Raw genomic sequence first — 72,089 nt, 5'->3', positions numbered from 1 at the left:
ACTGTATGTTCAACTGTTTTATTACCCTTCAAAGTACTACTTATTAGTGTGGTATTGAACTGGTATCTTTGGAAAATCAATTTGGGTGGCCTAGATGGCTGCCTTCACTGTGTGCAGAACATAGGGCCTGATTCAGACCCGTTCGCAAGCAGCTGCTCGCTCGTATGCGGCCAATGTTATGCATTGCGCATGCGTATGTATCACAGTGCGCATGCGCAAACTAGTTTGAGCGATCGAGAGGCGCTCGCTCGCCCAGCAAAGACAGCCAAGTGGATGAGTGACAGGAGAGGCCAATTGTGGGTGGTAACAGGGGCAGGGCAGCAGTAACGGGGGAGTGGAGGTGCGAACGCAGGCGTGCCTGAGTGTTTCAGAGGCGTGCATAATTAACAGGCAGCATCAGAGTACACGTCACCTAGTTGATTTTTACACAGAACTGCTTGCAGTGCTTGCGGTAGGATACAGTCAAGCACAAGCGCTGCGGTCTGATCCGATGGTTCCCGATGTACCGATTGTTGTATATACTTCCTGGAGATGACGTACGCTAGTGGGCGGCTAAAGACAGGCTGGCGGGCGTCTATAAACACAAAGTGATCGCTCACCAAGACATAATGGGCGTGCTTATGCCTTGCCGTGCGATCGCCTACCTTGACGTCACGTAACTGAATTTGCATACGCTGGGAGCGAGCGGCCGCATCTAGTGAATGGGTCTGAATCAGACCCATAATCTTTAAGGTTAGTACGCCTTCCGGGTTTGAGACACCTTTATAGTACGGGAGTAATAGGATGCATAGTTTATTTGGAACTACACACAACATTTTGACTCGTCACGTACTGAGAGTTTACAGCTGTGCCAGGATACTTTACACACATTTTACATTTCACTATTCACATGCCAAGTTAAGAGCAGAGGCAGACCTAGGATCTTGCCTATAAATCTACAGTTTACCCAAAATAACCTGCAGGTTCCAGTAACAACATGTTTTAATGCAGCACTATTAAAACAGCATTAGTGAAAAATTAAAACAGTGGTCATTTTTTAAACACTGCAGTCAGCACAAATAAATGAGGAATCTTTATTATTTCACTATATTAAGAAAAACTAGAAAAACTGAATGAACGCAATAGAAAAACCTTGTTTTGAAATATGCTAAACAATCGTAAATTATGACTCAGAAAATGACATCACTCTAGATTTAAATACTGCTTACACTGTTTATTCTAATACAGTTTAAACAAGCAACATGGCAGCTATGACTTATTTTAATGTTTACTCTTTGCCTGCACAAAGAGGTACAGCCATTTTTGTGGGCTGAACCAATATTAATTTTAATTCAGTGATCACTAGTTACTAGTGGATAGATAGGCTGAATGTTTTGAGCATCAAATCAGGTGGCAAAGTGGGCACTTGAGCCATTTTACAAATTTAAATGAGCATCTTTAGTTTAGTTTAGGGTTCTTTGGTTCAGAAATTTGACATTTGTTGGGGCAGACTAATTAATTCCCCCCTTACCCCACTGTGGACCTCATCTGACAAAATTCTGTCCCGTGAAGAAATATCCCTAACGAAGCTAGATACTTGATCATACTAGTGAAAATAGATCCTGTGCCTTCTCTGTCACCTGTTTTGATGTTCCAAACCTTGTTGGTCCATAATAAGTGGGTAAAATGAATGAGAATTATGTAGGGCCTCCTGCCCTCCGCAGTCCAATGATCCACCTTAACCACTTGCATGTGAAAGCCCAGTCTGGCGTGGTGGCATCTGGTGCGACCAGGCAATCGTCCAGTGGGTGGCTGCCGAAAGGTAATCTTCTTACAGCTGCCAATCTAAGAGGGACCGGGCACCCTTGGGTCCTCTGTGGTTGATGTGGAATGTGAGGAGTAATGGCGCTGCCTTAAGTACCACAATAGAAAAAAAATATATATACTTATGTGCAGTTTTCCTTTTGTATTCACCGTACTTGAGTTGTTCGTCCAGACATGAAAATAAAGTAATAATACAACATGTGTAGTTTCTTCTGGATAATATTGTGGTATATTTAATCTTTAGTGGGCTTTCCCCAATTTGCTATGTGGGGATAGGTACATTCTAAAAAATGATGATGACTTTAAGTTCTATGGTTTTGTTAGTGTAACCTTTTAGCAATATATAGACCTAGTTACATGATAACGCACCTAACTTACACGTATGCAGTGCGTAAATCAGGCTTGTAATGGGCTCTTTTTTAAAATGAATCTTCCTCCTTATTGGGTTGGTGATTGTTTAACCTTCATGATATGTATACCAGCATGGAATCATTGAACATAGCAGTAAATTATAGATCTGTGGTTTGGTTAGTGCCACCTTCTCACAATCTGTGGACACGATAACCAGTGTCTACCGATCACTGCTGGGCACAGTGTGTACGCGGCAGCTGCAGAGAGGAGCAGCTGCCTCAACATAGAACCACACCCTTTCCCGGGAAATATCCATCATCAAAATGTGATGTATTTTTGTGTGTGTATGATGATCCGTATAGATCAAGAATATTGATACAGGACTACCGATAAGTTCATGCACAGTATACTAAAATTGCTATTTATATGGTATACTGTGTTAAAAAATACATATATATATTTCAATAAAATCGTGTTGAATAAATGTAAAATAGATATTATTCTTGACCTAATACAATCATAACAAAAGCTACAATTTCTGAGTTGTTTGGGAAAAAAATATTAGCTGGTTAAGAGGTTAATTGAAAAAGTGAAGTAAAAGTAAAAAAAAAAGTTGATAAGAGAACAAGAAGATGGAGCACATTAATAAGACACATAAGTAGATAGACAAGAAGAGATTGAGTGAATGATAAGCTAACTTCACCTTCGTGGCTTCTTGTGAATATTGATTTAAGCCTCAGTATGTCTGCTCCTCAGTATGTCTGCTCCTCAGTATGTCTGCTCCTCAGTATGTCTGCCCCTCAGTATATCTGCCCCTCAGTATATCTGCCCCTCAGTATGTCTGCCCCTCAGTATATCTGCCCCTCAGTATGTCTGCCCCTCAGTATTTCTGCCCCTCAGTATGTCTGCACCTCAGTATATCTGTCCCTCAGTATGTCTGCCCCTCAGTATATCTGCCCCTCAGTATGTCTGCCCCTCAGTATATCTGCCCCTCAGTATGTCTGCCCCTCAGTATATCTGCCCCTCAGTATTTCTGCCCCTCAGTATGTCTGCCCCTCAGTATATCTGCCCCTCAGTATGTCTGCCCCTCAGTATATCTGCCCCTCAGTATGTCTGCCCCTCAGTATGTCTTCCCCTCAGTATGTCTGCCCCTCAGTATGTCTGCCCCTCAGTATGTCTTCCCCTCAGTATATCTGCCCCTCAGTATGTCTTCCCCTCAGTATGTCTGCCCCTCATTATATCTGCCCCTCAGTATGTCTGCCCCTCAGTATATCTGCCCCTCAGTATGTCTGCCCCTCAGTATGTCTTCCCCTCAGTATATCTGCCCCTCAGTATGTCTGCCCCTCAGAAAGTCTGCCCCTCAGTATATCTTCCCCTCAGTATATCTGCCCCTCAGTATGTTTGCCCCTCAGTATGTCTGTCCCTCAGTATGTCTGCCCCTCAGTATGTCTGCCCATCAGTATGTCTGCCACTCAGTATATCTGTCCCTCAGTATATCTGCCCCTCAGTATGTCTGCCCCTCAGTATGTCTGCCCCTCAGTATATCTGCCCCTCAGTATGTCTGCCCCTCAGTATATCTGCCCCCCAGTATGTCTGCCCCTCAGTATGTCTTCCCCTCAGTATGTCTTCCCCTCAGTATTTCTGCCCCTCAGTATGTCTGCCCCTCAGTATATCTGCCCCTCAGTAAGTCTGCCCCTCAGTAAGTCTGCCCCTCAGTATGTCTGCCCCTCAGTATGTCTTCCCCTCAATATGTCTTCCCCTCAGTATGTCTGCCCCTCAGTATGTCTGCCCCTCAGTATGTCTTCCCCTCAGTATATCTGCCCCTCAGTATGTCTTCCCCTCAGTATATCTGCCCCTCAGTATGTCTGCCCCTCAGTATGTCTGCCCCTCATTATATCTGCCCCTCAGTATGTCTGCCCCTCAGTATGTCTGCCCCTCAGTATGTCTGCCCCTCAGTATATCTGTCCCTCAGTATGTCTGTCCCTCAGTATGTCTGCCCCTCAGTATATCTGCCCCTCAGTATGTCTGCCTCTCAGTATGTCTGCCCCTCAGTATGTCTGCCCCTCAGTATGTCTGCCCCTCAGTATGTTTGCCCCTCAGTATGTCTGCCCCTCAGTATATCTGCCCCTCAGTATGTCTGCCCCTCAGTATATCTGTCCCTCAGTATATCTGTCCCTCAGTATGTCTGCCCCTCAGTATATCTGCCCCTCAGTATATCTGTCCCTCAGTATATCTGTCCCTCAGTATGTCTGCCCCTCAGTATGTCTGCCCCTCAGTATGTCTGTCCCTCAGTATGTCTGTCCCTCAAATGATTATGTGACAATTACACTTTAATAAATGTAATCATGCTGAGTAGTATGGTTTCCTAATGTAATGCATTTTGATGAACATGTAATGAAATGTCAGAGAAATGCAGGTAAAAGTGCTGGCTGCACAGTGCACGCCTGATGGATTGCTGTGGGTTACTGCACATTAGAGAGTGGTTAGTGAGTATGTAGTGTGCAGTTTCTGGCACCACTGAACAGCTCAGCCTCCTGCTAACTTGGAATGTGTTATATTTTTATTTGTTTTTCTTTTGAGAGACGACATAAGTAAATGCCTTCACCTGCTCCAATACTCAAGTGTTCATGGAATATAAACGCAGCAAGGGGCAGAGATTACAAGCAGGATTTCTGAAGCCAATAATAGGGTGTCTCAGTTATTACTGGGTTGACATTTTCATTTTGTCTGTTATGCTGGAGAGTGGAAAGTATGTGTCATTTGACAGATCAAATCCAGTTAGGCTCATGGCTGCACTGTGTTTAACAGTCAAAGCAGACTTTAAAAAGCTAATAAAACTATTTAACAGTAACATATTGAATAATATGTATGCTATGCAGGGATGTATTGTCCATATTTCTTACTGGTAGTTGTCCAGATAGGTAATTGGCCCCCATGATGCCATAGGCAGGGCCGGATAGTCCGGGGGCCCCAAGCATACAGATGTGTCCTGCTACATCCTTGCTCCATACGCCATGTAGCGTGCCATACTAGTTGCGTCCTGCCGTGCCGCTGCTTGGCAATGTAGATGCAGCATGCTGCAGTAAGTTGCAACGTAACGTACTGAAGCGGTGGAAAAGCCGGAGTGTGTAATACAACTTTCTGTCCACCAGATGTCGCTTTTCCTAAACTGCACAACGCATGCGTCAAATAGCCAATAAAGCTTTTGTAGCACTGTCTGCTGATTGACTGACGGAACCTGTCATTCATTACACTACACAGTAGTACTGGACTCCGCTTTGTCATGAATGCAGGAATAAATAAACACAGAGCAATTCAAGTTCAATATTCTTAAGGAACTCGGCTGAACTCAATACATTGCTCCCAACTTCCCACCACCTGTCATTTCTATACTACTATATAGTATGCCTCCCAGCTGCATTTTATTCTAAACCACTATTGATATGGTATTAACCACTATCACCTTAACCACTCGCTGACACACGCCAGCCGTATCAAGAGCCACACCTGTTGTGTATGTGATTTTAAGTGTGCGACTTTACACCAGGTAAAGTGTACAATGCAATGTCAATAGCGGTTTATAGTATTGAACCTGAAATTATCTCTCTTTATGAAAAAACTGCCTGTGCATCTTGAGTAGTGACAGTATACAGTACGGACGGTCCTTAATGAATATAATGTCTATAGCGGTTTAGTCTTGACACAAAGTGATCATTTCAAGCACCTGAGCAGTGACTGTTTCCACTGCCTGAACTTGGCCAGCCTCTCACGGATTACCGTCCACTGCTACAGTAATGTATTCAGTACTGTAGTTTTTATCCGTGGAGCATTCGCGACCCAGCAGTTAAACTGTGTACTGCATGGCGTGTAGTCTTTCGTGACATACAGTATGTGGCCACTCCATAACGCGCATATCTGCCATAACGCGTATTGACATGCCACGGCAGGGAAGCCAGAATGCCGTGCTATGAGCAAAGATGTAGCAGGACACATCTGTACTTGCCTACTTTTGAAAACTAGTTTCAGGGAGAATATAGATGGTAGTAAAATGCATCATTGAGGGGGCACATCATGCTCCACCCAAAGGGTGTGTCTAGCTTCACCTATGGGCGTATATATGCTTAAAAGCTTGTTGCAAAATAATTCTATATAACATTAGTAACAATATAGTATGTGAAATTGTGCAGGTATTGATACTAACTTCTGCCTGCAATACTCAATTTCTTGGCAGAAAAACAGAAAGGGGAGTATCCCCTAGATATCCTCCACCACACTAAATTGTACCTGCAACAATACATGAAAACTATATGGTAATAGAAATTCAGAGATATTTGTTGCATGCATTTCCGCATGGTTACCGAGCCATTTATCGTTTGATGAATAGGCCCCTCAGTAACTTTCCTTCTGGGTTGCTGCTACCTGTGTTCTTGGTATTTACTGTCTACACGCTGGAGTGTCTGGACACATGGGCAGTTGGAGTTATGCACATTGCGGAATTGGCCCATACCCTATTGGCACAGTTTGGCAGAGTATGGAGTGGTGCTGGATGCGCAGTGGGCGTATGAATGGAGGTTAGTCCACACAGCAGACAGCTTAACCAGATCATTGGTTTATTAACCAGGTAGAGACAGACATTAAGGCAACACATAGATAATTACAGAAACAGGTTATAGGGATAACCCAGTTGCAGCCTGTTACCTCCTAACGGACCCATGATTCCCGGTATTGTATCTCCATTCTTTCCACTTCACTAAGAAATGGCCGGGATGTGGGAGATCTACATACTCTTCCGGAGGTTCAACGAAATTCCCCAAAAATTGGGAGTCTCCAGCACCATCCAGGAGAGTAGGTAAGTATGGCAATAACTTGGTCCTAAAGTGCTCTTTAACTCAGCTCAGTATTTACACCAAATGGCAGCCGCACAGACAAACTCAGGTATTATCTCTCTAGTAGCTCAAACAAGATTGAGTATCACGTTGTTAACTCACACTCAGGGCCTGATTCAGACCCATTCACTATCTGCCTACGCTCGCTGGATGAGTATGCAAATTTGTCAAAGTGACGCCACGGGAAGCGATCGCTCGCCAAGGCATAAGCACGCCCACCATGTCTTAGCAAGTGGCCACTTTGTGTATGTGTACACCCAATCGCACAGGCAGTAACACGTCATCTCCAGGAAGTGTATTAAAACATTGGTACATCGAGCACCATCGGATGTGAACGCAGTGCTTGAGGTAGATTTACCCTACCGCAAGCATTGCGAGAAAATCAGTGTTAAAAAAAAGGCAAGTGACGTGTACTATGATGCTGCCTGTTAATTATGCACGCCTCTAAAACGGCATTGAAACTCTCAGACACGCCTGCATTCGCATCTCCAACCCCCCGTTATTAGTGTCTTGCCCCTGTTACCACCCACAATTGGCGTCACCTGTCACTCATTACCCTGGGCTGCCTTTGCTGGGCGAGTGAGAGGGATGCGATTGCAGGGTGTAGTTCGCGCATGCGAAGAACGAAGCTTGCGCATGCGCGTACACAGAACATCAGGCCGCTTGCGAACACACAGCGTGAGCGAGCGGCTCTGAATTAGGCCCTCAGTCTCTTGCACAAATCAGGATTACACAGTACTTGAAATATAGTAAATCTCAGTATCTCTCAACAGTCTCAGTATCTGTCAATCTCAGTATCTCTCACTCTCACAATAGCTCTGTAACAGTTCTTAGAAACTTTCAAATAGTTCTCATTAGCTCCTAAACAATTCTCAATAATGATGCTGCTCATTTGGGACATCGACCATGTACCGTTCTTTTACTCACTCTCAGCCTCCACAGAACTCAACTGGGGCTTCTAGTGCTGACTCAATGTCTCAGACTCTTAGGGGTATATACTGTATACTAAAGTGCAGGTTTATAAAAGTGGACTTGTTGCCCATAGCAACCTATCAGATTCTAGCTATTATCTTCTAGAAGGTGCTAGTTAAATGATAAGTGGAATCTGATTGGTTTCTATGGGCAACAACTCCTCTTCTAAAAACCTGCACTTTAGTAAATATACCCCTTAGTCTCAGTCTATGCTAGTACTTCTGCAGCGGTCAGCCAGCACACCATCAGTGGGTATTTAGTAGCTTCTCTCGCCTCACCACTTCAGCAATAATGCCTTGGCCAATCTCTTGTCTCCTACCACACTCTACACTCCAGTCCTCGGTGTCTCATGGTTTTAACTGCACATGTGTATCCACAAATACACTGTCCTGTTGCTGACTTGTCTCAATATCTGCTCTACCTGGTGGCAGCCTCTTATTTTGCAACATCCATTGGCTCCTGCCAGAGCCAGAAAGATCACATATAACATACATACATTTTTTTAACTCTTTATAAATCTCTTTTCAGTCCTAATTTTGGTGTTCTAAAACAAGCTGACTTAGCAATTTGGAGGTATTTCAAACAGAAATATGGACAAAATTTGAGTAGATCCTCTCATACCGCTTCCAAGATTTCTCCCACTCATCCCACCTCTTCTGGAACTAACTTTCTCGCCAAAACAGACTTTCAATCTTACTAGCTTCAAATGTCCACTAAAAACACATAATTTAATTAAAGCCTACCAGCCCTACAACAAAATCTTCACTGAACTCTCCACCCCGTCACCTACCCTTCTCTGCAACTGTCACCCCTCCTCTTAGCATGGAAGTTCTCGTGGGCAGGTCCCTCCTTCCTCTTGTTCTCTCCTTATCACTGGCCTCTTTCCAGTGCTCCTTCTCTCTTGTCTTCTAAGAGGAGATGTATCAAGCCTTGTAGAGATATACAGTACAATGGAGAAGTTGCCCAAAGCAATCAATCAGCTTCTAACTCATTTATCTAGCACAGTCTGTAAAATGACAGCTAGAAACTGATTGGTTGCTATTGGCAATTTTTTACATTTATCTCTCTCAAAGGTTTAATACTACCCCCTCTCTAGTAATTTTCAGCGACTCTGACTCTGAGTGCTCAGCTTTCACTACCAGTGCTATTTTTCAGCAGGAACAATCAGGAAGTTAGGGCCTGTTTCAGACCCGCTCACAAGCACATAGCGCTCGCAAGCGGGTCGATGGCCGGGCAGTGTGCGAGCCCCGGAGCGAGTGAGAAATTCACTCGCTCCGGGGCTCGCTACAAATGGGGCAGCTGTCGGGGCAGCAGGAAGCTCACTGGGGCTTGCAGCAGACAAGACCCTACCACAAGGGTCTCGTCGCAAGCCCGATGGTCACGATGGTCGCGACTATCACCTGGCCACTCGCAAAACCTGTGGGTGGTCACCCACAGCTTAGCAAGCGACCAGAAGGCCGGACAAAAAAAAAAAAACACCCTTCAGACCGGCGAGCGAGCGGGTCTGAATCAGGGCCTTAGTTCCTGAACCTCTCATTAACTATGACATAATGTCCTTGGCCAAAATGTATTTCCCATAAGATAAGTTTTATTTTAAAGTCCCCTTTGAGCAGTGGCGTAACTATAGAGGGTGCAGGGGGTGCACTTGCTATGGGGCCCGGCAGCTTAGGGGGCCCACCAGCCCAGCAAGCGTCACCCTGTACCCTCTGCAGCATGGCCAGCAAAGTTGCTAGTGCTGAACCGCCAAGCGACAGTGGAGAAGGTCACGCTCTAAGGCAGATTTTCTCCATTTCCAATTTATGCTCTCATCCTACAGTGCTGCCCTTTCCCTCTCTAAACAGTCATACTTCAAGCACCTCATCTCCTCTCAGTCCTCAAATCCGCAGCGTCTCTTCACCACCCTGAACTCCCTCCTCTGCCCACCCCCTCCTCGCCTTCACTCCTTGCTCTCTGCTCTTGACTTTGCTTCCTACTTCACATCTAAACTTAACTCCATATGTCAGGATATCATATCCCACCAGTCCCCCAGCACTACACCTCCACCTTTCCCGGATCATCCCTTCCATTCTACCTACACTAACATCCTTCTCCCCTGTATCTGGAGAGGAAGTCATGGCCCTTATCTATTCCTCCCCCCCTTCCACCTCCCCCCTTGACCCTATCGCTTCACGTCTCCTCCGCTACCTCTCTCCCTGGGCCCCTACTCTCTACTCATTCTCCTTGACCTTTCCGCTGCTTTTGACACTGTGGACCACCCTCCCCTGCTGCAAATCCTTCACTCCCTTGGTCTATGTGACACTGCCCTCTCCTGGCTATCCTCCTACCTCTCTGATCGATCCTTCTCTGTCTCCTCTCATGGCTTATCTTCCCCCACAGTAGGTGTTCCCAAAGGTTCTGTTCTTGGACCACTCCTTTTCTCCCTCTATACATCCTCTCTAGGTGAACTCATCAGCTCTTTTGACCTCCATTATCATCTCTATGCTGACGACACTCAGATCTACCTTTCCTCCCCTGACATCTCTCCCTCTCTCCTCACTCGTATCTCCAGCTGTCTTTCTGCTATATCTTCCTGGATGTCCCAGTGATTTCTTAAATTGAATATGTCTAAGACTGAGATGATCATCTTCCCACCCTCCCACATAACCTCACCTCCCACTATTTCTTTATCAATTGATGGCACAACTATCTCCTCTAGCCCCAAAGTGCGCTGTCTTTGAGTTATCCTGGACTCCTCCCTCTCCTTTAAACCACATATCCAGAACCTCTCACAGTCCTGTCATTTCCATCTTAAAAATATTTCCAGGATCAGACCCTTTCTCACCCAGGATGCTACTAAGACCTTAATACACTCACTGGTCATCTCAAGATTGGATTACTGTAACCTCCTCCTATCTGGCCTCCCCAAATCCCATCTCTCTCCTTTCCAGTCTGTCCTTAATGCTGCTACACGGCTTATCTTCCTCTCCAAACGCTCTACATGTGCCTGCCCTCTCCGACAAGCCCTCCACTGGCTCCCCTTCCCCTTCAGAACCCAATTCAAGGTTCTCACATTTACATCTCTGACCTCATCTCCCTTCACTCTCCTGTCCGCACTCTTCGTACAACAAATGCACACCGCCTCTTATGCCAACTGATTACTTCCTCCCACTCCCGCCTCCAAGACTTTGCCCATGCTGCTCCCCACCTCTGGAACTCTCTCCCTCTCCCCATCAGACTCTCCACCTCTCTACAATCCTTCAAACGGACTCTCAAGACCCACTACTTCATCAATGCTTTCCAGCTCTCATCCTAACTTGCTACTACATGCTCCCTCCTCCCTGTCTTCCCCATCTGTATCATGCCGATCTGTCTGCCCCTCCCCTTGAGAATGTAAGCTCTTGCGAGCAGGGCCCTCTACCCTCTTGTGCTTCTCCTTACTTTATGTTCATCTAATTCTTACTCACCACTAGGACACCTAACACTTGGTGCCTATGCTTTGTTGCTTAATTGGGTGTTGTGGCCACCTATGTATCAATGTATATTATCCATGTCCTTGTCCTTCATTGTATTGTATTGTACTGTAAGTCACTTTTTGGTTATGTACCTTGTAAGGCGCTGCGGAACACTTGTGGCGCCATATAAATAAATGATAATAATAATAATAACTGGGAACGCTGGTCTCTGAAGCGATCAGAGACTAAAGACACCTCTAATCGCTTCAGAGGCCAGCGTTCGCAGTGATGCAGTGCACGGGTGCTCAGGTGACGTCATGACGTCACCCGCGATGAGTGGAGCCTGCGCCTGCTGCTGGATCTAGTCAGATCCAGTCAGCAACAGCGTCTATGTGGGGATCTGTCGGCGTGGACCGGAGCATGAAGAGAGGTAAGGACTGCACAGAGCAGGGGGAGCCACAGCACAAGGGGCAGTACTAGGGGCATTACTGAGGGCACAGCATAAGTGGCACTACTAGGGGCACTGCATAATGGGCACTACTGGGGCACTGCATAAGGGGCTCTAATACAGGGGGCATTGTATAATGGGCACAACTACGGGGGCATTGCATAATGGGCACAACTACAGTGGGTACTGCATAATGGGCACAACTACAGGGGGTATTGCATAATGAGCACAACTACAGGGGCACTATATAGCTAGACCTATAGGGGCCACGTGGAAATTTTGCTATGGGGCCCCCATACCTCTGGTTACATCCCTGCTTTTTAGTGCCTGCTTTTCTAAATACTATATATATATATATATATATTATATTTATATATATATATATATATATACAGTACCAGTCAAAAGTTTGTACACACCTTCTCATTCAATGATTTTTGTTTATTTCAATTATTTTCAACATAGTAGATTAATACTGAAGACATCAAAACTATGAAAGAACACATATGGAACTATGTCGTAAACAAAAAAGTGTTAAACAAATCAAAAATAGGAGATATGGTAAGAACTTACCTTTGTTATCTCTATTTCTACGAAGTCCATAGGGTTCCACAGGATACCTTGGGGTATAGGTGATGACGTCAGGCATCGGGCACCATAGAGTTACGTTTCAGCCTCCCAGGATGCACTAGGGTCCCCCTCCTATACCCCGCCCCCGAGCCAAGGCATCTCAGTTACGTACCAAGCCATAGGCCGGAGGAGGAGAAGGAAGAGAGAGAAAAAAGATCTGGACACACACAAGAATCACATTCTCACCAGAGGGAGACGGAAAAACCGGTGACCAGAGTAAAGCCCATCTGCAGCACAGGTGCGACAGGGCGGGAGTCCTGTGGAACCCTATGGACTTCGTAGAAATAGAGATAACAAAGGTACGTTCTTACCATATCTCCTATTTTCTACATCAGGGTCCATAGGGTATCCACAGGATACCTTGGGGATGTCCCAAAGCAGTATCCTTTAAGGGTGGGGACGCTCCTGTGCTGAAAGGAGAATCCGCTGCCCGAAGGAAGCATCCTGAGAGGCAAAGGTGTCAAATGCGTAATACCTCACAAAGGTGTGGACCGAGGACCATGTGACAGCTTTGCAGATCTGGACTGCAGAAGCACCACATCAAGCAGCCCACGAAGGACCCACAGACCTAGAGGAATGAGCCCTCACAGAGGAAGGAACCGGAAGGCCTTCATGAAGATAAGCTTCTGAAATGGCCATACGAATCCAGCCTGCCAAAGTCTGCTTTGAAGCAGGCCAACCCTTTTTACGGAAGCCATAGAGGACAAACAAGGCGTCCAACTTCCTAAACGAAGAAGTGCGGTCAACATAAATCCTTAAGGCCCGCACAACATCCAAAGTGGCCTTACCCACTGAAAGATCAGGTGAGTTAAAAGCCGGCACAACGATTTCCTCGTTGATGTGAAAACTGGAAACAACTTTAGGAAGGAAACCAGGACGAGTGCGCAGCACCGCCCTGTTCCTATAAAAAATCAGAAAAGGGGGTCTACAGGAGAGAGCCCCTAAGTCAGAAACACGTCTGGCCAAAGCAATGGCCAGAAGGAAAATAGTTTTAGCTGTCAGCCATTTGAGGTCCACTGAGCCCAGTGGTTCAAACGGCGGTCCCTGGAGAGCCCTCAGGACCACAGCTAAATCCCAAGGCGCCACCGGTGGAACAAAAGGTGGCTGAATTCTGAGAACACCTTGCATAAAAGTGCGCACATCAGGATTTGCAGCAATCCTACGATGGAACCAGACGGACAGGGCAGACACCTGCACCTTCAGAGAGGCAAGGCGAAGCCCATGGTCCAGTCCTGCCTGTAGGAAAGCTAATACTTTAGACAGACGGAACTCCCGAGGAGCATAACCTCTCGGCCGACACCACTGGAAGAACGTATGCCACACACGATGGTATATCCTTGCAGAGGATGGTTTCCGAGCCCTTAGCATTGTTTGCACTACAGAGCTGGAAAACCCCCTGGACCTTAACATGGCCATCTCAACAGCCACGCCGTCAAAGACAGCCGAGTCAGGTCCGGGTGAAGACAAGGACCCTGTGACAGGAGGTCCGGACGTAACGGCAACCGCAGAGGAATGTCCACGGACAGTCCCTGGAGGTTTGAGAACCAGTGCCTCAGGGGACACGCGGGAGCTATCAACAGGAGCGTCCCTCCTTCCTGTTTGAATTTCCGGATTACCCGTGGAAGAAGGGAAAACGGAGGAAACAGATAAGCAAACCGGAACGTCCACCGGACAGCCAGTGCATCCACCAGAGATGCCTTTTCATCTCTTGTGCGAGACCCGTACACCGGCAACTTGTTGTTGTGCCGTGACACCATGAGGTCGATCTCTGGAAGACCCCACCTGTCCACCAGAAGTTGCAAGACGTCCTGGTGCAGAAACCATTCCCCCGGATGAACGTCCTGGCGACTGAGAAAGTCCGCCTCCAAGTTTAGGACTCCCGGGATGAAGACTGCTGATATGACCAGGAGATTGCACTCTGCCCAAACCAGGATTTGGGACACCTCTACGAGAGCCGCCCGACTTCGGGTTCCTCCTTGCCGATTTATGTAGGCCACGGTGGTAGCGTTACCCGACTGGACCTGCACTGGGTGACCTTGGAGAACCCGATGTGCCTGCTGGAGAGCATTGAATACCGCGCAGAGCTCCAAGATGTTTATTGGAAGCTCTGTTTCTGCCCGAGTCCACCTGCCCTGGAACAAGTGTGGACCCGTTACTGCTCCCCAGCCTCGCAGACTGGCGTCCGTTGTCAACAGGACCCAATTCGCCACCCAGAACGGACAACCCCTGTTGAGATGGGTCATCTGCAACCACCAGGCTAGGGACAGGCGAACCTCCGGAGTGAGCACCATCGTCTGGGATTTTAGACTCTGAGGCAGTCCATTCCATTTGGACAGGATCAATTGCTGCAGAGGTCTGGAGTGAAACTGGGCATATTCCACCATGTCGAATACCGACACCATGGAGCCCAGTAACCTCATCGCCGAGTGCAGAGACACACGGCGATTCTGCAGACAACTGCGCACCCTCAACTGCAAGGCAGAGATCTTTTCCCCCGTCACAAAGATCCTTTGCTGTCCAGAGTACAATAAGGCTCCGAGGTGCAGAATCCTCAGAGACGGGATCAGGGTGGACTTCTGCCAGTTTATCAACCAGCCGTGCCATTGCAGTACCGCAATGGTCAGGTCCAAGTGGCGTAGAAGGAGCTCTGGAGATCCTGCCACCAACAGAAGGTCGTCCTAGTACGGTAACATGCGGACTCCCTGCAGCTGCAGGGAAGCCGCCATGACTGCCATTACCTTGGTGAATACACGTGGTGCTGTCGCCAGCCCAAAAGGTAATGCCCGGAACTGAAAGTGGTCATTGCAGATTGCAAACCTGAGGAACTGTTGATGGCGTAAAAGAATAGGAACATGCAGGTAAGCGTCCTGTATGTCCAACGACACCATGTAATCCCCAGGTTCCAGCGCCAGAATGATGGCCCATAGGGTCTCCATCCGAAACCTTGTTGAGTGCTTTGAGGTTGAGGATCGGACGATATGACCCATTGGGTTTCTGCACCAAAAACAGATTGGAATAGAAACCATGGCCCCTCTGGGAGAATGGAACAGGCACTATAACTCCAGCCTGGAGCATAGTGTGCAAAACCTTCCGCAGTTCCACGGCTTTGTTCCGGTCTGATGGAAGACCCGTGGTGAAGAATCGAGACGGGGGCCTGTGCCGAAAGGAGAGGGCGTACCCGTGAGAAACCACCTCGAGAACCCAAGTGTCTGTCGTGATAACCGACCAGCACTGGGTGAACTGCAGCAGGCGGCCTCCCACTTTGGGATCCCCCAAAGGGAGGCCCGGACCGTCAGGCCGCAGGCTTGTCATCGGGCTTAGGGGCCGGATGTCTGGTACTCCAGGCCTGTTTCCGGGGCTTGGCCGATTTTTTGGGGCCAGCCTGTCTGGGAAAAGACTGCGTCTTAGGCCTACACTGGGCCCTGTAAGGCCGAAAGGACGACGTACCTGAACCGGAAGTAACCGCAGCAGACGGAAGACATGCCAATTTGGCTGCCGCCAGCGTGGCTACGATTTTGTCCAGATCCGGACCAAAGAGGACTTCTCCATTGAAAGGCAAAGCTTCCAAGCCCTTCTTGGAATCAGCGTCCGCCTTCCAAGATCGCAACCATAAGGTGCGATGAGCAGCGACAGCAGCCGAAGAAATCCGAGACGCCAGGGTACTGATATCCAAGGCCGCCTCATCGATATAAGTGGCCGAGTCCCGGAGATTGCCTATCAACTCGGTCTGTTCAGCCGAACAGTCGGAATCGAAAGACACCTCCAAATTATCAGCCCAGCGCTCCATAGCTCTGGCTACCCAACAAATGGCCATAGCCGGCCTAGCTGCCCCCCCCCACAAGGGAATAAACGGACTTTAGGCAAATCTCTACCTTACGGTCCGTAGCATCCTTCAAGGAAGACATGGAGGGCATGGGCAATGTGGCACTGCGGACTAGGCGTGTCACATGGGAATCCACCTGTGGAGGGGATTCCCACTTAGAAAAATAATTATCCGCAAACGGATAAGCCATCGCCAAGCGCCTCTGAGGCTGATACCGTTTGCCCGCATATTTCCACGCCTCCTCTAAATGGTCCACTAACTGACCCGAAAGAGGAAACACAGTGGCGTCACCCTTAATATCCTTAAAAAAGGCATATTTAGATTTTGACACCGGAGGATTTTCATCCTCAATCACTAAAGCTGTGCGGACTGCCCGAATAAGTCCAGGAATATAAACCTTGGACCTAGCGTCCGACTCTTTAGTACGGAGAGGTTCCTGGTCCGAAAGATCCAGAATCTCCCCATCATCAGACATCACATCGTCATCCTCACAGGGAGCGGACAGAGACGCCACCGACCGCTTATGCGGCCTCAACACAGACTCCCCTTGTAACACGTCCGACAAGTGCTGTACAGAACTTGCCAGAGAATGAACCCACGCAGGCTCCTGAGAGACTTGGGGAGGGGAAATAGGGAGACTGTGTGGTACCATCAATTGTCTCGGGAAACCCTGCAAAGGGTGACGACACCACCGACTGCTGGGACAAACCCATCTGTGAAAACCCAGGCTGCGGAGCTAACTGACCCACGAGGGTTGTAAGCGCTTTGGCAAAACAAGCCCAGGGCGGCCCCTGTACCGGGGCCGTGACAGTAATTGGCTGCGCCAATAAATAACACTGCCGACATAGCCCTCCGCGCTACCTTCCCAGTCCGCTATAGGTACCTTGCACGTAGTACACAAAAGCTGGAGAGGAAAGTCACTCTCAGACGTGATGGTAAGTATGTGACCCCTCTCACTGATACTCGTAGTATAGTGTGAGACCACCCTGCAATCACCGCACCGCAAGGGCTTTAGCAGAAAAAGATCAGGGACAGTGAAAAGGCTGACAGTAGAAAATTAAAGTACAGGCAGCAGCGCTAGCAGAAGTCACACACAATGCAAAGAAAATCAATTCCTGCACTAACAGCGCTGATAATCAACTACGCAGACACAGAGCCTGGTAGGACACAGCGCTGCATACACAGACCTGAACCAAATGGAGGAAAGGTATGCCGGGGGACCCAGACCGCGATGCCACCGCTTCCAAGCTTCCAGCAGCGTTCACCATGCGTCTTGTAAAGATGGCTACCGAGGAGCATAGAGGAGGCCGGCCTGGGAGAGGAGTGCTGCCACAGGGCCAGTCAGCACAGTGCAGAGAGGGCTGTGTGCAGCGGGGAGGCGCCGGCTGTGAGACAGGGAAGGCGCACTCCCCTGGCATGCAATTAACCCCTGGGATGCCGCAGCGCTACCGCTCAGCCGCGGTCCGCTGTCCCAGGGGGGTAGTGGAAGTGCAGGTTAGGCACCTGGATCCACGCTGCAGCCAGTCCCCAGGGAGCCCCCTGCCTGGGGACTCTGGACCATGTTTCAGCAGGGTCCCACCGCGGGACCCTGCTGCTTACCTGCTGCCCCCTTAGATCCGGCCATGGTCCCAAACATCTGGGGTAACCGCTAGCTGTGACCCCAGATGCTTACCAGCATCCCCGGATAGGTACCGGCGTTCTGGTACTGGCGGGGGTGTAGGGAAGACAGCATGGACGTCAGCACTGACTGTCCATGCTGTACTTCCAGATGTGCAGCCACAGCTGCATTGAAGAAACTATTCTTAGCCCCCCTCTAACAGGTGCATCCGACTCCGGCCGGGCACCAAACGAAACTGGGATGCCTTGGCTCGGGGGCGGGGTATAGGAGGGGGACCCTAGTGCATCCTGGGAGGCTGAAACTTAACTTTATGGTGCCCGATGCCTGACGTCATCACCTATACCCCAAGGTATCCTGTGGATACCCTATGGACCCTAATGTAGGGTCATCTGACGCAGCACTCCATCACTTTCCTTCTTGGTCAAGTAGCCCTTACATAGCCTGGAGGTGTTTTTGGGGTCATTGTCTTGTTGAAAAACAAATGATGGTCCCAGTAAGCGCAAACCAGATGGGATGGCATCGTGCTGCAGAATGCTGTGGTAGCCATGCTGGCTAAGTGTGCCTTGAATTTTGAATAAATCACCAACAGTGTTACCAGCAAAGCACCCCCACACCATCACACCTCCTCCTCCATACTTCACAGTGGGAACCACACATGCAGAAACCATCTGCTCACCTTCTCTACGTCTAACAAAGATACGGCGGTTGGAACCAAAAATCTCTAATTTGGACTCATCAGACCAAAGTACAGATTTCCACTGGTCTAATGTTCATTCCTTGTGTTTCTTGGCCGAAACAATTCTCTTCTACTTGTTGTTCATCCTCAGTAGTGGCTTCTTCGCAGCAATACGACCATGAAGGCCTGATTCACGCAGTCTCCTCTGAACAGTTGATGTTGAGATTTGTCTGCTACTTGAACTCTGTGAAGACTTTGGACCTGATTCAGACCCGCTTGCTAGATGCAATCGCTCACATCCAGAGTATGCAAATTTGTCAAAGTGACGCCACGGGAAGCGCTCGGTCACCAGGGCATAAGCACACCCACTTTGGCTGTGTGAGCGATCGCTCTGTGTATGCAGACACCCATTAGCGCATGTTGAGACGCCCAGTAGCGTACGTCATCTCCAGGAAGTGTATTAAGACATTGGTATATCGAGCACCATCAGATGAGATCGCAGCGCTTGTGGTTGCCTTACACTGCCACGAGGACTTCAATGTAAAAACCATGTGACGTGTACTATGACGCTGTCTGTTAATTATGCATGCCTTAATAACGGCATTGAAACACCAAGGCACGCCTGCGTTCGCACCTCCACACCCCCATTATTAGTGGCCTGCCCCTGTTACCACCCACAAATGGCCTCTCCTGTCACTTATTTCAATGGGCTGTCTTTGCTGGGCGAGCGAGTAGCCTGCGATCGCACAGAGTAGTTCGCGCAGAATGAAGCGTGCGCATGCACGTACGAAAACCATCGGGCCGCTTGCGAGCGCACAGCGCTAGCGAGCAGGTCTGAATGAGATCCTTTACGTGGTCTCTAATCTGAGGTGCTGTTAAGTAGTGGTTTCTGAGGCTGGTAACTCTAATGAATTTATCCTCTGCAGCAGAGGTAACTCTTGGTCTTCCTTTCCAGGGGCCGTCCTCATGAGAGCCAATTTCATCATAGCGTTTGATGGTTTTTGCATCTGCACTTGAGGATACATTCAAAGTTCTTGAAATTTTCCGTATCGACTGACCTTCATGTCTTAAAGTAATGATGGACTGTCGTTTCTCTTTACTGAGTTGAGTGGTTGGTGCCATAATATGGATTACAACAGTAGTCAAATTGTGGTTTCCACTGTGTACTAACCCTACCTCTGCACAACACAACTGATGGTTTCAAACACATTAAGAAGGCAAGTAATTCCACAGATTGACTCTTGACAAGGAACACCTGTTAATTCAAAACCATTCCAGGAGACTACCTCATGAAGCTGATTGAGAGAATGCCAAGAGTGTGCAAAGCTGTCATCAAAGCAAAAGGGGGCTACTTTGAGGAATCTAAAATATAAAACATATTTTGATTTGTTTAACACTTTTTTGTTTACAACATAATTCCATATGTGTTCTTTCATAGTTTTGATGTCTTCAGTATTAATCTACTATGTTGAAAATAATTTAAATAAACAATACCCATTGAATGAGAAGGTGTGTCCAAACTCTTGACTGGTACTGTATATATATGTGTGTGTTTTTCTATAGCTCAACCCCCAGTAGCTTCACCCACAGTTCCTGAACCTATTTTTCCAGAAAAATAGCCCTGATCACTACTGTTGAACTGTTGGTTCAGCGCAGTTATACAGATTACAAAAGAGTGTAATGCTCACTAATGCGAAGAAAATCGCAGCCTTAGACCGACCATTTTAAAATAGCCCAAACAAAAAACATCAGGAATTGGTGAAGGGAATTACCTGCACAACTTAAATATGAAAAGATTTGCTAACAATCTTGCCTTGAAGTCGAGTAGGACCCCAAGGTTGACGGAGCCAACTCCTTCTGCACCAACCTATCTTTGCTGGCCAATCTGCCAAACATGAGAAGTCAGCTGGGCTAGCATCAGATGCCAGCACTCAAAAGCAATGTCACTGAAAGTGTAATGCCATTATCTATGCCTCGAATGTTGCATGCCCTAAAGTCAATATTATCTATAAGACAACGCAGAACCATATGATGTAGTAAGCACATTACAGGGGAGAGGCAGTGTGAGTGGGGGCTACCAGAAGAAAGGCTGGTGAGGAAAAAGAGGGGCCATGGCTGGAAGCAGGAAAAAAGATGTGGTGGTGGGCAGTGTGGTGTTTGTGTCTAGCACCAGCCCTTCATGCCAAGTGTCCAGGGAAAGATGGTGCAACAGTATTCCTTCAAGAGGGAAAGGGCAGCCGTACCAAAGGGGAGAGAGTGCAGGCAAAAGCGTGGACAAACAGAATGAGGGCGCTAAACAGCCAGGGAGGGACCAAGAGAACGGGCACCACGCCAATGAGGATGGCGGAGGTTCTGAAGGGAAAGCCTTGGTGTCCATATGGGTTGCAGATCACAAGTGGGTCTATGGACGAATCAAAAAAGTGACCAAAGCATACAGGGCTAGTAGGATAGCAGCAAATCTGCCCGCACTAATTTGTGAGGGCCGCTGGCGGGAAGAACAGGCAGTGCAGCTAAAACACATGAGGCAAGCCCCAGTGTGCAAAGCAATTAGGTGGGCCTGCTGACAGGGTGCATGGACGGGACTGGTGATGCAATCGAACACTATTCAGTAACGGGATGGGAGAGCCTCTGATGAGTCTGGCAGGATGAGCAGCCATGGTGAGTCGAGCAGACACTGGCTGCGCAACTCAGGAGGCCCACCAGGTGCTGCTAAGGGGACAAGACTATTAGTGTGATAGGGGGACAACTCTCCAGCGGAGTGGACTCACAAAGGATGTGGTAATGAAGGGGGGGAGGTGGCATCAGATCGCAACTTTAAACATGCTGCATGGAATTCATGTCAGAAGAGATGGAAAAGCACAGAGCGCCAGGTAGAGGGGAGGGGTGTTGTGAGCATACACAGTGATACATAGTGGAGACGGAGGGGGAGAGGAAGTGGCAAGAACTAAGGTAGGACATGGACAAAACAAAAAACAGGGGGGTAGATGCAGAGGGGGATATTGGGGAAGGAGACAAAGAAAAAGGAAGGAATAGGCTTTGAAAAAGCTGATGGGGGAAACTAAGAGGAAACTATGGAGCTAAAATGAAGACAGGAACAATAAATGGGAAGATCTTATTTTATTCTGTTGAATCTATCACAGCAGGCACTCCTACAACAACAACTGGAATAGAGGGAGAGCCCTCACATACTCACGATACTCGTACTCCACTAAAACCCTTCTCCTTGAGCTTCCTATAGGTCAAAAACCCACCTGGGGACCTGTCAATCAGTGACGAATGTTACATAATTTACACAGAATTGTATGAAGTACCAACTGCTGAATAGCCGCCAGTTCTCATACCGACGCCGGAAGGGAGAACATCCTGACAGTGGCTCGTAAGTATGCTAACCCTTCCATGTCCCTCCCCTAACCCTCCCTTGGTGGTGCATAACCCTAAAACTTCCGGGGTGATGCCTAACCCTAAGTCCCCCCCGGGGGTGCCTAAATCCAACCCCCCCTTTTCGCATCCTAAACTTAACCCTACCGGGGGTACCTAACCCTAACGCACCCTTCCCCTAGCCAAACCATAACCCTCCCCAGGTGGTGCCTAACCCTAAGTCCCCCCGGGAATGCAGAAACCTAAACTCCCCAACTCCCCTCCCCCCGCCGCTACAACCTAACAATCGCCAGCTTACCTAGTTCGGGATGACGAGCATCAGGATTTTGGTGTGGGGCTATTCTGACAACCACTGGTTTCTCAAAGCTGCCGCTCATCAGTAGCTTTGACCAATAGTTTCAAAATGGCAATAGGAATTGATTGTAAACAAACCTGGTTTAGCATTTATTCCTGTTGTTGTTTTAAAACTATCAATCAAAACCGCCAATGAACAGTTGCTTTGACAAACCGCTCCTTAGTAAATCTAGTCCAATCTGATGGTTTCTATGGGCAGTAAAACATTTCTGCAGAGCTGCCAGTGGTGGCTCTAGAGGTGAGGCTGCAGCACAATCCAAAACTTAAATAGGAAAGTTACACCAACTGCCAGTGAGTCCTGGCCAGCGATGATTAGCAGCATTTGGAAGGGCAGTTGGTGTGGCTCCCGTTTGAATTTTGGACTGTGCTGCAGCCCCAACTCTAGAGCCGCCACTGAAAGCTACCTATAAAACAGATCTTATAAATACCTCCAAATAAGTCATGTGAATTAGACATGGCTATGACTAAACATTATCGTCAAAAGAAGAATGGAAACTAGGGACCCAGCATGAGCAGTGGTGTAAACAGCTGTTGACAGGAGGCAGAGCAAAGATGGAAGAATAGGCACCCCAAAGCCAGGTGTTTCAAAACGCAATGCTTTCGCTGGAGCTTACGGTACTACATAAATGACATATACAAATATATTGCAATTGGAGATATGATTGTAAGATCCATCAACTGTCTGGTGTGGCCTGTTTAATCATTTCAGACATCAGGGTAAACTGAAAATATAAATAATTCTATTTTCTTGCTCTGAGAAAATATAATTTCCCCCTTGAAGTTCTTGTAGGCTTTAAGGACATTGGGCCTGATTAAGACGCTATGCCGATGTTCACACAGCTGAGCGATTATCGGGAGACTGCGCATGCATCACAGCTGCAATGTGCATGGGCGGTAATTGAATTGCGAATGCGCTAGCTCAGAGGATTTATTAGCAAGTGACTGACAGGCAGGGGACGTTTTATGGGAGGTAAAGGGGAGTGGGAAGAACTCTGAGCATGTTGCAACCGTTTTTGGAGTGTGTACCAGCCTCTGACTGCAATCCTGTACACAGCAAACATGTCTCCAACATCTCAGTTACAGCGGCCATTGTGAGTGACCATAGACTCAGTCAGGAAGTTGATGTTTGCATGATCTGCGTCCAATGCTGCATACAGGTATGTGTAAACAGTTGCAGACGCACCGATGGCTCAGGTAGGCGTCATAGTGCAAGTCCCGGCCGCTGTCGCATTAGTATAGTTTTTCACATCCACAGCTGTGGCAGCATTAACCTGCAACTCTGAACCCCAGTGACAACATAGACATCTATCTTAGCTGCTGAAAATTCCCTGTGCTCCAAAACCATATATTTATTTATGAAGTGTCTCTGGCATCTGGCCACTGCTCCTTTGCTGCCTATCTCTTTCTCTCTCTATGCATGCATGGAGCTCCAAGTGGGCGGCTGCGTTTAACGTCATAATAATGGAAGGAGTGGAGCAATAGCACACACTGCTGTGCACACAGGAAAATCCTGGCTGGAATGAAGTGATCTCCCCTGAGGCTGTAATCACTGCTATTTAAAAACAAGAAAATAAAAACACAGATGCCCTGAGTCCATTTCTGGGAGGGTGGTAGTGGGGGTTAGGCTAGATCTAGCTCCTACCTCCCTATTATTAATCCGCACTGCATAGGAGTCACTCTTAACAGTTTTCTCAGCAAGGGAAGTGGTCGCTCCCCCTCGACCCCCCATGGCTCCCCCACTGAACAGATGATACTTTATTTCTCAACTATTATTAAAATATTTCCCTTTAAGCAGCTGACTGAGAAAAAACAACAGTCCTACAAATGCAATTTTTTCCCACCAAACAGTCCTTGTGTTAAAAATGTGAAGTTATGTTGTGGGCTGCTTTGAAAAACAAACCACTAACAAGTAGAAAACCTCAAATTCAGTGCTATGCAGGAATCCCTTTCAGAAGTCACATGAACAGCGTTCCCAACTGATTGTGAGTGATAGTTGTGCTTAGGTGAATCACACAGAGAGATTCCATGTGACACAGTCACACTGTGAGGGGACACTCCCCCCATGTTATGATAATATATCCTGTAAAAGCATAAACCACCACCATAGCAATGCAATGACTAATGGAGCGTACACACGGTCAGATTTGTCAGACTTGTCAGATTTGTCAGATGAACGACTGAACGATTAAACGATTTGAACGATTTGAACGATTGAACGATTTTTGACTGCATTAAAATGAATGGAATCGTCCAAGTCTGACTGCAAACCCATCAGATGTCAGATATCGTTATCTGACAAACGGGAACGCGCATCGTTGATCGTCCATCGTTCAGGCATGTCAGATATGAACGATTTTCCATCAGATATGAACGACTGAACGATTTTTAAATCGTTATCGTCCATATCTGAAGAAAAAATCTGATCGTGTGTATGCACCATAACACTAATATATGAAAAGTAATTTTTATGAGCCTTCTTACATTTCATAATCCAGATGAGGGAAGGGAAGATTATTGTTTTACGGGCATATCATTATTTCAACTCAGGAAATAGAAAATGCATGTAAATACATTTATACAGTACAGTTTGCTGTAACACAGAGAGACTTTATGGGGCTGGTGGAGAGTATTAGATGGATTTGAAATCAGCCAATTATAAGTGGCTAGCCACTGTATATTAGTGTGTATTTGAACTGGCAATGGATATGCTCACTGGCAGGTGTATATACGTGTAACACTTTCTAGGGGTTATTAATAGAATAAAATAATATAATTTCAGTGATAAATGCTGCTGCATATTCCAGATACTGCATACCTGAGACACTGAGAGGGTTTTGCAGCAAAAAGGGGCATGACCAAATGGTAAGACCCAGAAATGGGCATGGCCAAATGGTAAGACCCAGAAATGGGCATGGCCAAATGGTAAGACCCAGAAATGGGCATGGCCAAGCAGGAAACATCATCAAACGGAGAGTGGAACCTTAGCCTATAAAGGAGAGAGGTTTTCCCACCTTTACGGGCATATTTATCAATATTATTTTCAAATCATTTTAGTATCAAAACTACTTAAAACCCTTAAATTCGCTGCCCTGCGATAATAATGCCACCTGGAGATGGTGTTATTAGGGCTTTCCCCCATTTCACCGATTCCTGCTGTGCTCTGAGCCGGTGCCTGTGATCATCCTTGTGTGCATACTTGCCAACTTTCTGGCTGCCCCTCCTGGAGGTCGGCGCTACAGGGGGCAGAGCGGCGGCAATGGTGGGTGTTGCGTGGCATGGCGGCGCGTTCGCTTTATTATGGCCCCTCCCCCACTATACAATACCGGAAGTTACCAGCATTGTATAGCAGTGGGCGGGGCTACAATGACGTGATTCAGCGTGAATCACATCATCAGCCCTCCGGGACTGTCCCTGTTCCATATATTCCTGCTGTGCTCTGACAGGCAGAACAGAGCTGGCGCCTGTGATCAGCATTGTGTGCATATTGCCGACTTTCTAGCTGCCCCATAAAGCAGGGGGCAGGGATACGTGATGTGATTCAGCTTGAATCACGTCATCGCTCCTCCCACCCCCCGAGACCACCCACTTTCATTTAAGTGAGTAGCTGCATTTTCTTCACGAATGGCGGACAGGGAGACGTGCCCTCTCTTGCGGGCGGCTGGGAGTGCCACCGGATTTTTAGGAGCCTCTAGGCCATTCCGATCAGAAAGTATGCTTGTGTGTCTAAATATACTACAGGCCATACTTGCCTACCCTCCCGATTCGGCTGGGAGCCTCCCGAAAATCGGGTGCGGCTCCCGGCTCCCCGGGGAGGCAGACAAGCCTCCCGGGCTCCAGCGGCCCGCCTGCCCCCCCCTACACTTTTCAGATTAAATCCCGGCAGCGGAGAGGCCAGTGACGCGATTCGCACTGAATCGCGTCATCACGGCCCCGCCCCCTACCTCACAATGCCTTTAATAACGGCATTGTGAAGAGGGGGCAGAGCCACAATGACGCGATCGTGATGTCATGCTCCCATGCTCCACCTCCAAATTTGCATCATCATCATCTGGCCACGACCCCTTTTGCAGCGACCCGCCCCCTGCCAAGAATACCCAACAGCTCCCTCCCGGAAGGAGGGAGTGAAATGTCGGTAAGTATGGCACAGGCCGATCACTGAAAAAAAAATATTTAAAGAAAAAAACACTTACCTTGCATCTCACTTTACAGCACAGAGCAGCTGACCGGGGTCACAGATGGGGGGTAGCAGGTGGGGTATGCACTGTCATACTCTCATAATCCAGCAGATTACTAGAACCTAGTGCCTTATACCTTAGGGTTTCTAGTGAATTGACAGGTTGAATATTGGTTCAGACATAAAATGGCTCTTCTTACCACTGTAGACAATATGTACTGTATAAATCAACAAATACACAGTGTGCAGGAGACAGTTAAAATTTAGAAGAGGACACTAACAACATTCACACATACATATGCAAAAGTTTTAGGTACTTGTGATCATTGAATTAGTAATAAACATTTTCCAAGAAGAATAAAAACTTTTATTTCATGCACAAATATGCCAGTGAAGAAAACTGCAGGTACTCAGTCATATAGATTGCCTCCTAACATAGCTGCCAAAAATCCCACATTTTCCAGATTCCATATGTCCATAGCACATGACTTCATGTAGCTTCTAGGAAGGCTGAGAGCCCCTCACTGGGCCTCTGTCCCTAAATCCACTACAATGATCTTATTATTTCACATTGGTGACAGAGAGGCCTGCGGCAAGGTCTAGGGAAACTTGCGAGTTTACAGATTTCAAGGGGAGGAAACAGAGGTTACTACGAGACCCCTAGCTTTCCTGTCAGATTATCTGGCTACAAAAGGATCTAGGGGGGGTTTAGAGGCTTTTAGAAAATCCCACAAACATGTATATACTGGGTTGCAAAGAGTGAGGCACATAGGGGTCGATGCAGACCCGGACGCTAAGCTGCGCTCTCTCGCAGCCAAAAGGGGCCTGGTATGCAAATTCCGCGATCGCACTGTCTGGTGTAAGGACGCCCTCTATGTCTTAGAGAGCGACGGCAGAGTGAGCGCACGCCGGTATAAAGTCGCCCACTTTTCTTTCTTAGCATACGTCATCTCCAGGAAATGTATGATTAATCAGAACCATCGTGAACCATCGGAGCTGCACGCAGCGCTTGAGGTAGACCCTACTCCACCGCAAGCACTGCAGGCTGAAATACAACTAAGTGACGTGTACAATGACGCTTCCATGCTAATTATGCACACCCATAAAACTCAGTTTTGACGCCCAGACACGCCTGCGTTCTCAAGCACCTTCCCCTGTTACCACCCACAAACGGCGTTATCTGTCACTCAAAGTAGCACTCAGTCTTTGTGCTAAGAGTGCACGATTCCCGACCGCAATGACTGGTTCGCGCACGCGCACTGCGATGCATACGCATGCGCAGATGGGCGACAATCGCCCGTAGCGTGCGTCCGCGCCTTAGCGTCTGGGTCTGAATTGGGACCATTGTTCTTTGACTTCTACAAAATCAAATAATTAATTACATTTCTATGGCAGAAAACACACAATATTAACATACTGTACATTACATAGCCAGAAGTATGAGGACACCCAAACATCACTTGTTGAATTAATATGGAGTTGGTCCTCCTTTTGCAGATGTAACAGCCTCCACACTTATGAGAAGCTTTTCCTTTAGGCTTAGGGTCACCGCCCAGTAGATTTTTGATTCCAGGTACAGTAATTTGAGCGTAGCCAAAACTAGCTCAAATCAGCACAGTCAGGTTACAATCATTTTATTTGATATTAGGCCATATTCTAATCACTCTAATAAAATGCCCCCTCATGCCCCTTGATATGCTTCAAAGTCCCTTTATGCCCCTATATATGACTCAGAGCCTCCTAATCCCTTTACATGCTAGCCCAGGGCCCTATCATGCCCTTTATATGCCGCAGTGACTCGACATGCCACTATATATGCCTCAGTACCCCCTCATGCCCCTCCCTCTGCCTGCCCATACCATTGGTTTGCGAAAAGAACCACAAAATGGTAAAGTACACTCTAATACAGCATTATTTTATTTTTCATAGCATAGAAATGTGAAGACATTCTGTTATAAGAAGGTTATTACAAGACTATTATTTATTACAGGACTTTGTGCCTGATTCAGTAAGGATCGCTACTACGATCGCAATAGCGATTACGCATGCAGACTAACTGCGAAGATATGCTAATGATTGCAATCGCAATGCCATACGCAGCCTAACACAAGGACGCCCCCTTTACCTTACACACATCCGTAATACTTAGCGAGACTGTAAAACCATCTCATGCTCTGTCTAATCAGTTTGCAGGGCCCAAAAGTGGTTGTACATGGGGCCCAGTACACCCATTTTGTAGGGGCCCCCCATCCCCAGGTCCCTGGCAGGTACAGGTCAGTTGCTTGAGAGCCTGCCTTACATATATGTGGTTTATTTGGGTAACCTCTGACCCCTCCCAGTGTGTCTTTCCATGCCCTCACATTGTCCCACCTTGCCCCACACTTGCCTTATTCTATGTTTGCCTGCTGCGGCATCTTTACTTGGGTGTCTTTTCTTTGGGTTAGCACCACTCCTCAGCTTGCCATGCGCTGGATCCTCTCTTGCCTCTCGGTGCTGGCTTGACTCCGCTGGCTACCTGATTCTCGATGGACTTAGCCTCAGTAGCATGGGGACAGGATGTTGGAACCCAGTAGGTTTGTTGTGGTGAACGAATGGGAAGATTGTGGGCACTCAGTGCCCGGCACTGAGTGGGATGTGTGTGCCATATAAATGCAAAGTTGCATAGACTACATGTGTGTATTCCAATGGGCACACAATTCTGTGAATTAGCAGCTCCACTATTTTGTGAGTGACAGCAATCTCACTTTGTGTGAGTGCTGAATCTCCAGTTGACCACAGGGTGTGATGGCATACCATATCTGTATTGCGCAAGGAACACATCCATTAAGGCGTCAGCCTTAAAGATCAGAATTTCATTGCTTTTTGGAGTTTGAGTGGCAGAAATTCAGAAATTCAGTAGGTTTTGTGAAAATTCAGATCATGTGTAAGAAGCCTTTATGGGACATGTAAGGTTTTTTTGTCTACAGAATTTCATTGCTTTTTTAAAATGTATCAACTATCAGGGTTTGGAGGAGCAAACCGGGCTAACTGTAGGGGAGAAGGTCAACAAAATGGTACACTAGAGCAGGTGGAGGAGGAGCCAGCACACAGGAGGTGTTTTGGGGGTGCAGAGTGAGAGATGGCTGTGGGGGTGGGCTGCAGGTGTGCAGGGCAGCGGCAGCAGTAGCGGGAGTTCGGAGCAGTAGCACCAGCAGGGCAGTGCACAGGGGCATCACAGGGCTCACTGGCGCTGGGCATGCATCTGAGAAAATAAAATCAATAAGACACAGATGCATGGACGTATCAGTGAAATCCATCTATGTTAAAACTTGAATATGTATAAAATAAAAATAAAAACGTGCCCCCCCCACCAAAACCACAAGCCCCGAGCTTTTTACTGCCGGCCTGGTAGGGGTCCCCCTTTTTAGCACAACCAGCACCAGTCCTGGTTGTCAAAGTACAGGGGACAAAAAGCATAGGGGTCCCCTGTATTTACCATAACCAGCACAGAGCTCTTTCTAGCGAGGGAATAATGCCACAGCCAGGGGAACCCTTTCACCAGGTCCCCCAGCCAAAGCATTAACCCTGACCGCTAGTCAGCCCAGGCCGGGGATCCCTGCGGAGCTGGGGACCCCCCAATAAAGGTATCCCCCTTTCCAGGGCACCCCAGGCCTGGGCTGATAGCCCGGAGCTATCCCTGGCACCCCTGGAGCGGTGGGTGCCAGGTTGATTGTGTAAAGTGACAGCCCCCCCAAACCACAACCAGCCCTGGGCTTTTCATTGCCAGTCCTGGTTGTGAAAATACAGGGGACAAAAGGTGTAGGAGTCCATCGTAATTAGCACAACCAGCACCGAGCTCTGAGCCAGTCCTAGTTTTGGAAATACAGTGGAAAAAAATAGTAAGGATCCCCTGTATTTACCAAAACCAGCACCTGACCCTTTCTAGCAAGGGGTAATGCCACAGCCAGGGAAGCCCTTTCACAGGGCCCCCCAGCCAAAACATTACCCCTGACTGCCAGTCAGCCCAGGCCAAAGATCCCTGGAGAGCCGGGGACCCCCCAATAAAAAGGTCCCCCTCTCCATGGTACCCCAGGCCTAGGCTAATAGCCTTGGGCTATTCCCGGTACCCCTGGAGTGGTGGGTGCCGGAATGATTGTGTAAGTGTGGTGTTATATATTATTCTTTGCAGGTGAACCACAGGTCCCAGCAAGCCTCCCCTACATGCTGGTACTTGGAGAACCACAACTACCAGCATGCAGGGCCTTAGGGCCCACTAGCACCTGTAGTCCACCTGTAAAGAAAATATTAAAATAAACACAATACACTTTAATATTTTACTGCATCTTCACCTGGGGGGGACGGCGGCGACCTTTAAGCGTGGCCGCAGACACCCCAGGGTGTCCCCACCCTTATTGGCCAGATACTCTGACTCCCTGCACTGCCCAGTGCAACAGGGACTGCAGGATATCTCAGGCACTAACAGCAGAAGCAGATTACACTGTTTCTATTGTGCCTAGAGACAGTGAAACTCATTCAACGTCCTCTACATTGTAAGACGTTGGACAGCAGAATCTGGCCTGTAAGTGCACATACTCTGATTTTCCTGCTTATCTAGATTTCATTTGAACCTATATTCTTTCTGGTAATATAGAGGGACGCCTCTAATTACCACTATAAATCCATTGTGATTATTTAATTGGATTGGTTGATGGTGAACAGCTTTTTTAATAATATTTTTGTATTATGTTATATATGTTAGTCTTATTTTTGCCTTTCATTTTCATTTATATGTAATATTTATGTGCTGTCAATCCTGTGATTTTGCTCTTACCGTGCTGATCAACTGGCGTTATTAATTTTCAGATATACTGTTATTTTTTATTCTTGTGTATCCAATATGTATGTCAACAAGAGGTTTTTATGCCTAGGATCTTGAATTGTTCTCCTTTGCATACACTATATCTGTCTTTTTGAGAAACGTCTTCCCCAAATTATTAAATATCAATAACGGTGGGCATAGAGCTATTTACCCGTTTTTTACGCTAGTACACAGGTATATATGATTACATTGTCTGGGACTTCACACTCACAGTCTCGTATTCATTTTGGTATTCTTTTGTGTGATATATGTATATGTCTTTGATCATCTGTTTAAAAAAAATAATTTTGCTATGGTTACAAGCTCGAATTTAGTGACCCTTATTTTATCTAGTATTTAATAAAAGGTATGTTTTAATTGATATGTTTTTCTTGTAATTGTGATATTTGGGGTGTGCCTCGCAAAGGAATCTTTCTCTTTAGCCCCCGTTCTGAAACAAGTCCCAACATTTTTTTCTCTTATTTAACAATTGTCGCTGACTTTGCACCTGCTGTGTGGCTGCGAGAAAAAGCAGCATCAATTCCTATTGAAATTCTTGCAGCTAAAATTCTCACTGTCAAATGAATAGGAAAATCTTTGCGTCTGGATGCAATTTCTCGCACCACGGGAAAAACTGAATTAATGCAGCCAATTAAATTTGCCCCAATTAAATATGGCCATCCCTATCTTAGAATGACTCCATGCAGTGGTGGGCTGGGCCGGGGGCAGGGTGCCATGTGCCCCCCGGGCTGCAGCGTCATGCGGGCCGCGGGCAGTCTGTGTCACTGTGACACAGAGTGCACCGCGTGTGTAGCGCTGACCGGACAGAGTTTGGTCAGCGCTACACAAGTGACAAACACACAGCCGCCGGCTCCGGCAGCTGTGTGTTTGTTGTAAGCAGCAGCCAATGAGAGTCTGTGAGACGGAGGAGCAGATGGCGACGGTGGGAGCGGGGATTCAGGTAAGTGTTTTTTTTTTTTTTTTACGACGTGTGTCTACTGGGGGGGAGGCTGACACTACAAGGGGGAGACCACTACTGGGGGCACCGCAAGGGGGGAACCGCTACTGGAGGCACTGCAAAGGGGGGCCTACTACTAATGGGGGCAATACAAGGGGGGGACTACTACTACTGGGGGCACTACAAGGGGGGGACTACTGGTGGCACTACAAAGGGGGAACCACTACTGGACTGGGGGCGCTACAAGAGGGAGGGACTACTACTGGGGGCACTACAAGAGGGAGACCACTACTGGGGGTACTACAAGGGGGAGATCACTACTGGGGGCACTACAGGGGGGGCACTACAAGGGGGGACCACTACTGGGGATTATAACTGGGGGCACTTCAAGGGGGGGACTACTACTGGGGGCACTACAAGGGGGGGACTACTATTACAAGGGGGGACTACTACTACTAGGGGCACTACAAGGGGAGGGGACAACTACTAGGGGCACTGCATAGGGGGGAGGGGACTACCACTGGGGGCACTGCATCGGGGGACCACTGCTGGGGGCTCTATAAAAAGGGCAGTACTGGGGGTACTGCATAGGGGGAAGACTACAACTGGGGCCACTATTTAAGGGGCACTGCATAAGGGTTACCACTATTGGGGGCACTGCATGGGGTGTGGACTGCTACTGGGGGTCCTATATAAGGAGCACTACATAGGGGGTACCACTAATGGGGGCACAAGGGGCACTGCACAGGGAGGACCACTACTGGGGGCACTGCATAGGGGGATCACTACTGGAGGCCTGCTTAAGGGGATCCTCTCCTGGGGCACAGGGGGGGCACTGCATATGGGCACCACGACGGGGCTGTTCCTAATCTTTATTTTTACTTTACATTAATCCCATATTGTCCCGCCTCCTCCCTGGAACACTTGAGGGGGGGGGGGGCGCCGTAGCACGCATGTTCTTCGGGCACCCTGGCTAAACGCTACCCCTCTGCCAGGGCCGCCTGCATGCATTTGCCCCCCAGGCTAAAAGTTGCCAGCCAGCCCCTGACTCCATGGTACATATGACGGCAGGAATTTATGGATGGTATGAACCATTGTTGGGCATCACTAGTTGGGGACACGTGAAGGGCGCGTCACTATCAGACCTCTGCAATCACTGTAAAACTTTTGACCATCAGTGTAAACCATAGATGGTTGCTAAACATTGATGGCCATGCCTATCTTAGGATCACTCACACTTAATACTGGGCACGCTGCATTCTTGTCTTCCAGCTTGGTTGCTGAATAGCCAGCTATGTGAGCAGCTTAACCCCACACACAATTTGGTTTTTCAGAAACAACAAGAAAGCAATGTGTGCTGGGTGCACATTAACCCTTTCCATTTTCAGAATATAATTTCCAACCTTCTTTATAACAGTCACTGTGTAGGGCATCAGGGTAGCCTCCAGCTTCAGTAGAACTACAATACTGGGCAAACCTTTCCAGCTAAAATTAAGCACCCTGGTGTTCTTCAGTTAATATGAAACTACAATTCCTAGCATGCTATGCCAGCCAAAGATAGGCGTCCTGTTGCTATCCAGCTGATATGAACTACAAGTTCCAGCATGTACTACCAGTCAAGGACACACTCATTATGTGTTAAACAAAATCTGACACTCCGTACTTCTGTGGAACCACAAGCAGCTTGAGCAAGATATGCTATATGAGACTTGTAGTTCCACAACAACTGGCGAGTGAACGCGTGCCGAATTGTGCAACCACACAAAACAAGGGCACTTGTGGCAAATGTCACATTCCTCGGTGACATCACACAGCACAGAATGAGTAAAGCCACTTCTGATGTCCTCCCCACTCCCTGCATCCTCCTCCAGTCTTATTTATAGAACGCGATCTCTCTGCTGGAGTGATGTCTGCGACACACCCGCCAGACAGCGTCATGGGGCGTCTTTTCTGTTAAAGGAAAACTTATATCCTCACACTTATAGTATAGAGCTAACCTCAAATAACTCAGTCTGCGTGCCCACCGTGGGGGAACAACACACATCTCCTGGATCTGCTGCATCTGGCTGCTCTCCCTTCAGCTGCTCTCTTACTGGGGTGGAAACCACTAACCTTCACATCTAACACTCGGTATGTTCTCATATATTGTAGATCATGTTTAAACTTCACAATGTTTGCATTTCGGTTAATTATACAAAAATACACAATGTATCTAAAAATGTTAAATCAGATACAGTTTGTATTAGGATACAATATATATATTTTTCTTTTATAAATACGTATTTGCAATTTATCAGTATTTTGTTTTTATTATTTAATGATTATTTAAACAACATATTTTAGTTTATTGCAGTATTGTGTTTTATCTGTGTTGTTTATTATTCTTCTCAATGCATGTATTAGTTTTGGCTAGAGGGCTCATCGCTGTGAATCCTGCTGCCTTTGCATTACGATATTGGGTGTGCCTTTGATTCATCATACTGATATTGCATATAACGGGATGCACACCCATATCACAATGGTAACACTTGTCCTCCCTCTTCTATGCAACAGGTTATTAAATGGAGGATGTTCACACTTTCTGGCATCTTCCAATGGTTTTACATGCTACATTGAGTTTTCTTTTTTATTGTAAATTGGCTTTTTGATAAAAAAAAAAAAAAAAAAAGCAATCAAGAATAGTCAATAATAGCTGTATATTAAAAAGTTCTGAAATACAGATATAATTATATTTGTAAATCGCATAATTATATTAAGGTTAAAAAAGAACAATACAGTACATTTAATGAAGGAATTTGAGGTGTAATCTAAGATGTATTCAGGTTTTAATAAACTCTTCAATATAAATGAATGCACTGCAGCACCTAGCTAAAGAGCTATTATATTAAGATTCACTGTCTGTCTTATTACACTGACAGAGTTGTTTTTACTATTTTTAACCCTCAATCATACTCCCTATCACTGGCAGACACTCCCTGAAAACATAGGACTGGGATATTTTGTTCTAGATGTTGGGTTTTTGTAAAATGTAGAACATGAGTTATTTGTAGCAATTCCTTGCTGAATTGCACTAGAATTGTCTGATATGTAGGATATCTGCACTGGATTTCTGTATCTTTTCAGGAAGCCAGATTCTGCTCAGATTGAAATGGAAACACAAAATTCCACACTCTTATTATTCTTACTGTATATGTCAGTCAGGAAAAAAAATAATCTTGGATACTAACTCTTGGTCCGTGGAAGATCTTGGAAACAGATGTGGAAATTTTGGAATTCTGGGTGTGTTGGTTAGAGAATAAAAAAAACCTGGGAGTTAACTCTTTGGTGCCAAAGCTGGACAAAATATGACTATTGCAGGATGGTGGTAACAATAAGGATGGTTAACATGCTCTGACATTGCACAGAAATCAAATATTAACAATACAAAATGTTGTCATCACTAATTGCTGCTGACCAAGCAAACAGAAGAAGTTCAACTAAAGCAACGACCAACTTGCTTCAATGGGGGGAAAAATCCTTACTAACAAATAGCCCCATAGAAAATGATTGAGTTGTGATGCCCAAGCTCCCCCTGGTGGCCAATGGATGGATAGATACAGACTGACACACCCATGACTGGATCCTATCCTGCAGTATTCCCTCTCACACTGTGACTTCAGAGAGCTGCTGCTGGCGGGAGACAAATAACGGGGAATCAGAGAGTGGGAAAGTGGAATTAAACCAACGTTTTTTTTCTTTCTCCAGGAATCCGCATACTTGAGTGAAAATGCTTGTCTTATTGCTTGGGATCATTCTTCTGCATATTGCCGTCCTGGTATTGTTATTTGTGTCCACAATTGTCAGCGTAAGTACCCAAAATGTTTTGTGCCACCTTTATTATTATGCAGATAAAGTTATAGCTTTCCGCTTATGTGTCTTCATACTGTATGTCTGGCGAATGTAAATATTTACGGAAGTCTGAATTATGTCCATGTTTCATCTTATTCTTACATATTTTGTTTACTGTATGCCGCAAATGTATCAGGCACAAATGTGTCTATTTTACCTTCTGCTATCATAGAACGAGGTTATATTTTGGCTTTAGAGTTGTAGTAGTAGTAGTAAACAGTTTATTTTGTCATTTATAAGAAATGATTGCATGTAAGTGTGTGTCTGTATAGCGCTGCTGTGACTGAAAAGGAACAATACAGTAAATCTATTATTTATAACTATGGAAAGAAAAATAAACGTGTATTCTCATTATAAGCTTTGTCAGGTGACTCGATGTAAATAATATATAGGACGTCTCTGCTAGTCTGGACAGAATCTGTTTTCCAGATGTGCAGGGGAAGGGGTTCCATATATACAATAAGCATTGTGTGCTTCTTGGAGGGAAAGGGTTATGAATTTTGCACTGGGATTAAATATGTGAAATTTGATGCGTGAAATGCGTGGAGGGACTCAGCTGGAGGCTGCCTGCCCCCATATACATACAATGTACAGCTTGTAAATGAGGTGGAGTGTTACTGGTTCTCAAATTTCTCTCATACGCAAAATAATAAGCTGCTCAAGACATATAATATTGGGAGTTGAAACTACAACCAGCTGGAAGGAAAATAATGAACCTTGTTGATTTATTTCCACTCCCTATGAAATAAAGAACATTATTGACAACCATGAAAGAAAAAGCTGATAGTCCATAGAGCAGAGGGTAAGGTAAATGTCACAAAAGTGTCTTTAGTCAGATTAAACCAATTTAGGGTCTACTTTTAAATCGCATATGATTTAAGAGAAGCCATTATTGCAGAGACAGTGCAAACACCCTTCTCCCATCCGAAAACATGAAGCTTTGGGGTTAATAGCTATCAGACAGTGTTGACAGAGTGTTTCCTTGCTGGAAGCTTTGGTATTTTAGGGATTACCTACTCCAGAAACATCACCAGTGCTAGGGTTGATGGGGATTGTGGGCCTCTTTCAGAGATGGACACAGTATCGATGTTGGACACAAGTGTCCGATGTTTTGAGTGTGCGCAGGCATCTGAGCCGCACTGTGCATGCATCCCGATGGTCACTGCCGGAAGATGCAGAGTCAATTTAGATGCAGAGGTGATAGTTCATAGGGCGTTTGTGGGTGGTAACAGTGGGGTGGCAAGCCAGATGTGGGCGTGTCACGGTCAGCGACTTCACTGATTCCAGCGGCCATGTTCAGGGAGACATTCTGCACTTCCATAGAGCTGGTGCAATGTTTGATGGTGCCACTGATGTGTGACTTTTTACGCAAACTATCGGATTAGCGCCGCAGCAAGTGGGCATCTCTGTACAAATACCATTGGCTGTGGCATTAGCATAAAGACGCAGCCGTGCTGCGAAAAAAGTTGCAGTCGGCATTAGCGCTCACCTGATTCAGGCCCTGTGTGTATCGTTTATAAACAGCCCCGACCCCCTACCTGAGTGTTATGAGCACTAGCTACTGTCCAATGCAGGCTGCTTACAGGTCACAATACTAGGGTGGGCAATGCTGCATCCTCCTGATCACTTCAGTACTTTTTTGCAGGAGTTTTCTGGAATTTTTAATTTTCATTGCTTTGAAAACTTCTACAAATATATTTCATTAGAGCTATTTCTAGGACATTTAGTTCAGTTTTGGAACAAATGTGGGTTTTAGTCTTACCTAAAATATAAATGATGAGTTTGCAGTATTATCTGTACTTAAACAATTGAATACTGTATTTCATGGTGTTTACAATTTTATTTTTGTAATGTATTCTATTGGATTTATATTTGCTAAAAACACATAGTGGCCTTCTCTATTCTGAGCAGGACTGTATGGTCCCCGGCCAGAGATTTCCATCTTTTTTCTTAGCAGCACTGTATGGTCTTCGGTCAGAGATGCTTCATTAAAAAGCAATCAGCACGCTGTGTAATCTCTATAAAGCACTGGACATGGTAACACTAACAACCCATGTAAATAATAATGAATGAAATCACCATCAAGTAGGCAGAACATGAGACTATAGTAACTCATGACTCAAGACTCTTACAATGACTTGTGATTAGAATGCTATGTTTTCATATAATGTAAGCTTTCCCTTTGGAGTCATAGGGGTAAATTTACTAAAGTGAGAGTTTTTAGAAGTGAGTTTTAAAAGTGATGTTGCCCATAGCAACCAATCAGATTCTAGCTATTATCTTCTAGAAGGTGCTAGTTAAATGTTAAGTAGAATCTGATTGGTTGCTAGGGGCAACATCACTTCTAAAACTCACTTCTAAAAACTCTCACTTTAGTAAATTTACCCCATAGCTTTGACAACAGAATCGGTACAGACAGGGCTGGTCTATGAAAGGGGTATAGGCACCTGGCAAGATATGCAGCGCCTCCTCCTGGCCTTTACAGATGTTATAGCCAGCCCCAATGACACATTATTTATTTGGTACTGTGCAAAAAGAAAAGGGGTAACATCGATTTTATCAGCCCACAGTGACTATATTTTGTGTGAGCATTGTAGGAATGGCAGAGTCAGTATGGCAATGTGCAGCAAAGTTAAAGGGCCTCTTATTTGCTTTGTCATTCTAACACTTTGGATTTTTTTCTTTCTTTATCAGAGCTGGCTGGTGAATAACAGCTATTCGGCCGATTTGTGGCAGAATTGCAGTGGGGGATCCAGCAGCACATGGAACTGCCTTACCGCCTCAAACAATGGTGAGTAGATCTGTGGTGACACCCATTCCATAAGACCAACAAGGTCAGCACTGAGGTATCAAGGGAAGGAATTTGATGATTGTATTACCTACGATAACATTCCCCCTTGGTGTTCTCTTTACTGTCAATGGTTCTAAAACTTCCTACTCCGGCCATCAGCTGGGCTAACTTTTCTAGCAATTACCAAGTATATATGTATATGTACAGATGGGTCCTCACTTGCTGGGCATCTTTACGCCTTACAGCGCGAGACACCTTGTGCGACCTGATGCAGCAAAAACACACTCACAGTGTACTAGGCACGCTAGGCTGTGACTTTAACCAAACAAGAATTGGTATAACACATGTACAAAGACACAGAGGAAGCACAATGAAACTTAGGGGTATATTTACTAAAGTGTGGGTGTGTAGAAGTGGAGATGTTGCCCATAGCAACCAATCAGATTCTACTTAAGATTTATCTAGCATCTTCTAGAAGATAATAGCTAGAGTCTGATTGGTTGCTATAGGCAACAAACCAGCACTTTAGTAAATATACTCCTTAGCATGAGGAAAAGCTACGGCCTCTCACATCAGAGCCCTTTTTGCACAGATTAAGACTCAGCCACGCACAGATGTACAAATGTCACACATCCCATTATCAGTGTAATCTAGCAAAGTAGTTTTGTCACTTCTAGGTGTTTTAATTATGCAAATCAGATGCACATTTTGAGCAAAAAAGATGCTCAGTGCGGCCGATTTTCACGGAACCTGGTGCACTGACAGGCTAATTGGCGCGACTGAAGCAACAGTAAAAAAGGACACGTGTGTGTGTGTGTGTATATATATATATATATATTATATATATATATATACAGTATATATATGTATGTATGTATGCATTTTTGTTTTGTTCTTTTTGTTGACCCCTTGTTGTACTCTATAAATAATGGATAATAATGATTCTAATGCCACACCTGTCTCTTGAAAATCTGAGCGCCAGACCACACTATAACTAAACAAACCCTAAATCACTTTGGAGGTTATTTATGAGCTTTGCCCTTTCAGATTCTCAAATAGGTTGGCTACAACTTGGATATAAATAGAGTTATAGACCATTGCCTCTACTTAAATCTCGAGTTTCAAAGTAGCTGGAGAACTCTCCAACCTCATAGCTGGAATAAGTGTTGTGAAAAAGATTTTGCCTGTAGCACCCTCTTGTGGTGGATTGGTGTAGCTGTAGCTGAGGGACCCAATATAGTAAGCCACTTATTCATGGTTGAAACCACATAGTTAACATGGTGGAAAATAACTTGTGAGTCATTTGGCTGCCATCAAACATTTGTCCATGATTCTCACACATAACATTCTGCAGCTGTAGCATCACTTTGATATAAAATAAAATGACTTTTCTTACTGTGAAAAGTCCAAAGCCACATGTTTGATTAGGCATAATGTTTTCTAGGCTGACATTTTAGTGTGATGTCATCATGGAAGGCTATTGGCAAAAACATTTTTTGGGGTGTGAGGGGATGGTAATTTTGAGAAAGTGAATAAGCTAAATTATAAAAATGACTGCATCGTTGCACTTAGACTATCCAAATTACCCTGTTAGCAGGCCACAAAATAGAAGGTGCTTCTTCTGAATGTGCCCCTATTTGTGATGATTGTGGTTCTGGTTGGCGCAGTTTAGGAGCTGAGCTTATTTTTACAAATATTTCTCCTGTATACATGTTGGGCGGTATGCTAATTTACCAGTGCCAGATCTGTGCCATTTGGGGGCCTTAGCATAAAGAATAAGCTGCTGGTACATCCCGTGAGGATTCTTCCTTCTTTCTTTAAAAGATGTGCCGGGCGGTGTTATCCATTTAGTGATAGCAAAGACTCATGAAAGTGAGGAACATGAGTTTCATACCTTACAGTTGCATTGGACTGTACCTTCTCCCATCTATTTCCATATAAATGTAGGCATTTCACAGCTAGCTGTGGACCAGTGAATCACAAGGGAAAAGATGGAATAACTTTAAAAGAGGTTTTCTTAAAGAGACAGATACAGAAAGATCCCCCCATGGTATTGATATAGGTCCATTTCAAGCTAATCACTTTTCTCAAGCAGCCAGGTGAAGTATTATATAGAGAGGTGCAATATTGTTTTAACAATGTAAAAATAAAATTATATTATAATAAAAAATGAATAATAGTTGTCCCATTTATTTGTGCATTGAATAAGTTAGGGAGAAGGGATGTACAGTAATAACCCAGACAACTATAGTATCAAAATCACTTTAAACAGGTTGAAATCTTCACCTCACAAGTAGATAGATTATAGTCATCTGTAACATATGTCTGTTTCTTCCAACTGGAAACTGCAGAATCAGTAAATTGAAATGGTTTTTTATGTTAGCCAAAGACATTCTAGTTTGAGATCAATAATCTTATGTTATATTGTTATATTTACAGTATCAATTATTAATAATAATAATAATAATAATAATAATAATAACTGTTTTTCTTGTTTAGTAATGGCTGAAGTGTGTGTGTGTGTGTATATATATATATATATAATATATATATATATTATATACACATACAGTATATTATTATAATTTTTTTAACACTGTTCTTACTACAGTGGTCCTTGAAATGATAGAACAAATAGTGGAATAGTAAGACGCTCATGACAGAGGATAATATGGCCAGTCATTAGAGCCTGTTTCAGCATTTCTGTAGCTAACTGAGGGGATCAAACATTCCACTAATTGTCCATCCAAGGGGCACATTGTACAAAGTGCTCAGCACAGACTGACTGATGGACAGTACACCTGTACATTGCTGGTGAATATAAATGTTCTAGTAATTTGCTGCATATGTAAATACTAAATAATTCAAGAGTAGAGTTCCCATTGTCTAGAGAGATCCTGCCCAACCATTCCCATAAAAGCATTAGGCTGTATTAAATGTGTCCTCCATTATTAGACTATTAGAGGCTGGTGATTTTACTGGAGCTGTCCCTTAGAGAGAGTGCTTGTTTCTGGGATATAGGCAGGTTTCAGTTTTTATAAAACCGTAAGGCAATAATAACAATGCTCGTACAATTTGTGTTCTTTCTTTTGTTCAGTAATACATTGACTTTCCAGATCCTTACATTTGGCACTAGCATAGGCTTAAGTGTCCATCCAAGATGCTTTGGAAATGTGGGAATGCAAATTTCACTGATGTGTGTGGAAGCATGTACAATGCAAATTTCAGCCAGTTGCTTGAGCAGTGTTTTTGGGAAGGCCTTTTTAGGAAAGTTCCTTTAAGTGCCCAAACAAAGTACACTATCTGAACAATTGTGACCGGATCCCTGTTAGATTTGACCAGGGACGGACTGGGGCTGTATATCAGCCCTGGCAGTCCACCCTGCACTTCCGTGTAGAGGGGGGCGTGGTAAATGCAAGGTGGCATGCCGTGAGTCACGGGGGCTGGCCTCGTGGCACATCCCTGTCTTTTTCCGGCCCAGCACAGCCGCCGCCGGCCCATACACGCCTCCACCCCTTCCGGCTAGGTGAAATCTTAATGATTTCAAAGCTGTTGGGTGGAGGGCGGGGGTCTTTACCTTCACCCCCTCCTCGAGCTGATCCTTAGGCCATCGGCCCTTCTGGCATATGCCAGAAGTGCCTGATGGCCAGTCCGGCCCTGGATTTGACTATACGTGTGCATATACGTGTATGGCTCAATCTGGGAGACAGAACTAACATTCTTTCAATGGGATTTGATCCACCTGGCCATCATACACATTTTGGGATCAATCCTATTAGCCACAAGATCCCTCTCGGCGTGACTAAGTGCTGATGTTTGTTCGTAGCCCTATAGAGCTGCATACAAAAATGTACGTGTCCTGGGTGAGACCAGGCCACAAAGGGGGTGAGTTGCGGTGCCAAGATAACATTTCATCCCTTTTGCACCTAACAGGATTGAACCCTTTACTGATGGCAAGGTTCATGCCTCACTGATGTCACTAGATCCTAGTGAATTGATAGTCTGCAATCTCACAAATACTGATTCAGCCTACACAATGCTTCAACAGTGCTTCCACAGAGTGTTGGAAACAGGGCCATCTCAATATCTTAGTGCTCTCTGGGCCTGATTCAGAGCCGGACACTCTGACCAGAGCGCTCGCTCTGAATCAGGGCCCTCCTACCTAAACTTGGAGCGGCCTCTTGGACTCTCGCATAGCTGTGGGTTACCACCCACGGCTTATGCGAGCGTCCATGATGATGGTCGCGATGGTCAAGACCATCGCGACCATCGGGCTTGCGACGAGACCCTGCGGTAGGGTCTCGGTGACCGCAAGCCCAGGAGTGATTTTGGCTCTATCAGAGCCAAAATCACTCCCACTGACATCACTAGTGATGTCAGTGGGGCCGGACCCAGACGGTAGGCGTTCCCATGGGAACGCCTCCGTCTGGCAGCCACGCCCCCGGCACGCCCACCAAAGGGGGCGTGCTGTCAATCAACATCGACAGCACGCCCCCTTTGGTGCAAGACCTGGAGCAACGGCTTCCCCGTCGCTCCCCGGGTCTCGTGCATGCGAACGACGTAGCTCCCTCCGTCGTGCGCATGCGCACTAGGGCACCATCGACCCGCTTGCGAGCGCCCAGCGCTCACGAACGGGTCTGAATCAGGCCCTCTGTCCATTTGTACTAAAAGAATGTCTAAAAGACCTTGGCAAACATATCTGATCATTCATTTAACATGTTCAAGGCTTTCCAAGTTTAGATAAATGACAGTAAGGGTAATGCTTACATACAATAATCTAAAGCTCTTGTGCACTTCACAATCTATAAAAAATACAATTTCATCAACATGTTAAGTGCTTTTCTGTTTATAGATTATGAATAAGTAATTATTGTGTATATGTTCATTCACAGAATGGCTCCAGTCTGTCCAAGCAATGATGATCCTAGCTATAATCTTCAGTGTTCTGTCCCTATTTCTGTTCTTCTGCCAACTGTTCACACTTACAAAAGGTGGACGCTTCTACCTAACTGGGATCTTTCAAATTCTTGCGGGTAAGTGACACTGGCATACTGTCTTATTTGCAAAAATGCTTTATGCTTTTAAAGGTTGTGTTTTGCAATATATCAGGTTACCGCGTTATCTTGGTTTTGCTGGGTACAGTTAGCTAGGGTCAGGACATCTGTAACTTAAAAACAGGTTGCACATGGACATTCAGTAGATTAAGTGGATAGAGATAAAACCTGTAGTTAGTAGGAACATTAAAATGTTAACAGCAGCACAGAGCATTTCAGCTTAGCCAACATGTATTCTCTTCTTTAAGTAAGTTGGAAGTTCTAGGTCAGTGATGGGAAGCCAGATACGCTTTATGGACTACGTGTTCAGCCCCCTAACCTTTAAACTCAGTAATAAATAAGACCAAAGAGACACCATATATCTTAGATTAGATCCTAGATAACAGACAAATGCCACACTCACCCCAAAACCCCCCCCTCAGGCCCTCACAATGTTCATCCATTCGAACCAAAGCCATATGGCCTTAAGATCGAATTTTCCTCCAAATGCCTCTCAGACTGCCCTCTTTTCCCTAAAACACAAAAAGCTTTGGCAATAGAGGAAGATCTCTTAGGCATACAGCAAAAAATAAGCGCTCTGGCCAACAGGGCATAAAGGTGGGACTAGGCTTGCATAGCATCTAAATGGTTAACAACAGCACAAAATGATGATAGAAGGTTTCTTTAAATCCTTTAGAGAAAGAACACTAGATAATTAATATTCAGTATTTTTGGTTTGTTTATAGAACTGTAACCTAAATGTGTGAAAGAAAGTTTGCAGAGTTCAGATAAATGCGTGCTAGAGATGACTATTCTCCCTCTCATTCAGTAGGGCAGGCTGTTTGAGCTCTGGATTATCAGTTTTCTGTGCTGTTGCATAGCTGGTCGCTGACTCACTGTGAGTTATTAATTGGACAGCTGTTTGTTCTTAATGGATACATTGGTACCTAAAATGCCAGCAGTATACTTACAATTATAACCTCATTGTAACATAACATTACATTTCTATATTGTATATTTATAAAAAAAAATACAGACAGACTAATTTAATTAAATGGTTTTGTACACAAATGTGCTGTAACACTGAGCAACCAATCAGGTGCTTGTTTTTATTTTCTTAGTTTTAATAGAAAAATAGCAGCTTTCACCTGATTTGCTTCAATGGGTTACATCACAGTTGTTCATATTGTACCATTTTATTATTAAAGGATTTCTGTTATTAACAATTGAGGTAATAATGCATATTGTAAGCTCTGGAGTGCAGAGCCATCATACCACCAGTTCATTGCATGCTACTGTATTATTTTTATGATGGTATATTCAGTCTTCATCCCTGACTGTACAGGCTTGTAGATAAACAAAGTATAATTACTTACAAAATTAATACCAAGAATACTGTGCATAAATAAGTAATGATTATTAATGTACATATGTGTTTCTTGCGTGTTAAACAGCCCTTCTAGTCGTGCCATGCCTTGGCTTGACTCTGTAGCGCCAAGTGTCTTTTCATGCAACTTATTACCTTCTTAATCGAATAGGATGCACAAACAGCTTCTGCTGATTAAAATAATATGCGGCATGCTGACACTGTAACGTAGCATTTGGCATGCAGATACACCACCAGTTGCGCACAATTTATAGGCATGCCGCATATCATTTTAATCAGCAGAAGCTGCGTGTGCATCCTATTCACTTTGCGAATAAGACGCATTTTAAGGTAAAAAGACGCATGCATAGATGCCCGGAGCTCACGCATTGTTTAACGCCACTTGTAGCTCATGGAGGTAAGGTGGACACATCTGTTTGTAACTACCAATGCCTCTACCCCCTAATGTCAAAAACATTTTCCATTCCTCTTTGAGTTAAAAGTTTACAACGGCATTCTATATACTAAAATAAGACTATAAAATCTTATTATATGGGGTACTGTGCATACACTGTAAAACATAAGGCTATTAGAAGTGACAGGATGAGTTCCATCACCATATAAAGGCATGAAACCACAGGCTACGGCATTCTGGGGCAAATTCTAATATCCATAATAGTTTACAACAGAGGATGCGTTATTTCTTATAAAGCAAAAGGTAAATTGAAGTGATGACATCAGAATTCACCAATTATACTGACATTATTTGTAGGTATTTTCACATATATTAAAGGATAACACGCAAAACTAAAAAACTAGCTCATATTGTGAAAATAAAAAGAATGTATGTTCCAATGATGGATATGCCAGGGCACTGATGGCTGCAACAGTTGCATGGCGCACTCAGCTCTGCCCAGCAAGCTGGTCACCGGCATTGCAGAAAGGAGGGCGATATGGGATCATTACAGTCATCAGTCACCCTGGTGAATCCAGTGAATCAGGAATATGGGGTAAGTATCATTTCCTTTAACTTTTTGAACTTCAACAAAAACTATTTGAACTGTTTTTTTTATTTTTGTGTTTAGGTTCTGTATAATATGCATAGAAGAAGATTCATAATTGTACTGGCAATAGCTCTTTTATTGTTCACTGCAGTTTGGTCTCTGCGCCACCACCCTCTTCATGATCTTTGGGTAACATTATTCTTGTCTTCCAGGAAATACCACTGACACAGTCTTGCTTTTATTTAAATGTCTGTGCCACACAAGTGGGAGGTTTGGCTTGTTAGAGTCAAATGACCTGACCTGCAAAATGCCCACTTGTGCATTTTAGTAAACAAAGCACTCATTGTGGCAGAGCCACCCCAGCCAGGAATGTAGGTGTCCTGCGGCCAATTTAGAATACAATTATAAAGGGAATGGCCAGTGCTACAGTATCTGCCGCACCAAACAATGCAGCTCTCACAAATACATTATAAGTTGGAAAAGACAGTGCACTTAGAGAAAGGTCCTAGGACTGTTACATAAATCTGTAAACAAAATGTTCCTGAACTTTTTTACAATTACTGTTATTTGTGATCAGTGAAAACAATTTTACTTGTGTACTGAATTTCCTGCCAGCCTGGTAGCATAAATAAATTGTTTTTATAAGCTACAAAACAAGACTATATACTGTGTATACTTCTTAAAGGGACTTGACAATCACTGTGATGTGATCAGTTGCAAGAGGTGTGAGAGTAGTATGACACTACAATATTGACGTGTACTCGTACACTTGAGGCAGGTATTGATGAAGAGGCACAGTTCTTAGCAATTGGCAAGTTCACAGTTAATTAGCTTATGATTAACATACTCCTGGTCTACTGGTCAAATGTTCGCCTAAAAGGGCCCATACACTAGTGACAGATCGCCGGATTCCTGCGATTCTGAGATGCTGGGTTGCCGGATCAGTGAAAATAAGCATATTGGATTTCACTAATTTGCCGATCACCATCAAAATATGATCGTAATTTGCAAATTGGTGAAATTTAACATGAAGAATTTCACTGACCCCCTGACGGATTGCGGAACATCAATGGCCACCGGTCTCCTTTTCTGACCAGCGGATCGACATTTCCGATCCCATCGCCTTAAGTCTATAAATATAGGGGGAGAAGATATTTTCTATTTTTCTCTAAAATCTTCATTAAACTATATTCAATTTGTGGCAGGAGCTAGTGCGAATTGATGTTAGCTAAAAGCTAAGAGACAAACCCAGCTGATAAATCAGCTATGAGAGAGAAAAAATGATCACCAGTGTAGTCTGTAAATGTGAAATACTTTTTAAGTTCTTATTATGAGTGGGTAGAATGCTTATTCAGCCTTAATGCAATATATTTTGCAAATATCATTATATACTGTGAATATATATATTTCTAAACACGTTTTTTTGCAAACATTCAGATAGATTGCTGTTTCAGTGTTTATAATCATTAACACTCTGTAAAGTACAATGAAGTTCTTTTGGATCATTTATCAAAGAACTGCGGAATAGACATAATACACTATACTGCACAACAGCTTTGACTGGTGCATTTTTAGTTGACCAATACAGACTTCACCTATAGTTTAGAGGTATATATTTCTTGGGCTGAACTGTAGCCATGGCAACATCAATAGCCAATTAGAATGTTTGTAACACTGGACGTCCCATATATGGCTTAACAGGGGACTAAAAATATTTATGTTTAACCCTAATTTCCTATTTCTCTCCTTAGGGCTGTGTGTGATGGCTGGAGCTATCATCTTTACTGTGCGGCACACAGAATGGAATAAGGACCCTGCGGCCAACTTTGGATTTGCCTATATCTTGGCATGGGTGGCTTTTCCGCTAGCCGCTATTAGTGGCATCATTTATGTCATCTTGAGGAAGCGTGAATAAACACCTGAAGACCACCACATCTGGGAAAGATAAAAGCTCAATACAAAGTTTAAAGGGGATCCTAAAGAAGTGAAACCAAAAATTTCAACCTCCCCTCACCAAAGAGAGAGAGTATGGTGGGGGCAGGTTCCTGTGTTAATTGAAGATGTAAATAGTATCTATGGTTTAAAAACCTATTTATAACACTTTTTACATATATGTACATAGTATTGTTTGCTTATTTTGACCTTCTGTAAGTGTAAAAAAAAGATTGTACTTGTGTCTACTACAAAATATTTTTTTTGTGTGTGGACAGCATCCCAAAAACAAAAGATACAATTTGTGTGCCTTACAAGTTATGAACAGTCTTAACCTGTACCAATTGTTACCCCATGTGTGCAATTATGGAGTGAAATGCAATGACCTGCATTAAAAAAAAAAAAAAAAGCTTCCTTACCAGATACAAAATGGCCGACGCTAGAGCAAGAGAGGTGCTTATAGCACAGAGGCTGTTTTGAAGCTAATACTCCATAAGAGTTAAGTGTCCACCAGGTTCATGCATAGAGAGAGGCTAGGGACCTGGATGGAACTTACAGTGGTAGAGACAGTAGTGCGGCGGTCAGCAAGCCAAAGCAGAATGGGCAATGAGGCTGAGCTAGCACGAGGGTCATTCTTCAAAATGCCATTTGACTGTTGCACTGAAACCATGCCAAACTACTGTGGAAGACGTTTGTGATTATGACAATCAAGTCTTGTTATATTTCACCTTTTGTGGGCATTGTGACGAAAATAACATAATTATCTCCTTCTCATACCAACAGGTGAAGGCATTGCTAAACACCACAGTTGGCATGGGGCAAAATCCTTTAACATCAGTTCTGTTGTGTCATTGCTTTCTCATGTAGAGTTTTGTTTTTATGGCCTTCTCATTAAGGGGCAAAGGTCTTTTTTTGAATTGACCCTACACTGCCAGTGGAGCTTGCAAATTTTTGCAGAACCAAAAAGTGAGAGGGACTTTACCAACTGGATGTGTGCCTGTCTCTAAAAAGAGATCTCATAGAAATTTAGAAGTGTTTGAAGAAAAGTACAGTATATGTTTATTTTTTATTTTAACCAATGTGCATGTATTATACGTAAATATATAAATATATATAACAAGGTAGCCATAATTGTTTACCAAATGTTTCGCTTCTAAAAAAAAAATATTTAGATAATTGACTTATCATTTCTGAAACCTAACTGAAAGAAATTAAGTAGTTTCTCACCAAGTAGGTTAAAATGAAAAACAGTGGTGCTATGATCATTTTTTTGGACCATTCCTTATATTTTAACATTTGTCTAATTTCTCACCCAGTAACATCTTATGTTTTTAGTTTTATTTACTGTTTTGTTATTTTGAAAATAAAACCATTGAACTTGTTTAGTTCTCTAAAGTGAGGTCTATGTGAATATTTAATTAAAAAAATTGGCTGCTTAGAAGACTGGTGAAGTGATTATTGTAAGCACTGATGTGGCTGGATGATTATACATACATACATACATACATACATACATACATATATACATACATACATACATACATATATACATACATACATACATACATACATACATACATACATACATACATACATATATACATACATACATACATATATATATACATACATACATACATACATATATACATACATACATATATACATACATACATACATACATATATACATACATACATACATATATACATACATACATACATACATATATACATACATACATATATACATACATACATATATACATACATACATACATACATACATATGTACTGTGAATCAGTAGATATGGTGAATGTGCAGTGTACATTTTGAAGTTAAATTACAGAACTTAAGGGGCCCCTGACACCTAAGAACCGTGGAGGTGGCGATTTTCAGACCTGTAACTATATTAATTATAATACAGACTATTAATTCACTGAGACCTACTCTACCAGACAGTGATACTAGCGAGAGTACTGCCTACTGTGCCTCCGTGGTTCCTTGTGCATTCATAGGTTGTATTCTCATAAGAACTGGCTAGGCTTAATACAATGTGGCTGCTTGTGCTTTTTGCTGGATTGCTTCTAAGAGACATGTGCCCTCTAAATGCCACATGACATCCCAGCTAGTTAAACATTGCATAGATAATAAATGTTTTTAGATGATAATATTATTTTCTTAATAGAGCTTAAACTCATTCATGAATGTATACAGAGGACACTAATCTATAAAAATTAAATAATTTATAAGGATATTTTTTATTTGTCATTAAAGAAAATAGGACAAGTCTAGTAGCTTGTCGTATGATATGCCTTATACATTTGGGTAAATCCAATTAGCTGCACTTATGGTACCTCCGGACTCGCGGATTGTTTTCAGCCCCATAGGGCTGCATACAAAAATCTGCGAGTCCGGGGTGAGATGTGGCTGCGATCTCTAATTGGGTTGACTCCACTGTAGTACATCAAGTTAAATTTGCAGGAGGCCAGTAATACAATTTCTGCCAAAACTAATTTGTCAAATGTAATTCTATATCTTCAATTGGCAGTAGGGATGTCAATTAAAGGTTTCTCAATTTACATATACCATCCGACCATTGGGGTTTTTAAAAAAAAATTTATTAAATATTGGGGTACATCTTGACCATGCCCAACCACACCTGCAATTCACTAAGGTCACATCCAATATCAATAAGGCCTGACCCGTTTGGGTGCTACAAACCCGGACTGTCTGAAATAATTATGAATACTGGGGGTAATGAACGATAAAGTTAGTAGGAATTCTGCAATATTTCCTAACATGCTAGGTGGGACATGTTGTTCTGCAGAATATACATTTGCCATTTTAAAATGACAAGGTCTGGAAAAGAGGTATATATGGCCCTGTGTCATTTCAAATGTGTAAGACATTATTATGGACTCTTTAATTCCCACTAGTCTTCTTGCTTTATGCCTGCTGTTGTTTGTACCGAATATCTGTGCACTAAGAAGCAAAAAATAAAATACAATTCAGAGTAACTCAATTGCTGTATGTCTGAGCATCTGTCCATATTGAAAATAGAAAACTAGTTGATCTTGTGAGGTTTGCTTAATTTAAAGCATGTCTCCCAACTGTCCCTATTTTGGAGGAATGGTCCTAACTGGGCCAGAGGGTTGGGAGGTATGTCCTCTTCTCAGCTGCTTTGCATAGTGGTGCATGGGTGCTGAAGGCACCTGCTTTTGATGTGCACAGTATTCAAAGGGAAGGCCCAATACGTTGAAAGCATTGGACGTGCCCATTGGGACGAATGCCCTGTGCAAAGCAGATATTGTCCTGATTCCCTAACGTAAAAAGATGAGAGGTATGTTTTAAAGAGTCCCATTTCTTAAAATATTTACATATAATCACTAGGGATGAGTGGTTCGGATTCTGTGGAATCCGAACTGCTCCGAACATAGGGGATCCAAGTCCACTCGAACCGAGGCTCGGGTGTTCCCGTCTGACTCGGATCCCACTTCGAGGCCGAACGTCATCCTCCCGACGTCGGATTCTCGTGAGACTTGGTTCGATGTAAGGCGCCGCGACCGGGATTCAGCACCATTTCTTACTCGGCACGCACACTGCGCACTGCTCTGCAATAAGGTGGCTGTGTATAGACTTTAGACTAGTGGCTGTGCTGTTAAGTGACAGTAGGCACACTGCACGCTGATGTATGGTGCGCTACTTTGCTAATTAAAGTGGCTGTGGTAGCCTGTGTCCACACTCACAACAAGTGGTTGTGCTGTTAAGTGACTGTGTATAGGGGGCACACTGCACGCTGAAGTATGCTGCACTACTCTGCTAATTAAAGTGGCTGTAGCCTGTGTCCGACTCCAGACTCACAAGTGGCTGTGTATAGGGGGGCACACTGCATGTCACACTGATGTATGCTGCACTACTCTGCTGATTAAAGTGGTTGTGTCCAGACTCACAAGTGGCTGTGTGTACTAGGCTTGCTGATGTATGAACACAAGACTTAAAACCAAGCGTTTCTAAAAGAGTACCGTATATAGAAAAGACAGACTTTAAAAATTATCCAAATCTAAGCTATTAATATAGCTGTTTCTATGGATATAAAAATTCTTATTCCTAGCATACAATAACTCTACCTCAATAGTATTGGTGGATCTGAGCCTTGTAAGCAATGTTAATATGCTAGACATAAACTTACATTTATTATGATTATAATGTTTATAGTCTTTTCAGACAAGTTGATGGAGTGGGTAATTATAACAGCAGTGTCCCAATGGTAATAGTCCGTATAGCCAGCCTCTAACTGTCCCTACCTTACTGCCTCGTGATGGGCTTCTCCCTCTGGGTTTTCCTCTTTATCACCAACTGCATGTGTAGTGGCCGCGGCATATAGTGATGGTAGCAGCCGTCACGCGGCTGGACCCGACACTGACAAAAAAGTTATTAACAAAAAGTTTTTACTGGAGTCTCAAAAACATGCTGTTGCTGCTACTTTTTGAGGCTTTCCGGTTTTACCCTTTCCTGTTTGGAGAATAAAATTTAGTATTTAAAGGCAGTTAAACAACTATCAGACTCATCCTTGAAAAAGAACCACATCAGGTTTGAAACGCATTGGAGAGTTAAGGAGGACCAAGGGAACTTTAACAGCAAGCTTGTCACTAGATCCGAGAGAGCCGCCTGGCGCCTGATGTCATCACCCAGCACCGCGGGCTCCACATGCTGTGAGAGCAGTGCCATGAAGAGGAATCCCCGGAGGGAGAAAGTACTCAGCGATCCCCTGTCATTGTCTACCATCACCATACGCCGCGGCCACTACACATGCAGTTGGTGATAAAGAGGAAACCCCGGAGGGAGAATCCCATCACGAGGCAGTAAGGTAGGGACAGTTAGAGGCTGGCTATACGGACTATTACCATTGGGACACTGCTGTTATAATTACCCACTCCATCAATTTGTCTGAAAAGACCTATAAACATTATAATCATAATAAATGTAAGTTTATGTCTAACATATTGACATTGCTTACAGGGCTCAGATCCATCAAAACTATTGAGGTAGAGTTATTGTATGCTAGGCATAAGAATTTTTATATCCATAGAAACAGCTATATTAATAGCTTCGATTTGGCTAATTTTAAAAGTCTGTCTTTTCTATATACTCTTTTAGAAGCGCTTGGTTTTAAGTCTTGTGTTCATATATGTATCATACCGAGCAGCTATATATACTGTATAATTTTACAAAGTGCAAAGCACACACACATTGTAGCTTGCTGATGTATGCTTCGCTGTACTTATGCTCATCTGCTCCAGTGTAGAAAGAAAGTAAAAAAATATTTAAAAAAAAGTTAAATTAATAAAAGTTTAAAAAAACGTTTTTGTGCTGTATCCCACTGTGTACTGTATACAAGCACTGTGACTCTTTAGGCTGTAGCCCTCTGTGCTGTGTATACAAGCACCGTGACTACTTGGGCCGTAGCCCTCTGTGTATACAAGCACTGTGACTCCTTGGGCCATAGCCCTCTGTATATACAAGCACTGTGACTCCTCGGGCCTTAGCATCTGTGTATACAAGCACCGCAACTCCTTGGGCCTTAGCCCTCTGTGTATACAAGCACCGTGACTCCTTGGGCCGTATCCCTCTGTGTATACAAGCACTGTGACTCCTTGGGCCTTAGCCCTCTGTGTATACAAGCACCGCAACTCCTTGGGCCTTAGCCCTCTGTGTATATAAGCACCATGACTCCTTGGGCCTTAGCCCTTTGTGTATACAAGCACTGTGACTCTTTGGTCCATAGCCCATGCTTGCCAACTTTTGAAAAAGCTTTTCAGGGAAATTATATTAATGATCTCATTTGAATGTATACATCTTTAATATAACAGCTTCATAATGGGGGTAAGGTGCAATCAGGGAGAATGCTAGATTCTTCAGGGAAATTGCTACTATTTCAGGGAGTCTCCCTGACAATGAGGGAGAGTTGGCAAGTATGCTGTAGCCCTCTGTGTATATAAGCACGGTGACTCCTTGGGACATAGCCCTCTGTGTACACAAGCACTGTGACTCCTTGGGCTGTACCACTCTGTGTATACAAGCACTGTGACTCCTTGGGCTGTACCACTCTGTGTATACAAGCACTGTGACTCCTTGAGCTGTACCACTCTGTGAATACAAGCACTGTGACTCCTTGGGCCATAGCACCAGTGCCGTAACTAGACATTTTAGTGCCCTGTGCAAGAAAGAGCATCGGTACCCCCCCCTCCCGATTGTAAAACAGGAGTGGGCAATGGCCTCTTGGTCGTGACTAAATCTCAGTTGTTACCCCCCTAAAGCCCCTCTCTATGCCTCACTCTCTCTAAAATAACTTTACCTGCAATTAATAACCACCCAATCCCCCTCCTTATGCCTCGATTTCATTTGTAAAATAATCTTTCCTAATAATTCCCTTTATGATTCAATGATGATGTAAATATTACTTACAGTATAATTTATATTTTTAATATTAAAAAACATTGTACAGCACTCACCCCATCCCCACTGTCACTGGGTGCTGCACTGCTACTGTCTGGTCCTGTTCTGTAGACTCTTCATCAGTGATTCCGGGCATCACTCAGCTGAGCTCGCTCTGCCTTTGCCACTTCATCTGACTCCACAGAGTCCTGACTCCTGCATAGCTAGCAGCCCCATCGCCGCGGCCGTCCTAATGGCTCCTCGGCGCAGGGCACTAAGGGAATGGACTGGGAGAGACATCATGATGTCTCTCCAAGTCCCAAGAAACACTGCAGGAGACGGGGGAGGACCAAAACGGGCAGGCAGCTGCAGCGCTGCACGCTGTTATGTGTAATGGTAGCGGTGCGCCTGGTAGAGAAGGAGCTGGATGCACTGCTACTATTATACATTGCAGCGGACGGTACAAAGCATATGGCGGCGGTGCATACAGTCAAAGATGATTGCGGGTGGATGCGGCTGGTTCCGCCCACAGAGCATATGCACTCTGTGCCGGCGCACCGGTCGCACCACCCTAGTTACGGCTCTGCGTAGCCCACTGTGTATACAAGTATTGTGACTCTGCTGGCTGTACCCCACTGGGTGGGTGGGAGGGCCCAAGGACAATTCGATCTTGCACTACCTTTCATTTCTGCCACTGCTGTGTGGCAATGTTTCTTAGATGTGCTTTAAACTGCAGTGTCTGTGTCGCTGCTCTGTCGCTTAATAACCAGCCAGCTCACTGCAGCCTTAGGCCAATAATGGGGAAAACATATTGTGAGCTGTGAGGTGGTCTAAATTGACTGTAAATGACTGGAAATTAATGTTATTGAGGTTAATAATACTCTAGGAACAAAAAAAACAAACAAATAATGTGATTTTAGCTTTTTTTTGTAAATTTTTGTAAAAAATCCAAATCCAAAACCAGTCACGGAGGTTTGGCAAATCCAGCAAAAATGGTCCGGCGCACATCCCTAATAATTACTGTATTGCATATTGAACACACAAAAACATCCATGAAACATCTATGAAAATGAGAGTGACTTGCTCATGGGTTCAGCAAATCATCTTGCCGACTGAGGCAACTACTGAAAACAACAACCTTCTCATCTCTTACACAAGTTAACATAACATTTTTTATAAGAGTAGAGTACACTATAACAGATGAATATTGTTATTAGTTGTTCAAACAAAAAATAAAATTAATTTGTATTTGAAATTAGTTCCATTTTGTTACTCTAAAACCCTACTGTCATATACAAATTGTTGGTTGACCCCAAACTTGTTTTCTCTGACCTGATTCAACATTACTTGCATGTTTGACTATAATAAGAGCGCTTATTACATTAACTCTTTAAAATTCTCTAAAGCTCGGTACACACTAAACGGTGTGTACTCAGTGATGCAACACACGACCAGGCTGCCGACGGGTCAACATATCAGGCGCTACTTACACACTGGGCGATCTGGTGCCCAGCTGCCCGATATCCCCCCCCGCATAGCGCTGCATGGGATCATCAGCATCGCCTAATCTTACATGCTGTACATAAGATCAGGCGATGAAGCTGATGACCCCACGGGAGTGCGCACTACACGATGTAGAGCATACACACTACACATTTTTAACGATTTGTCATTTTGATGTGTCGGAATGGGCCAAATCGTTATAGATATTGTGTAGTGTGTAGGGGCCATTACTGGTAAGGAGATGATGTGGGCAGGACTACCGCAACCTCCGGTCAATCTGTCATGTCAGATGACAGGTATTCATATCCTGAGATACAGTGGGACATTCATGAAAACTGCTGCTTAGGAGTTCAGGAAAGAGCGATGTTGGCCATAATAAAGACAATCGTATTCTAACTGTTGTTTTTTAATACTGGTAAGAAAATAATTGCAAATTACAGTTTTCAGAAATGTCATACTTTTTATTTCATGAGATGCTTTTAAACATGACAATTTTCCCCTGGTACACACTGGTTTGCTCATGTTCATCCTATTGCCCTGCGCCAGTTGCTAGACTGAATTTATGAATTCATGTAAAAAGTGGGTTTTTTTAAGCGATTAATTCAGCACTTGAAAAGTTCTGTCCCACATTTTTCTTCTAAGAAAATCCATTCCATACTGGTGCATATTGTACATCAAAGGTAGGTCATCTGTGTCTTTCCTCTTCAGGGTCCATAGGGATCCACAGGGATATCATGGGGCTAATGTGGTTGGAGAGATCCAGGCACCAAACAGTTAAAGCTTTCAGCTCCCAGGATGCCTCGGGTCCTCCTCCATATATACCCTGCCCCTAGCCATAGGCCTTCAGTTGTTTGTTTGGTGCGGCAGGATTCAGACGCACCTTTGCCACATGGACTGCTCAGGCAGTGCTAAGCTTTTATTTTATGTTTTATTTTATTTTCTATGTTTTTGGGTTTGCAGTACTGAGCGTCTGAATTAAGACGCATACCTCCGCCGGGCCACAAAACCAGTAACAGGGCTGGTGATTTTAGTGGGTCTCGGCTGAGCTTGCTGGCAGCGATGCTGGGACCCGGGCTGCAACCAGATGCACGGAGATGTCAGGTAAGACACCACAGTCCTTGCTTCCGGCATAGGAGACGCACCGGAAGTTGCTGCAGTCTGGGCCTGGAGTGTCTGTGTCCTTACTAGACCACCAGGGTCTTATCGGCTGACGCCGGGGATCGGCAGCAGATGCTTCTGCTGCCATGAGGCCAGTGTACCCGGCCAGTTGATGCAGCTTAGGGGAGGTGGGTGCTCCCCCGGCAGCTCCTTCACCCGATGCAGTCCCTTCAAAGGTTTTCGTTTGTCTGGGTCGCTCCTCCAACCCGCCTCGTGTATATGAGACGCTCACAGTCCACTATCGGTGCGCTGCTGTAGCTGTTGGTCTCAGGAGGTTTTGGGTCAGTCTCCCTGTATAACTTTTCCATGGACCATGCATATAATGCTCTATATCCTATCAAGCATTGTGTTTTGAGTAGTTGATTCAGAGTACAGTGCAACTAAATTTGCATATGCATTGTATGTGACTGCTAGCTGCTGTGTTGATGCTGCCTTTTATTTCTGACTGACAGTTATAACTATCACTGTGTTTCTCCTCATCCCTCTGTTGCAGGTGTGTGGGGTTTTTCTTTATACTTCACATTTACTTGTTATTTGTGAAGGTTGTCACATTACATTGCATTGTTGCCTTTATAATGGATATGTCAAAAGGTAAAGGGAATCAGGATGGGGAGGCCCCTGTGCTGTATCCATGTAAAGCCTGTTTGGCGGGCTTGTCCTCTCAGGACTTTAAAAAGGATGGTTTGTGTGCTGTCTTTTATAAAGAACCACCTCACCAGTCCAGTATACCAGTCCCTGTACAAGAGCCGTCTTGGGTGTCCTCCTTGACTGCAGTTTGTGGCTACTGAAGCAGTTTGTGGCTACTCCCATACTACCTCCTTGTATGGGGTATCCACAGCATGCTATGTTTGCACCTCCTATACATCCTTCCTGGATGGATGCTTATGCCCACTCAAGTCAGAGTATGGCTCAGTCAGCTGTTGCAAGCAGGCCGGTAGTTACTAAGGTGCCTAAGCGAAAGTTATCTTTTTATCAGTCTGTTCAGCATATGGATTCAGACGCATCATCAGGGAAATCAGATGATGCACAGGGTTCTTCTCCAGGGTCCAACTCGGGAGAGGAGGACCATCTGTCCACAGTGGATGTTCCTTCCTTGGTGAAGGCGGTTAAATCAATCCTAGATATTCAGGATGATGAATCAGCCCCTAGTAAGAAGGCTCCATATACCGGAAGGTGGCTAAAACGGAGTTTCCTCAATCCAAGCAGCTCACTGAGCTTATGGAAGAGGCATGGGGTAACCCAGATAAATGGTTTTATGTGAATAAAAGATTAACATTGTTGTATCCTTTCCCAGCTTCTTAATGTACTAAGTGGGAGGTACCTACTGTGAATGCTCATGTGACACACTTAGTCAGAAATGCTACATTGCCTATTCCGTCAGCATTTTCTCTGAAGGATTCTACAAATAGAAAAAATTAAACATATCTTAAGGCAATATTTTCATCATCGGGAGCTGTTATTCGTCCAGCTATGGCTGGAGCCTGGGTAGCCAAAGCTGTTGAAGAATGGACAGGGTTATTGGAAGACTCTCTAACAGATGCTACCAGAGAACAGATGATGAATATCTCCCACATACAGGAAGCGGCCTCCTATTTGGGAGGAGTTGCAGTAGATGCTGCAATCTTAGCTTCTAAAGTATCAGCAGCTTCAGTAGTGGCATGAAGAGTCCTTTGGTTAAGATCCTGGAAAGCTGATACAGGATCAAAGAAGGCTCTGGAAACCTTACCATTCTATTGAAATATACTTTTTGGAGCAGAGTTAGATAAGATAATAGCTACTCTAGCGGCTTACAGTCTGCAGGTCTGCCATCTACTGGTACAATAAAATCGAGGCAGGTTTCTTTTCGGTCCTTTCCTCCTCATGGACGAGCAAAGGAACAGTCTACCACCAGGCATTCTAGTTTTCTAGGCGACAAACTAAGAGGTCTGGGCCGGCCAGACGTCCAGCTTCTAAGCTGTACGACAAACACTCAGCCTGATGAGATGGGCCTCCTCCTGGGGGATCCCAGGGTGTGTGCCCGGATTCTTCAGGTTGCGGATTACTGGCATCAAACAACAACAGATGCCTGGGTCCGAGAAGTGGTCTCTCAGGGGTATGCCATAATTTTCTGGAGGCATCCTGCCAGAAGTTTTTTTTACACAGATCCTCTATCGGGTGCGGTCAAGGATCATCTGGACAAAGGGTGCCCATTCTGGATTCCAAATTGGGTGCGTCTCACCACAGATGCCAGTCTTCGTGGATGGGGGGCAGTGACAGGTCATGACACCTTTTAGGGAAGATGGACAAATCAGGAAAGTCATCTGCCAATAAACATTCTGGAATTGCGAGCAGTATACAAAGCACTTATCATGACACAGGACCTGCTCCAAGGCAAGCCGGTCCAGATCCAGACCAACAACACGACTACAGTTGCCTATCTCAATCATCAGGGAGGCATGCAAAGTCATGTAGCCATGAAGGAAGTAACAAAGGTTCTGATTTGGGCAGAATATCATCTTCCGGCCATCTCGGCAATATTCATAGCGGGAGTCCTCAATTGGGAAGCAGACTTCCTAAGTCATCAGGACATACACGCTGGAGAGTGGTCTCTCCACCCGGAAGTGTTTTAGCTCTTGGTGAACAAATGGGATCTACCAGACATAGACCTCATGGCATCACGTCACAACCACAAGTATGGGTACAGGTCCAGAGACCCATCAGCAGCATTCGTGGATGCACTGGCAGCAAGATGGGACTTCAAGCTGGGGTATCTCCTCCAATTTCCCTCCTCCCAAGAGTCCTCAGGAAATTGAAGCAGGAAGGTGGAACAGTAATACTAGTGGCTCTGGCTTGGCCCAGATGTCATTGGTTCACCGACATACAGAATCTATCCATAGACAGTCCATATCCTCTTCTTCTATGGCAGGATCTGTTAACGCAGGGTCCCTGTCTGCATCCAGATCTACATCTTCTGGCTTTGATGGCGTGGCTCTTGAATCTTCCATCTTGAGAGACAAAGTTTCTCCAGCTCTGTGATTCAAATGATGCTTAGAGCACAGAAGCCTGCCACTGCCCGCATCTATTACAGGGTTTGGCATTCTTTTGGTCAATGATGTTCCCACAGAAAGTATGACCCGGAGGTATTTAGGGTTTCCCAGGTACTGGCTTTTCTCCAGGCTGGGTTAGACCTTGGTCTCCACCTGGCCACTTTGAGAGTGCAGGTTTCTGCATTGTCAGTCTGGTTCCAGAGAAAGATTGCATCATTACCAGATGTTATATTTTATTTTCAGGGAGTTCTGCGAGTTCAGCCTCCTTTTGTCCCACCGGTAGCACTGTGGGATGTCTTTGGTTCTTTGGGGGGTACAAGCTCCCCCATTTGAACCTCTGGACTCTGTAGACTTGAAATGGTTGACAGTGAAGACACTTTTTGCCCTCGCTATCTCTTCTCCATGCAGAGTCTCTGATTTGGCAGCGCTCTCTTGTCGCTCCCCATTTTTGATTTTTTACCAGGTTAGAGCTGCTCTTCATACAAGGGAGGGTTACTTTTCTAAGGTAGTGTCCCGTTTTCATGTAAATTAAGAAATTGTAGTTCCAGCTTTTCAGGCTCCAGACCTCTCTGTAGGTGAAGCCTCCCTGGATGTAGTTCGTGCTCTCCATATCTATGTGGAATATACAAACTCTGTTAGAAAATCAGATGCTCTTTTTGTATTATATGGTTTTCACAAATTAGGATGGCTAGCTAACAAGCAGACCTTGGCTAGATGGTTACGTATTACTATATCTCAGGTGTACACACAGGCTGATCTCACTGTCCCAAATACTGTGATAGCACATTCTACTCAGTCTGTAGGGCCATCAAGGGCATTTAGTCGTGGTGCCTCTGCTGAACATTTGTGCAAGGCAGCCACTTGATCTTCTGTCCACAATTTTCTTAGGTTCTACGCCTTTGATACTTTTGCCTCTCAGGATGCTTCCTTTGGGCGACGTGTTCTCCTTTCTGCTCAGGAGCATCCCCCACCGTTGGAGGAGCTGCTTTAGGACATCCCCATGGTATCCCTGTGGATCCCTATGGACCCTGAAGAAGAAAATAAGAGTTATGGTAGACTTATCATTGATAACTCTTTTTCTTTGAGGTCCATAGGGTCCACAGGGCACCCAACCTGATGCACCTGGCTGTATTGGGTATTTTTTCTTTTGATCACAGATTCCCTCATCTTGTGTGAGTGTGTTTCTGGTGTACGTTTGTTCTTCCTTCTCCTCTTTTCTTCTCCTGCCTTGAGGCTTGTTTACAAAATTGAAGGCCTGTGGGTATATATGGAGGAGTATATGAGGCATCCTGGGAACTGAAAGCTTTAACTGTTTGGTGCCTGGATCTCTCCAACCAGATTACCCTCATGGTATCCCTGTGGACCCTATGGACCTAGATGAAAAAGAGTTATCAATGGTAAGTCTACCATAACTCTTATTTTTGGGTATTCATGGAACAACAGGTACCAGCATGCCCTGCATTGCTCTTTGCTCTATTACAGTATAGAGCAAAATGAGACAATGGATTTGGGAGCAGAGCACATAAAAGAAAACCATTTTGCACCTTGGCAAATCCATGTTGCACTGCAGGTTGGGAAGATTTATGTTGGGTACACAAACATTATATCGGTCACAATCCATTCCATATTACGTCATAAGTGGGCGGACAATTGAAATGTAGTCTACTAGGCTAACATTTTGGGCAGGCGATTGGTAAGTGTGTATGCACAAGATTGTTCATGCATAAACCTTACCAAATGATGGACTGGTTGTTTGGGGGCGATCAGTCAGCCCAGCCCAGTGTGTACCCCACATAAGATATTACTGGGAGGTGTCCAAAATCAAATCTAATTTGCTGTGTAAAAATAAAGCTGTGCTGCATTTGTGGGCAAAACCAATCAATATTACCTGGCATGCAAAAAACAATTACTGCATTTGCATGCATAGAATTCAATGGAATTTAAAGGAAATATGCTAGCGTAAGACTTAAAGTGGAACATGTGGTGTGGCCTGCAAACAAATATTTTGATAAAAATCTAAACTAATGCCTCTTGCTGTCACAGTGCTAGATACACACAGTTCTATTACTGCAAATATAAGCAACTTGTACTGTGATGTGGGTATCAAAACATAAAATGATGCTTTTTCCACTGTTGGCTGTGTAAGTTATAAGGGCCTGATTCAGGTTGGTTCGCAAGGCTGTGTTTGCACACACCCGCTCGCTGCAAAAATATGCTAATGAATGCAATCGCACGGCAACCGTAGCACTATACCAAGATGCCCACCACTGTATAAAGCCGCCCACTTCCCATGACATGCATCCGCAAGTCAGAAAACATCGGAGTAACATCGAACCCATGTGCACAGTTATGGTTAACCATGTCCTGTCTCACAAACTGCTAAACTTCCTGTCGCCAACTAGATCTCTGGCTATGTATACAATCGCAGAGGCTTAATTATGCATGCCCCTGTAACGGCATTCAAACGCACAGGCACGCCTGCTTTCACCCAACCACTCCCCTCTCCATCCCCAAACGGTCACTTCCTGTCAATCACTGTGTCCTGGGACTGCGCGCTTACTGGGATCGATTCCTGATTGCATCGGTCGGTTCACGCACGCACACTGCGATGTATACCCATGCGCAGAATGCAAACATCGGCCTGCTGCATGCGAACGCAGCCTTGCGAACCAACCTGAAACAGGCCCTAAATGCTGCCGACCAGTACCTCCAAACATTTTACATCACCAAAAAACTTGACTACCAACTGTCTGGAATCCTACTGGAGGTTATTAAAAATATAATAATAGAACAATTTTTTTCCAGTTAGAAAAAGATTAGCGATCAATAAAAATATGGCATTATATTGACAACTAGCTAGGACACCTGGCTAATTGCCCGGGTTGAAGACTGGACCCTGAAGTACACCTGCAGCCTTTATTTGTTTACATTGTTCTCGCCTATAACCCCATTCCATTGATCCTAAAAAGGACCACACTGTTTGCTAACATGCGTGCAAACAGTGCAGTAACTACCATGGGTGCACGGGGTGCGGCTGCTATGGTGCCCAAGTTGCCTCTGTGGCACGCACACAAGGTGGGCCGGTCCAGTCAGGGCCACCGAGGGGAGCCCGGCTGTCAGCAGTATTGATTTGACGCAGGCTTACCAGCTGATTACAGCGGGCACACCGGCAGGCAGACATGAAGAGACAGCTCCACCGGTCATGAGGCAATCAGAGCTCGCGGACCGGCAGCCAATCAGCAATGGCGGCTCCTGATTGACTGCCGGTCCATGAGCTCAGATTGGCTTGCGACCAGCACCAGATTCAAATTGCGCCAGCGCTGTCTGTCCATGTCAGGCACTGCCTGCCGGCACCAAATCCAAACCTGCTAGCTTGCTGATGGCACACAGGGAGAGGCGAGAGGCTGCTGGAGGGACATGGGTAGGTTAGTTGTTGGGGGTGGCATGATGTGTAAGGGTCACTACTACTGTGTGGAATAATGTGTTATATGGGGCACTACTACTATGTGGCATAATCTGTAAAGGGCATTACTGTGTGGTATAATGTGTAAGGTGCATTACTGTATAGTGTAAGGGGTATTACTGTGTGGCATAATGTATACGGGGCACTACTGCTGCGTCTCATAATGTGTATAAGGGGTACTACTGTTTGGGGGCAAATGTATGTGTTTTTTTTTACCTGTGGGGGTCCTTTTAAGTTCTTGCTAAGTGGCCCACAAAGTTCTAGTTACGCCCTTGCATGCAAACACAGAGGGCTGACTAATATATATGGTCACTTTAAAAAGCACTAACTCAGGATTTAATATGAACTTGCATGAGTCATAAAGTTTGACGCCTGCTCAGACTGGGAGGAGAAAAGGATACTTTTGCAGCTTTCACACAGGTTTTTGGCAGACTGCCAATTTCCACTCGAGCCAGCCCCGGAACCTGTGCAAGTTAAGAGTGTCCATATTTGTAGGTATTGTGTGACAGCGTGTGGCCACGACGAAGTTCAAACCTAGGCAATAGCCTAATCCTGGTCACAACACAACCATGCCAAATTTGGTGGAGCTAGGTCCAAAACTCTGGCCGTGCACACAGGACAAACAGACAGGCAGGCAGACACACTTTCTTGCTTATTATATAGATTAAAAAACTATCATCAACATGATGTTTTATTGCTATGGGCCACAGATTCCATATAGTCTGACACAGTCGTACAATTATTATTACATGCAAAACAGCAAACATAATATGAACACAGAGTACAGAGCAGAATTATAGGGATGCTGTCATAAGATCAACATTCACAGTGTCGACAGGGAGCAGTGGCAGAATATACAAGTGGTGGGCCCATATGCTTTAGGTCCACTCCCTTCGAGGCACCATGCTTAGTTCATAATATGCCACACAGTAGTGTCTGTATTAACAATATAGACAGCATCCCAGTGTCTAATAATACTATGTGCCCCTTTTATCAAATAATAATCTGTGCCCCTTTTAATCAAATAATATGTGTCCCCTTTAAAAACAACAGTTTCTGATGTCAGCAGTGCTTAGCAGAGGCTCCACAGATGGGTCTGCTGGCAGAGGGTGGCGGGGAAAGAGAGAGAGAGTGATAGGCAGAGGGTGACAGGCAAATGCAGAGGGTGACAGGCAGAGATGACAGGGAGAGGCAGAGGGTGACAGGCAGAGGCAGAGGGTGACAAAGATAGACAGAAGATGACGGGGAGAAGCAGAGGATGACAGGGAGAGGCAGAGAGTGATAGGAAGGGGCAGAGGGTGATGAGGAGAGGCAGATGGTGATGGGCAGAGGCAGAGGGTAATGGGGAGAGGAAGAGGGTAAGGGCAGAGGGTGACTGACAGAGGCAGAGGGTGATGTGCAGTAGGTGACAGGGAGTGGCAGAGGGTGAAGGGCAGAAGGTGATGGGGAGGGGCAGAGGGTGACAGGGAGAGGGTGACTGGGAAAGGCAGGGGGTGACTAGCAGAAGAGTGTGATGGGCAGAGGCAGTGGGTGGCAGGCTGAGGATGACAGGCAGAGGATGACATGCACAGGGTGATGTGGAGAGGCAGAGGGTGACATGCAGAGGATGATGGGGAGAGGCAGAGGGTGAAGGGGAGCAGCAGAGGGTGACAGAGAGCGTTATTGGGAGAGGGAGCGGGTGACAGGCAGAAGAAGAGGGTGATGGGCAGAGGCAGTAGGTGATGAGAGAGGCAGAGGGCAACAGGCAGAGGGTGACAGACATGCAGAGGGTAATGGAGAGCTGCAGAGGGTGAAGGGGAGAGACAGAGGGTAATGGGCAGTGTGTGATGGGGAGAGGGTGACTGGGAGAGGCAGAAAATGACGTGCAGAGGGTGATGGGCAGAGTGTGACCGGGACAGGGTGACTGGGAGAGGCAGAAAGTTACAGGCAGAAGAAGAGGGTGACAGGCAGAGGCAGTGGGTGATAGGCTGCGGATAACAGGCAGAGGGTGACATGCACATGGTGATGGGGAGAGGCAGAGGGTGACGGGGAGATGCAGAGAGTGGCCTACAGTCTGGGTGGCGGCAGATAGACTAGAGTCGTAGAGGCCCTCTCCTCCCGCTAGCAGTCCTCACTACATCGCCTCCTCAAATCCCCACTATGCAGAGAATGCATAGCAGCCCAGACCGTCCAGGATTTCTGATAGTCCAGACTGTCCAAGGCAATCCGAATGGGTAGCAGCCGTTGACAGGCATCAGTTTGATGGCTGCCAGCAATGATGATGATCTCATCAGCGGCAGGGGGCCTCCCCCCCTCCCCCCAGGGGCTTTAGTGTGGTGCACCAGCTGTATCGATGATAGTTCAACATCTGTCATGGAGGATGGGGAAAAAGGGGAGCAGAGGATGAGAGATAGGATAGGAGGATGGCGAGGAGATGAAGATGGGAAGTGTGGAGAAACATGGAAAGCAGTCAGTGCAGTGCAGTAGAGGTGCATGGTAACACAGATGAATAACATGATAATACAGATGAATAACTAGCATAATAATGCTATGAAAAATATGCATCAAATCAGTGGTTTGGGCCTGAGTAGGTTTATTGCAGGTGATGGGGTACTCTTTTCTCCAAATTCTAAACTCCTTTGATATGAAAATCATTACAAATTATTTTTATTTATTTATTTCCATAACATAAATAATGAAGGCTGTAGTAAAAAAAAATGTACAATTATAAAGCAATATAAACTTAAAAATTATTATTAATATGTATTAAACTTTATTTAAAAAAATAATAATTTTGGGAGTGTTTTTTCATTTTACCAAAAAATTGCTACGGACTTACTGTACTTTTATAAAACATTAAAATTATATCTTTTAATCTGACTTTTTTGGTGTGTTACCACACAAAAATACACCTTATTTGCAATTTCAAGTATATTGCTGAATGTGTATCTCTAAGGGGTATATTTACCAAAGTGTGGTTTTATAGAAGTGGAGTTGTTGCCCACAGCAACCAATCAAATTCTACTTATTTTCTTCAAGAAGGTGCTAGATAAATGATAAGTAAAATGTGATTGGTTGCTATGGGTAACAACTCCACTTCTAAAAACCCACACTTTAGTAAATATACCCCTAGTTGGTGGTTGCAGGTAATTGTTTATAGAATTTTATGTAGCGTTTTAAAACAAAGAGATATTCTTGTATGTGGTAATCAGGGCCGTCTCCAGCAGGAGCCGCCCCCTGTGCGGCAAGAGAGTCCTACACCCCTACGCACGAGGCCAAAAAGGGTGTGTGGCCTAATTAACATAGACCACACCCCCTACATGGTGCTATTTGGGGGCGTACCCGTACAGCACGCCTCCCATTTAACGTCAGGCTGGGGGCGAGCCCAGCACTACGTTAGTAGCTGGGCTGCCCCCTGCTCTCTCCCTGCACTGAATGGATGCATGCATTCATGTTCCCAGGGGCCGGCATTGCCGCACAGCTGCGGTGGTGAGGTGCCCAACATCTTGACCATTGGAACAGCGGGGCAGTGCTCGAAAAATGGGACTGTCCTGCTGAAATCCTGAATGGCTGCGAGGGGTGCGCCTTTTATGAGGGCACCCCTGTTCGACCGCACTGGTAGAACATGCTTCAAGCCGGCCCTGGTGGTAATCCTCAAATTCATGTGTTTTATCTTCACTGACATTTCAAGTCAAGTCAACCCCTCCCTTACATACACCTGAGTGATATTACTGAAGTGATTGAGCAGCTACCAACTAGGGATGTGCACCGGACCATTTTTGCCGGATTTGGTTCTAATTCGTCGTCCGGTTTTGGATTTGGATTTGCCAAACTGCGGTGACTGGATTTGGATTTGGAATTTTTTTACAAAAATTTACAAAAAAAGCTAAAATCACATAAATTGGTCCTTTTTTTTCCCTTAGAATATCATTAACCTCAATAACATTAATTTCCATTGCATTTATAGTCAATTAAGACCACCTCACAGCTTATAATATTGTTATTGGCCAAAGGTTGCAGTGAGCTGACTGGTTACTAAGCGACAAAGCAGCGGCGCAGCGGCACAGACACCACAATTTAAAGCACATCTATGAAACATTGCCACCCAGTGGGGTACGGCCAGCAGAATCACAGTACTTGTTTACATAGTGGGCTACGGCCCAAGGAGTCACAGTGCACAATCTTATTCACAATACACCGCACATAGGGCCTGATTCAGAGCCGGACGCTATTTGCGCTCGCTCGTTCAGAAAAATGGGCCGGATATGTTAATAGAGCGCTCGCTCTTTGCGGTCTGTTGACGCCTCTATGTCTGAGCGAGCAAACTAAATATGCGCTCGCTATTTTGTAAAGACGCCCCCTGGCCGTTCGCATCATACATCATCTCCGCTATTTAATAGATTAATCGAGTACATCGAACTGCTCGCAGTGCTTGTGGTTGGATTTTCCTACCGCAATCATGCGAACAGTTCAGGCTAAGAGACAACCAAGTGACGTGGCCGATGACGCTGCTTTGTTAAACATGCACACCCTTAAAACGCCCGTTTTGACCGTTTGGCACGCCTGCGTTCGGATCTCCACTCCCCGTTTTCAAGCACCTTCCCCTGTTACCACCCACAAATGCCTCATCCTGTCACTCAAATTAGCAGGCACTCGCTATTTTGCGAACACACAATTTCCGACCGCACTGACTGGTTGGCGCATGCGCATTACGACCCATACGCATGCGCAGATGTGCGAACATCGCTCGGAGCGAACGAGCGGCCGCTTACGAGCGGCTCTGAATCAGGCCCATAGTGCCCCTGATTCACATTACACCATAAAGTAGTGTCTCTTATTTATGTTACTACACACAGTAGTGACCCTTTTACACAATGCCCACAGTAGTGACCCTTATACACAAAGCCCACAGTAGTAATGCCCCTTATACAATGCCCACAGTAGTAGTGCCACTTATACAATGCCCCCAGCAGTGGTGTCCCTTACACAATGGCCCCAGTAGTGGTGCCCCGTATGCAGTCCCCTTAGTAGTAGGGCCTCTATGCAGTGCCCCCAGTAGTAGTACGCCCCCAAGTAGTATGCCCCCTAGTAGCAGTGCCCCCATTAGCAGGCCCCCAGTAATAGTGCCCCCATTACCATGCCCCAAGCAGTAGGCCCCCCAGTAGCAGTGCCCCAGTAGCAGTGACCCCATTAACATGCCCCCAGTAGTAGTGCCCCTCCTTAGCAGGCCCCCAGTAGTAGTATTTCATTCTGACTGCTGGAGGAATACTTTTTGTTGTTTCTTGTAAAGAATAACCCCTCCCTTACATGCAGGCCCGCCAAGAGCCGCGCCGAACCCCCGGTAAAAAGGGGGAGTGGCCTAACCATGGGAGGCGTGGCCACGCCCCCGTAGGTTAAAAAAAAAAAGAAAGCAAAAGTTTTGCAGCACTGCACGCTGGCGAGGGGGATGCAGTGAGCCCCCTCAACCCGGCGCATAACCAGTGGGGGGTGCGATCAGCTTGATCGCTCCCCCCACAGTCATAGGATACTGCTGTGGCTGCTTCTCAGCAGCCGCGAGCAGTCTCCCAGTGCAGCCCAGCACACAGCAGCATGTGCTGGGCTGTGATGTAAGAGGGGGGGGGAGCGGTGCTGGACCTGGGCCCCTGCCAGGCCGCTCTAGCAAGCCTGGGCCCAGGTAATTAGTACCCGCTCCCCTCCTCTCGTCGCCCCTGCTTACATGCACCTGAGTGATATTACTGAAATGATTGAGCAGCTACCAACATGTAATGTTGTACAATAGTGTAAGCATGCCCTCTGCTGGAAGCTAGCAGCATAGCACAGCTGCATAAAAAAATATATATATTGTTTGGTAAGGTATGAGCTGTAACTGTACTTGAATTATTGAGTATCAAAGTGTTTGTCAGCTGTAATATAGAGAATGAAAATGACTTTCCAATTCAGACTTTTCTCAATTAAATCATTTTGGAAAGAATATGAACTGATAATTTAGACAGGACTGACAAAAGAACATTTTACTTTGTTACTCCTCTGCATATAGACATACTCTCATTTCCTGCATTTATAGAGCCCATTGCTTCCATAGCTCATGGAAGAATAAATGCTGTCTTACACGGTACGATTCTGCCGCTTGGGACGATCGACAGAATCAGAGGGCATGATTCAGAGTTGTACGATATGTCGATGTTTGCGCAGTTAAGCGATTATCGTCCAACTGTGCATGTGTCACAGCCGAAATGTGCACGCACAGTGTATAAATTGCGAATACGCTAGCACAGAGGATTTAATAGCAAGTGAGTCCATTCTGTGGGCGATAAAAAGGCATGGAAAGAAAAATGCGGGCGCGTTCGACTGCGACCCTGTACACAGGAAGCATGGCTCTGGTGTATCAGGTTCGGCAGCCATTCTGAGTGACCATGTGCTCACTCAGGAATTCGATGTTTGCATGTTCTGCATCCAATGCTGCGTTTGTGTACGCAGTTGTGGACAACTGCAATGGCTCAGGTGGGTTTGACAGTCCTAAAGGAGGGGGTCCCTGTGATGTGCTCGGAGTGAAGTTGTCCCTTCACTTCTCTATCAGGAATCCTGCACATCCATGTCTAGTGACCATGACTATGCAACGGCCATTGCCGGGGAGAGTTCGGGAGGAACAGACTCCCTGCAAATCTTGCAAAGTGCAGCCTATAGACTACATCAGTTAACGTCATCTTCAGATGGTGTTAGTTGCTGGGGGGCAAACTCCGGAAGCATGGTAAATCTGATAACTTTGCAAACTCCATAGAAACCTATAGGGGATGTGACTGGTGTTGGAAATGGAGGTCCCTCATTCATACATTGGGGTGATACCCCCCAAAAAATGAATGATAAATAGGCACCTATGTGAGTGCACTACAATACATGCGTCCTCCAACTAGTAACACTACAAAAAGTTCAGTGCATCTGTTTGCAGTTATGGAGCACTCTATGTGACTTTGTTTTGTTCTGTAGATGAAAATCTTGGGTGGTGATGCTTTGGAGATATGCAGTGCTGTTGGTGATGGTGAGCTGCTAGGGGCACCAATGTTAGGGGGAAGAGGAATATGTTAGAGCAAGTTCTCCCCTAATATATCAAAGTAGTACAAACAACAATTTGCCTTGTCATTGCAAGTAAGAATGCTGGGACCTGCAGTGTAACACTAACACAGCTGGGGAGCAGAATGCTATCAATACATGATCAATACTACATACAATCCTAATATGAGACTGTTGTGTGCTTCTTTTGTTCTTTCTTACCTCCTGCATCAATCTGCAGATGGCTCAGTGATCGTATGTTAATGTACCTCCAGTATTGACTAGTTCTCATAAGTGCAGATGGGGTTGTGAATGATGTACTGTAATACAGAGAGAACGGAGACCAGTGAGACTCGTGATTGAACTACTGTACCTGACTTACATGGTACAGAGAAATGCTTGTCCCTTACCTCTCACGCAGGGCTTGTGGTACTGCATTCCTGCATATCTGCCAACAGGTCACATGGCCGCGGAGGGAATATCATGAAATATAAAAATCAATAAGTGGCTCCCAAAAAAATCTCTTATTAATTTTATTTATATCACATAAACAAAAGGAGCAAATCAAAATATTTCAATAAGCTCTTCTACTCACATCACATCTGTGAAAACCTGGGCAGTTACCAGTGTCCGATTTTATCTGACAAGTCATGAGAGATTGTAGTTTATAGCTGATGTATATCTCTTTTTCATTTGTGATATTAAAGAATAATTAAATTCATTTGTGCTATATTACAGTCTAGTACTAGTGTACGTGTGTGTGTGTGTGTGTGTGTGTGTGTGTGTGTGTGTGTGTGTGTGTGTGTGTGTGTGTGTGTGTGTGTGTGTGTTTGTGTGCTGTTCTCCTGAACACAAGCTTTTTAAATCTTGGAAAAAGCACATGCAAATCGTGTGCTAAACTCTCATTCACTGGGCATATTTTAATATCGGCTAGATAGGCAGAAGCCATAAGCTAGTCTAGTAAACAGTGTACAGTACCTGGTGATACATTCTCACTGATACAGTACCGCCAAAGCAAACTCTGTACACTAAACATTTGTCATTCAGCTGTAGCAGTTTTACTTTTTTTTTTTTGCAATGGTAATATTCTTTATAGAGGGACTACTGCTGCGCACCATGCCG

At 45.1% G+C, this 72,089-nt stretch overlaps 1 protein-coding gene across 1 annotated transcript; it reads left to right on the top strand.

The window, feature by feature from the left end:
• The first annotated feature begins 34,255 nt into the window (after positions 1 to 34,255).
• PMP22 (peripheral myelin protein 22) lies at positions 34,256 to 49,734 on the top strand. Its single transcript, XM_088468656.1, has 5 exons — positions 34,256 to 34,469; positions 36,084 to 36,183; positions 38,922 to 39,018; positions 43,911 to 44,051; positions 48,173 to 49,734. The coding sequence occupies exons 2-5, from the start codon at positions 36,106 to 36,108 to the stop codon at positions 48,334 to 48,336; spliced, it is 480 nt and encodes a 159-aa protein (XP_088324782.1). The 5' UTR covers positions 34,256 to 34,469; positions 36,084 to 36,105; the 3' UTR covers positions 48,337 to 49,734.
• The last annotated feature ends 22,355 nt before the right edge of the window (positions 49,735 to 72,089 follow it).

The sequence above is a fragment of the Taudactylus pleione genome, unplaced genomic scaffold (genome assembly GCF_031769625.1).
Source record: "Taudactylus pleione unplaced genomic scaffold, aTauple2 ptg000012l, whole genome shotgun sequence".
Taxonomy (NCBI): domain Eukaryota; kingdom Metazoa; phylum Chordata; class Amphibia; order Anura; family Myobatrachidae; genus Taudactylus; species Taudactylus pleione.
This window is presented reverse-complemented; position numbering and strand designations above follow the sequence as displayed.

What these genes read in the sequence shown, in the direction of transcription:
- PMP22 (XM_088468656.1), top strand. Translation starts at nt 36,106, where the DNA reads ATGCTTGTCTTATTGCTTGGGATCATTCTTCTGCATATTGCCGTCCTG. An exon ending in CCTTACCGCCTCAAACAATG is followed by an intron (nt 39,019 to 43,910) that starts GTGAGTAGATCT and finishes GTTCATTCACAG; the next exon opens with AATGGCTCCAGTCTGTCCAA. An exon ending in GATCTTTCAAATTCTTGCGG is followed by an intron (nt 44,052 to 48,172) that starts GTAAGTGACACT and finishes TTCTCTCCTTAG; the next exon opens with GGCTGTGTGTGATGGCTGGA.